The sequence below is a fragment of the Hippoglossus hippoglossus genome, chromosome 10 (genome assembly GCF_009819705.1).
Source record: "Hippoglossus hippoglossus isolate fHipHip1 chromosome 10, fHipHip1.pri, whole genome shotgun sequence".
NCBI classification, from domain to species: domain Eukaryota; kingdom Metazoa; phylum Chordata; class Actinopteri; order Pleuronectiformes; family Pleuronectidae; genus Hippoglossus; species Hippoglossus hippoglossus.
This window is the reverse complement of record NC_047160.1, coordinates 1,530,619-1,602,707: the sequence shown is the minus strand read 5'-3', so window position 1 is coordinate 1,602,707 and position 72,089 is coordinate 1,530,619. Positions and strand designations below refer to the sequence as shown.

The 72,089-nt window shown below is 39.8% G+C and overlaps 1 protein-coding gene across 2 annotated transcripts; it reads right to left on the bottom strand.

The window, feature by feature from the left end:
* Positions 1–44,202: 44,202 nt before the first annotated feature.
* slc7a11 (solute carrier family 7 member 11) lies at positions 44,203–68,158 on the bottom strand. Of its 2 annotated transcripts, XM_034598796.1 has the most exons (12): positions 67,774–68,157; positions 65,681–65,807; positions 59,139–59,254; positions 58,057–58,182; positions 57,285–57,384; positions 57,112–57,156; positions 55,431–55,554; positions 49,145–49,248; positions 47,549–47,645; positions 47,299–47,448; positions 45,451–45,628; positions 44,203–44,769 (listed from the first exon to the last, which is right to left on the bottom strand). In XM_034598796.1, exons 1-12 carry the CDS (start codon positions 68,048–68,050, stop codon positions 44,714–44,716), a joined length of 1,500 nt encoding a protein of 499 aa, XP_034454687.1. In that variant the 5' UTR covers positions 68,051–68,157; the 3' UTR covers positions 44,203–44,713. The 2 variants fall into 2 exon arrangements, with proteins under 2 accessions (XP_034454687.1, XP_034454688.1); XM_034598797.1 differs by lacking the exon at positions 58,057–58,182 and having other exon boundaries at positions 67,774–68,158.
* Between the last annotated feature and the right edge of the window lie 3,931 nt (positions 68,159–72,089).

Sequence of the window (72,089 nt, the reverse complement as noted above, 5' to 3'; positions counted from 1 at the left end):
ACCAAGCCAAATTGGAACGCCTTGAGATCCGCCATAAGGACCTGGAGCCTGTACTACGAAGTGAGCTCAACATACCCCGGATATTTCTCCTTAATCCGGCTCGATTTAACCCAACAAACACTTTCCAGCTAATAGGTCACACGACGCTGGTTATCAAATCGTTAAGTCAATCCAGGCTTTCCTACTCTAGATATGAGTGTGTGCAAATCAAATGGGCGGTGTTTACTGCATATGACCAATCACCAATATGGACAAGTCAACAGACAGCATATTCTACAAACGAGGAACAAACTTTTATATCAGAAAAATGTGAGGAGTACAAACACATTATCCAGGCTAAAAGAAATCCAGTTACAGCTGCTAAATGCAGGAATGACAGTAAAAAATATATCACTGATAGTGTGAATGTGTAAATTACTTAATTTGGGAAAAAAATATATTACGTGACCACCACATTATAACTTGGGGCCACTAAATGGGGCCACTATTCTTTACTAAAAAGATCTGGTGAACTGAACTGAAGAAGCCTCTTGGATTAGAGATCAAATGTTTCGCTCATCACATGATTCAGCCTCTTTAATGGGCTTTATATAACACTGTCTGAGGACACACTGTGGTGGAAACGTTTGCAATTACTAGTCAATAAAAACATATGGACCTATTTTAGTGCGCAATGCATTTGGTACTGTGGTGCCAGGATGTGCCTGGGGCATCTGGAAACAGGGAAAGATTGAAATGTACTAGGGGTGTTAGTGGCGAGGATTGACTTAACCAATCAGACATTGTTTTAAACTTACCTTATCCTTCCCGCACACAGTGTAGTGTCATTTTGGTGAAGGCTGACTAAGCAAGTCTCAGAGAGTGAGGGGAGGGAGAGATGGGGGCTGAATTTGTAAACTATCTATCCCCCACTCGAAATAAATATTTAATTTCATAGGATAAACCTACTCAAAGGGAAGGCTAAAAGTATAAAACTATGTCTGGTTATCCCACCATCCCAAAGGTGTATCATTCCCTCTGATGAGAAGCTATATCTTTCATAAAGATACTTATCAGGGTAGGTGAAAGGATTTCGTGGGTCTCTCAAGAACCTTGTCCTCCTCAGAGACTCTTACAATCCACACTGAGCGCCACAGGATCCTCTAAGAACGGTGTTGTCATGTTTCAAATGAATTGATTGGTCAGTGGGCGGTGCTTTTATACAGGTTGATCTCTTATCTCCAACATATCCTGCTCCGGAGCAGATCAGCCATACAGCATAATTTACCATGGTGATTTATCCTGATAAAAAGTCAACAAGCTTTGTAGGACTGAAAACTAAACCGAACTAAACCTGAAGTTTCCCCGATACCTGCAAATCTTGCTTTGTAGAACAGGCCTCTGGAAACTGTTGCTGGGGAGATGGACTTCTGGGACAACTCGTTAAGTCTTCTGCCACTGTGACCCAGCCTCTAATTCAGGGAAGAAATGTGATCGTTGGATGGATGGATTGATCAATAACAAGGGGCAACAGTGAGTCCACTCCACACCTCTCTCTCAGAAAAGTGTGGATGTACTTTTAGCACATCGAGAAATAGGTTGTACCTAACAACAAAAACATGACATGTTATTTTATTAGATTTATTTAGTGTCTGTGCATTGATCAGTTTTGCTTTGAAATAACTTGGGTAGAGTTCATGGATATTAACAGAGTTTGCCACTGAAATATACATAACATATATCTTCCTCTACTTCACACACAGCATGTCCAATAGGACACTAAGGCCTAACATTGCACTTCCTTATTTGCAGGCTGCACTAACTGTAGATCCAGCAGCTGACGCTTATTTTTGTGGCACATTCATTGCAAGTCACTCAACAAAATAGAAGCATCAGCTGAATGTCTACAATGTAAAATGTAAATGGAACCTCAAATCACATATTCCTTTACTCTGTGTCACTGTGCTCCTCTTCGTGCTTTTTTCTCGTTGCTCAACATGTCAGCCTCCCTCTTAGCCCTCACCACTCTCCCCTCCTCTTCCTTCCCTCCCTCGTTCTGGTAGGACAACAGTCACCAAGTCAATGGCAGTGACAGGTGACGCTTTGGATGAAAGTCCTTGACTCCAGTGGCTGTCACAGTGCTCAGCATAGAAGTGAAAGAACCAAAGGAAGAAAGATTTTAGTTGGAGGAGGATGGAGGCGAGGCAAGGAAGGAGCAGAGGTGGAGATGTGAACCGAAGTCACAGAGTGACGCCCCCGGGGCTCTCAGCCTCTAATTGACTGCAGTGGTTTCTTCGTGGCTGTCACTTCCAACACACGCACACAAGTTCCAGCTCACACACACACACACACACACACACACACACACACACACACACACACAGGGTTGTATCTTCAGGATACTGACTTACATTAATTTCACTGTAACATAACCAAGACTACTTACATCTAAACATTGTCCTACACATAACCTAATTCTAAATCTAACTTTATCATAACGTAATTCTAAACTAAACCATACCCTAACATTAAACCTACCTTCACCTTAAAGTTGAATTGTGACATATCCTCATATGACACAGAATCTGTAAACCCCTATAACACCTACGAGCTCAGAGCCTTATTTTAGAAGTCCACACAAGCATTTCTCAAAGTAAAATTTCACACAGAATTCAGCTCATTTGAATGACATTTTCACATTCTGCTCATACGTTAACAATTTAAAGGAACTTCTCTGCACCATTGAAAGGGATCTGGGAATCCTCAAAGCTTGGTTTGATGTCAATAAACTGTCTCTTAATTGTAAAAACTCAAAAGAGTTTTTGAGGCAAATTTTCTAGGGGTTGTGATTGATCATAATTAGATTAAAGAAAAATATTGCAATCATGTACAAATCTAGGTCTAATTTATTGTTCACTTATTCTTATCTATCTCACTGTGTGGAACTGTGGGGGCAAACCTTTAAAATAAGGGTTGGATAATAAAACCATTATTATCGATAATTATTAATTTTCAATTCAGGAGAATAAATATGATTTAAAAGGTGTTTGTAAATTTGATGTGCAAAAAGGGGGTCAAAATTAGATGTGTTTCAATCGTTGGGGTTAGATTGTGGAACAAGGCAATTGTAAACTTTGAAATGTGTCACCTAATTTTTGTTTCCAAAGAAATGGTCTGTGAAGCCATTTTTGAGGGTTACAAGTGTGAATAATTCGTTTGTTTTGCTTTGCTGGTTTATATCTGGAGGCTGATCTGGATGGATAGAAATATAGGACAGGCATCTGTTGCCTGTGCCTTTTCAGTTACTTTTTACATAGACTGTTGACTATTTGTGTGGTAAGTATAATTTTTTATTACTGAATAAAAAAGATACAATACGATACGATACATGTGTGCAATCACAGAAGAACACAAGTTCAACATTAATGATGTACACCAATGACCATTAGCAAATTGTATTTAATTTGATGACCTCTGGACACTGGGTCACACTTTCCTGTCCAAAATAAGGGAGGTAGCTAATGTGGGCCCCGGATTTCCTTTGACAATAGATTAATAATGACCTGTAATTCAAAAGACTTGATATATAGTTTGTTGTCATTTGAGATAAAATACTTATTTGGCTCCTTTCTGTAACATCTCTTTCATGCATTTTGGCTCCTCCTATACTGGGACATGAGACAGAAATGTTAGGGAGCGATGTTAGCAGGTAGTTATTCTGTTTACCGAGTGGGACATCCCCATTCACTCCATTCTCAGTGTAAAAACATGCTACTCATGATTCACATAACCTCAGCCTCATATTGTCACTCTCATTCTGTATGGAAGATATAATGCTACAGCTAGCAGCCTAGCTTAGCCTGGAAACAGGGAAATAAATGCGCAGAAAAAAATCATACCCATGGCCATGTCTACATGTAATCATAGCATGTACACGCACATGCTCCAACTCCCACCATGTCTGTGGCTTGGATGTTTTCAACAAATTAGACCCCATTGTTCCTCCCAGCACTCCCCCCACACACATTCACAGATGCACTTCCATAATCCACACAGACGCACACGCACACACATACACAGAGATACTGTAACTCCAGGAAACGGTTGACAGATGTACCCACAGAGGTTTTCAAAGCCTTTTATGATGCCAAAGTTCCACAGGGATTCATTCAAATGCACTGCCTCGAAAAAAGAAAAAAAACATGTTGGTAATGGCTACACCACATAGCTGGGACAGGGGACCAGAGGGGCGGGGGAATATTTGGACGACTGCATGGGTGGATGAATAGATGTCTTGATGGACAAATGGATTGGTATATAAGCAGCAGGGGAGGATAGGAGATGGTCTTCTCAGATCCCTAGAGTGGCGGTCAGGATGATGACCAGATGGCATTTGTTTTTGGTTCTGTGACCACACATGGAACAGCCAGGAGATACAAGTTCACACACTTTGTGAGTTTGAATAAACGAGTATTAATACACAACTCAACTCAATGCTTTCACCGAGGAATGGATTTGTTCTTATAAAAAGTGTGTATAATTTAGCCTTAAAAATGTTATGGATGTTTTTACCAGCCATGACAGTGTATGGCTGGTATTTATTAATTGTGTGAGTTTGTAAATATTCTGTTTTTATAAATTGCTTGTCTAGTCATAATCAAAGCGCTTAACAGTAAGAGTCACTGTGAGGGAAAACTTGGAATGTGAGGGAATAACAATTTTGGAGATGAATGATGTGTTAAGCAGAAGTATCTATTGTCAATACTGGATGCATAAGGGCGTATTATATGCTTACAAAGTCAAGGACGCTGCATACTATTATATTATAAATGGCATTTCTCTATTGGATAAAAATATTGAATCCATGTCTCATCTTGTCAAACCCTTATTGAGTCTTTTCTATCTGTCTTCAAGTACATCAGAGTGCATTTTCACAGAGATAATTTGTACCTTCCTCAGGTTGTTATGTATTCGACCTCCTAACTCAACCCTTGTCCAATGGATACAGTGAATAAGTTAATGATATATGTGATGAATTCTGTATTATAACACAAATATGTGGTAAATTAGTATAATCTCCTTCAGACCTTATTCTGTGTACCACGTCATCCTGAGTAATAAGACAAGATAGATCTCAACCATAAATACCTCCAGTACAGTCACATCCACCCATTCACACAGCTCTCTATCACTCATGCATTCACACCCTTTTGGGAAAGTTGGGGCTCAGCGTCTTGCCCAAGGACACTTCAACATGCCACCTGATGACAGGGATTTAATCCCAAACCTTCTGATCAGTGCACCACCTGCTCTGTCCCCTGAGCCATAGCAGTTTATTACTCAATCAATCAATCAATTTTTATTTGTATAGCCCACATTCACAAATCACAATTTGTCTCATAGGGCTCTAACAAGGTGTGACATCCTCTGCCCTTAACCCTCAACAAGAGTCAGGAAAAACTACTAAAAAACCCTTTTAACAGGGTAAAAAGAAGGTAGAAACCTCAGAGAGAGCCACATGTGAGGGATCCCTCTCCCAGGACGGACAGAAGTGTAATAGATGCCACGTGTAAAGGAGAACATCAGAAAGATAAGGGTATTTACAGTATTGATTAGAATAAACACTTTGTAGCATAACTGAAGGTCAATGAATTGATGGATTATTGTCAATAATGGTCGAGTATCTGAGGAGAAATATTGTACTGTGTGTAATAACCAGTCATGAAACTTTACAGTTGAGATCAAAATGAAGGTCGAATTCAAAGATTGGTGTGATTCTGACCCATAAGTACTGAGCACTAATGTAAAAATTATTTCTCAGTATTTGTGGGTCTGAACATCAGCATGTTGACAGGGGTCATGGCTGGTGTGAGAGGATCTCACATTAAATTATGTTTTTGGGCATGTTCCCAGAGTTATAATAATAAACTCTAATTTGTGACCCATAAAGAGTTGTTGGTCGACGACTCTTTATTGAATTCACTGTAAACGCCCTAACAAGCTGTGGGGTCCTTGATCTGTCTTCAACTAGAGCAGGCAGCTGGCACAGGCAGCATAAGCAAACAGTAGAAAGGCCAGTGTATTGTAGAAGCACACAATGGGCAAGGAGAGAGACAGAGTGATAGAAAAAGTAAGAACCATGCACTAATATGTTCCATGTTGTCAACAAATCATGTTCACTTGCTTTTCAGTTTTCTCAGACCACCTTGCAAAATGTATTTTGCAAGGTGGTGTTGTGTTGTGTTGTTTGATGTGCACACTCAAACATCTACAAACACTCAAAGGAAAAAAGTTATACTACCTTTTGTTCAAAAGGCCTATGGCACATTTTTATGTACTGAAGATATAGAGGTACAATCAAATTCAAATGCATGCCCTTGTACCTGTAGTCTTCGGCAATTCATCCATTCATCCAGCCTTGAATCTGTCTAATTAAGATCATCTTTACGCTATTTCAATATTCATTCATTTGTATATCAGCCCACGTGTTATGTCATTGGCCAATTGCTTTTCTTATAGTATTTACAGTTGTACATTAAAATATACTTCACTAAATCAATGCAATATTTTAATTGAAACAATGAAACAATGAAAAGTACATATACAGTCAAGTCAGTGTTATTTATATAGCACTTTAAACACAAGAGGAGTTGAACCAACATGCAATGATAGAATCAAATCTATTCGAGACAAACATAGTAAAACACAGAAGATAAGATACAAATTTGAAATTTGAAATAAATAAAGTAATGATAGACATAGAATCATAAGACAAAATAGAATGATAAAATAAGTAAAAAATATATATATTTTCAATTATACTTAAAATTGTAGTGAGACAGGGTCTGGGGGATCCTGAGGCGTCCCCAGGCCAGGTGGGATATATATTATCCCTCCAGCAAGTTCTGGGACTACCCTGGTGTTTCCTCCCAGTCGGGCGTGTTCGGAAAACCAACTATTGAAGGCAACTCTGAGGCATCTGGATCAGATGCCCGAATCACCTCAACTGTCTCCCTCCAACGTGAGGAGGCAGTGGCTCCACTCCAAGCTCCCTCTGGATGTCTGAACTCCTCACCCAATCTCGAAGACTAAGCCTAGACCCAATACAGAAAAAAAAAGAGTTTTAGCCTTTTGTATCTGCAGCTGTGATGTTGTGAAAAGTTTCTTTCAAGATGTATGGTTTGGAGCTATCCCATCAACATGTTAATACATGTAAATGCTTCTGGTTCGTGGCAAACTTATTCTTCTTCCTCCTCTAACCTGATTCCTTTGATTCTTGGGGACCCTGAACTAAATCCTTTTGCCTTGTAGTTGTAAAGGAAACATCTCTGCCTGGAATTAGGTTGTCAACTCTTACCTGTGGGAATAGGAAAAAGAAATATGATGGCTAACAGCAAACCACTCTGAAATGCAAGGTACATTACTTACTATTAGTGTTTCTTTAAAGTGCTTCCCCTCTCCCCCACACTACCTCACACATTTTCATTAAGTATGACTGATAAATAAATCAGTGCACACACTGACACAACCTCATGGTCATACACATACATAAAAACATGCAAGCCACACTGCTAACATCCTGATTCTGATGCCCTCTGCACTGATTTCACTCTCATGCATAATGCAGTAGCTAAATACTTAAGTGGAATTATTATGATGGTTGTCCTTTCTCTCCCTGTTGAGGTTGGCTGGTCTAGGTGGACGATGTGACTAAGCGCTCAGCCCTGTGGAACATGATTTGGATTAATTAGTAATGGTGAGTGTGAGGTGCTGGAGATGTAACATTAATGCAGACAGGCTCAAGGCTATGGTGTTCACAGCTGCTTCCTCTCATCTGGTGGAGTGGACTTGATGTCTGGGTTCAGAGTGTAATCCTCAGGTTAGCGGATCAACGCAATGCACCTCAGCCCCATGTCCCCTCAGAGACACCATAAACATTGGACACTAATGTTTTTTTATATAAATGGACATTAAATGGAGCCTTCATTAGGTGTAGACTGATGTATGGATCACACATAAGTGTTTAATCAATGACTCTTTATCTAATCTATGGATTCAGCCAAAGTGAAGCCTGTAGTATATAATTACCATCCTGATTTTTTAGACTGAGTACTTACAGCTATTTGTTGCCATGTTAGTGGCATGTCTGCAGTGTTTGAAACCAGCAGATGACCAACCAACCAGGCTCAAATGTGTTGACAACTATTTGCCATGAAATTTGTGTTATCCTGAGGAAATGGATCCAAATGATTTCATCGATCCCTTGACTTTCTATCTACTGCTTCCAGAAAGTCACAGTTTCAGCTCTTTTCCACCTACCTCTCCTCTTCCCCATGTTTCTCCACTCACCCCAACCGGTCAAGGCAGATGGCCGCCAACATTATTTTTTCTCTCCACAGTCGCTAACTTATTGTCTGTTGTAAAGCACATTGTTGTTTGTATTGAAAAGTGTTATACAAATAACGTTATTATTAAATCACTATTACTTATTATTGGTTAAGGGTGCTTGGAGTGCTTATCAGTTACATTTTCAATATATAAAATAAATAATAGAAATGTTGAAAACTTGATTAGATCAAATTAAAACCCTTTTAGATTAAAAGTGTATTGTCACAAAGCTGGAAATATCTTCTTTTTTTTTTTAAATTTATGATATTCTCTATGATTTGCTTGCATGGTGTCATGTTAAAATACAAGCTTTTCTCTCATGTTTAGTGGAGGAATCCTTGATAATGTACACTTGACGTGACACACAGTTCCTAACAGTTGACACATCAGTATCAGTTTGGATTGTTATGATAGATAAAGCTTTTAGACTGTAATGCAAAGAGCGTATCCCACTTTCCAGCAATCACAGAGACCATCATCTATCTGCACAACCCAAGTACTACATAATAGTGTTTTGTAGTATTTTGAACATAATTCATTTGCTCTAGCCCTGAGTGGTAAGTATGTTCGGCTGCATTCATTTCCCATTGCGCAGCATGGTGCAATGAGCAATTGAGCATGGAGTCTGATCACACAATCTGTTGCACCTACAACCTGAGGATCCCCCCCCCACCCCCTTTTACGCGCGCGTGTGTGTGTGTGTGTGTGTGTGTGTGTGTGTGTGTGTGTGTGTGTGTGTGTGCATCAGTTGTAGGTCCAACAGATGGTCAGTTCAGCGTTGCATATGTTCTGCCCCCCACCCACCCCCACCACCTCCAGTGGGGACAATTAAAACACATTAATCTGTTAACAGCTTTATTTACGCCACAGTTACACTGCTTACCTGGGGCCAACCTATGTCCTCTTTACCCCCGTTTTCAAAATAACAACAATAATAATGTTTTCCAGAGGGGATTGTTGCAAGGCATTGCATATTAAAGCCATATTATACCATGAGATTGAGGGAATTATAGCATTTTTTAGGACTCATGCAGCTGCTCTGACATTCTGGTCTGTGTGACTGTGAACTGCAGCTTTACATGTGGTTCCCAGAAAGAAACACTGACACAGACCTAACAAGGAACCATAAAAACAAGTTGATCATAACCAGCAATACAAAGGAAACGGTACTGTCAACAGTACGATGATGAAATCCGAATGACTTCAGTAGTAAACTGATTCCTGATCTGTTGTATTGTTTAGCACCTGAAGCAGAAGAACGTAAATAAGATGACATGAATTCAGTTACATTTAAACACAGCAAGGACTTGGCTTCCCATTCACAAACAATGGAGGAGGATTAGAAACTAAATGTCATAACAGAATTTATATGGACTGTTAGACAGACCTTGTGAGTGGTCAGGACCAACAGGGATGAGGCAGAGACAAGAGATCCAGCCAACCCCAGATGTGGGCATTTATTTAAATGATTTACAAATGTAAATCACACATCACACAATACAATTAAATTCATCAATTGCTTGTCCTCATTATTAATCATGCAATTATTTCACTGCGCAAATGAATGCTTTATTGTGCAGTTATTGTATGCTGTGCACATATACTCGAAATAACGTAACAGAGACTGACTAGACATTTTCACTATTTCACTATTTCAACTTGAAATTACTGTTCAGTAGCGAATCCATATGCAGAAAAACACCTTGTACTGCTTTTTATTTAATTTCTTTAACCACGTTTGACATCTAACATTTTACCTACTCCAGTCAGCAGCAGTGATAATGCCGAACAAGTCCATACACAAAGTCATCTCCACGGGTAGACAAAACCAACCTGTGTATCCTGAAATATCAACTGACAGCAAGGGTTCAACATAAAAGCACAATGTCAACCGAAAGAATAATGTGTTCATGCTGTTTGTCGGCAGCACAAGTTATTTCATTCATAACATTGGAATGTATGAAAAGAGCAGACCCTGGTGCCAGCTCAGATTAGAAATGGCTGTAAACAGGCAAAGCCCCTGAGAAACTGTTAATACAGGATATGATCAGTAATATTCTTCAGACACAGGCGATCACTAAGGGAGACTGCACACCTGTTGATTTTGTTTCTATGGAATTTGAAAGGATGACAACGTGACACATTTGTGATCCAAAGTCATCAGTGTGCTCCTCTATCTGTCACTGACTTGCAAACATGCCAAACACAAGGTGTAAGCAATGTTCATGTCACAGATGGGGTCACGTGCACTGTTCATTTCCTCAATGAAAACTAAGACAAAACATGTGGGTCTATGACCTTTTTTCCCAGGACGGATAAGAAATGATGAGACGAAATATAATGAAACAATATGTGTCTACATCTACTGCACCGGCTTTTTTTCATGTGTCTGCATTTTGGTTCCTGGAATCCTCAACCCCCCCCCCCCCCCCCCCACCCCCCCCGGCAGTAACCTTACATGTTAGCATCTCCAAGCAGTGGCACATTGCTACATTCCTTTTGTTACACCACTCAGACTGCAGCACAGTGGTACACTCACCTCACAGAGCCAAGGCTCCATCTAGCAACTTCTTCTACTTGGCTGAATGTCATCTACCACAGACAGTTTCAGCCTGCCCCCTGCTGGTGAGTGCAATTATGCATACTTCACCAGAGAACTGAATTTGTGAGTATTACTGAATGAAACTCTGAATAAATGTAACTGGGAACTGTAACTTGTTTGTTTCGGTGTAGTAAACATGCTATCTATGGTGATGTTCACATTTCAGGAATAGGTCTGTGACACTTAATTATGACATCTTCTTTTCATTAAAACACACATTATAACATTGCGATTATTTTAAGCTTGAATAAAGTTGAATTGCAGTTACAATAGCTTTTTGCTGTGTGTAAATAAGTTCCAAATAATTTTCTTTACAAAATGTAAAAGGTATTATACTACTATATATTTTAATTTATAACATGATCACTAAGGCCTTCAAAATAATGGAATAAAAAAATGCTTTTGCCACAGTCCTAAACATTATCAGTTTTATCGCAGGGCTGTTGTACAAAGTTATTTTTGATTGTTTGCTTTTTTCTGGTTACTTTATTAGTGACTTATTTGGAAAGAGTTAGATTGTATTGGATTAGCTATTGTTTATGTTTCCAGTCTTAATTGTTCAAATCTGTCAGATTGAATTTAATTTTACACATTTTGCTTAAGTTTGACTGTCTGCTCTAAAACTAGACTTTTCATTCCTTAACACATTTCAGGAGTTAGACTGTGACCACTCCACGAACACTAACATGGACTTTTTAATCTCGGTGGTCTATAATGGTAGACTGCATAAATCTAAAAATAGCTGACAAATTTAACACTAGTCACTGAAATCTTGTCCATAGACCATCAGGTAAGTAGCGAATAAGCTACTTTAAGTTACTTTAACCAAGCTACATCATGAATTTGGCTTTAATGTAGCATCCCATGTGAAGTGCCTAGAGAGGGCAGTAAGAAGGGTAGGACAGAGCCCGAATACGAGTAATGACAAAAGCAGTGATCTCAGACGAAATCACAAGTTAATAGTGTGGTTTCAGAGGAGAGCTGCATCTCAACTGTGGAAATAATGAATCTATAATGTAAAATACGTCCCTGCCTGTAAAAATCTGATAATTCAATGCTAAGTAGTGTATATTCAAAATGTATAAGACATTTAAAAATGTGCAGCTGTTACAGTCTGAAGCAACCACTCATGAGAGAAATGCAACAGCACAATGTGAGTGTCCAGACAGCACAATCATACACAATAAATTTAAGCATTTTTTAATCAAATAAAGGGGTGAAGTCTTTGCATGTAGTTTGTACATTTTAATGGATTATGGTTTGTATTTCTCTGAAACTGGTGTTTCATAGCTAACATCAAATTCTGAAGCACCACAGCAGGAAACCAAGCAGAATCCATGATAGACCACAGGACTTCAGTTTCAGTCATGGCACCAATGGTCCTATACAGTCTCATAGCAGATTAATATGACATAACATCACACATGCACATAAGCTACAATCATTCACATGCATGTGCAAGTTGTGTGTTTACAAGCTGTTAGCCCCCTACTGACATCATACACTAACACGTCATGCTACAGAACACATCCACTGCATCAACATTAGAGGTGTGCATTCTCCCACTAGGTTGTGACATTTACTGTACATGGAAGGATTGTCACAGTCTGCAGTATTTATCCTCTAGGAAGCAAGATGGATAGATTTTGACATATTCCTGACCATGTAGAGCACAGAGGAACAAGTACAAGTGTGTGTGTGTGTGTGTGTGTGTGTGTGTGTGTGTGTGTGTGTGTGTGTGTGTGTGTGTGTGTGTGTGTGTGCGTGTGTGTGTGTTGATACAGTAATTATTGCTCTTTCAAAGTTGAAAACAAACTGATCAATCAATTAAAGGTTCGTTTGTTTTCTAAGGAAAAGAGTAGGACCACTGTTCCTTTTAAATGTGACTTAAAAGGTCACACTAGGTGACCAGACCTCTTTAGTTTCACATTTCCCTTTGACTTTGTTTAAATTTCCATTATATTTGGGGTACAAATATTTATGAGGATGTCAGTCAAAGGTTTTGGTGACCCCATTACCTTTCCTCTAATACCACCAGTAAGACAAGGTGGAACTGTTTAACCAAACTACCATTAACAGTGTGAGAAAAGCAAAATAATGTAAATCAGCCCATCCAACAGATTATAGACACAACGATCAAGGTCTTACTTTTCATTTTATTGTTCCCTTTCTGTGAACTCCTGAGGAAGACAAGAACTGAATCAATGTTCCTTTTTTGAAGTTGTGCCAGATGAGTACACTGTGATACAGATAGTTGAAAGCAGTGGGTGACAGATGAAACAGAAACATCACTGCATATTCAGCGTGCTTCTGATCCCTATTTGTGTGGTTTTGATTAATTTGTGCATGTTCCCTCGCTCTCTCTCTCTCTCTCTCGTGTGCATGTCCCCTTTGAATTTTCCAATGTATGAATCATTTATCACAATATAACATTTGTAATAAGCTTGCCTAGTTTTTGTCACCAGAGAAGAAAATGTTGAGCTACTAAAGTTTTAACTTCAAAATTGCTTCAGTATACATTTTTTTTAGAGAGACATTTCTTGTTCTGTTTCAAGCTGAAGAATACTGCCGAATATGGATATGATACATTTCTTTGTGGACCTGTCATCTGCCTCAGGGCAAGTTTTACATTTTAGCCGCACAACTGAAGAAAAGAATGAAAGCAGCAAATGAATCACACTGAAAGACACTTGTTTTTTTTTGGTCTAATGTCTGTTATATGATTTCCATTGCATGGAGCGTGGTTAATCATTTTGGTTTGAATTACGCTGTGGCCTTTATTTGTTTGTTTATTCTTCTCCTTTTGTTATACGCTAAATGGCCTTATTGTATCGGAATTCGTTATTGAGTCCATTTCATTCAAGTGTATAAAACACATCCATCCACACTACACTATATAAATGTGTATTATATTGTGTTAATGTTGTAAAACACATAATACGGTCACGATTCAATAGGATTATAGGAATCCAGGAATAAAGCTGCTAAAAGGATGTTAAGATGCTTTCAAATGTCCCATTCAGTGGCTGTGGACATTCTCTCGAGTTTCTCTGGATATGTGAGCTCACATGAGAATACAGGGAATAGCAAGTGATGACGTTTCACCCAATGGACACAAAACTGAAAAGAAGACAAAGGATACAAACATCCTAGGATTTAAAAGAGGAGCCACACGAAGACATCTTCTTTAAAGGAAACCAGATTCAAGAGCTTTTAGTGAAGAGGACTGCCACCCATGACCCTGCTCTGTAAACAAAAACACTCTTCTGCTGTGAATGGGTCTGTAGAGGTGGCTCAGCAGAGCACCTCTATCTGTACCAGGGGGGTGATTAGCACAAATGAGTCCAGTTGGCGAATCCCCCCCCTGGTTAAAGATGGCAGAGAGCTGCCACACAGGGAGAGTCTCACACAGAGAGACTGTGACACAGAGGAGTGAGCTGTGCTGCCACCGAAGAGAGAAGGTTATGAGCTGGGCAAAGGATGGTTCATGTATTGTTTCCTGTTTTTATTCAAAATGATGAAACCTGTGACCTCTCATCTGGTAGTGTTGGAAAGACCGATGGTGGCAAGGGACTGGCTGCAGAACTCCTGCTGCGTTCACATGTGAGAGGCAGGCTCCGGAGACAGTCTGGACCCAATCGACACTCTCTGGAGTTCATATCTGAAAACGGCTTGGTGAGTTTTCTGTCAAGTTTGAAAGGGGCTTTTGTTTACGGCATTTTAAGTCGAACATGGTTTCTTCTGTGGAGGTTGCTTTCACCTGAATGCTCTATTGATCACTTTCTTCTATAATAGACGGGGGGCAACAACTTTTTCACAGGGAAGGACTCACATGCACTAACATTAACACACCCAGACCAGCGACCCAAACAAAGAACAGAGAAGCCTGGATCAATACAGAGGCAGTGTGAGTTTACCCTCTAATCAGGACGCCATTATCTGTGCATAGAAAGTGGTTTAAGAGAGGGTCGTCCACAAACCAAAAGGTCGGTGGGTTCAATCCCGGTCTCCCCCATCCCCTGTGCCAAAGTGTCCCTGGGGAAGACACTGAACCCGATTACAGCTGAGCCAGTGGCATATGAGTGATGTGTGACAGAGACAGTGCTGCACAAAGATGCACTGTATGAATGTGCAGCATTGACATACAGTGTGATAGGTTTTGATAAAATGTGTTATGTACCGTAGTTACCAACGACAGAAAATAATTCCTGCAGAATAAATGTCTGCAGAACTCCCTCACTTTGTGAGGTTGTCAGGGCTCGTTCATTGTTGATAAATGGTGATAAGTTAAGATTGTTTGACAGCAACTTGTAATTTTAAGCCAAAGACATAAATTGTTGTTTTTACAGTGCTGCATTCAGTCATCCCTCCCTCCTTCTGTGTTATTCTCTAACAGGTTTGCTGTTGGTTTGTTGTGCCCCTCTGGTTGGAACAGAAGCCTCAGGGTGATGGATAGGCGGCTGCCTTGGTGGGTGGGTTGGTGTTTTAAGCACTTAGAGACAATGCCTGCTCTGTCCTAGTTTCTTTATCACTCTGAAAAACATGTTGATTCTCTAACATTTATTTTTTTTCCCAATATGTTTCTTTGTCTCTCCTTGGTCTTCCTCCCTTACCCTTCCTCAACCCCACACTATCCCCTTTCCACACCTTCCTTGATAAACAGTGTCTCTTTCAAATTGGTAAAACTGGGATGCCATACCAGTTTGAAAGATTCCAGTTAACATTTGCAGCGGTGAGTTCAGGATTTTTTTCGAAGAGATAAAGGCATGTTTTGCCTCCAGGAGGAAGAGACGGAGATAGAGAAAGGAGAGGAAACGGATGAAGAAAGCATGGGAGGGAGAAAAGTACAGGGGGAAGGAATGATATAGGAAATGTAATTTGAGTGGTTACGTTTGTGCAGACGCTTCCTCAGATCTTCTGCCTTTATTGTTTGGAAGGACAAAGACACACAGTTGGACTTTAAAGGAGAAGACGTGAAGTATCTCTTTCTATTATTATTGTTATTGAGTATGTGTGAGATCCACCAGTTCATGTGCAGAGGCTCTCGTCCTTTCATTTTCAGGCTTTATTATCATCCGACCTGTGAGCTTGTGCAGCTCCAAAAGCTCGCCCAACACAGAGTTCGAATTGGTCCGGAAGAGATACTAGGCAACAACTGACCTCCACTCTGGCTTCATTCAACAAGGCACTGCTTGCCTGATAATGAGATGAGTTTGTGGTGGTGGGTGGAATTTCTACACTTTTCCCTTTACAGGAAAACATCACACTGGGAGGTGATAAGTGAGTTCCATCTTGTGATCAGTCCACTTTTGTTCTTGACGTGCTTTGGAACAATACACTGTCTCATTACAGGACGAGAATTTTTTATTTTGTCAGGTGAGTGTACCCTACCACATTTTGCACATTTCTGGGAATCTCTTCTGATTACTGTTGAGATCTGTCCCATAGCAGTAACCATTCCCCGTTAAAGAGAACCTCTCTAGACAGGTTGATTGCTTTAATTTTATACCCTCCTTGAAGATTTTCTCCTCATTGAAGGACTGCATTGCAGTGCATGCAGTGTTCATTCCATCGTATCTTCTGGCAAGAAACATGATGTCATCTGAGTTAAATCAGTTGTTCAGCATCTGCTGAAAAAAAAGCATCTCCAGAACCAGAGAGGACAGGGTCTTTAATGGAGTTAAAAGATATTTATGTTTTTCTGAAACATCTTTTAAAGACAGGATAATTTTCACAACAACCATTAGCTCCTATTAAGATAAAACAAACAAAAAAAGACAAATCAGCAGGAATATTCAATGAATTGTTGATTTGGCACCGCAGCACTCTAAAGAGAGACCCTCAGCATTTGTTTGTCTTGAGATATGTGTAATCCTGCTCCGTGTAATCAATTCCTTCCTGTGCCTTGAAGCAGCAGCATTAGCCACTTGTTCACTGTAGCCTGTCAGAGGCACGATGTGCTTGAAGTTCAATCCTTTGGGAGACAGAGGTGGCTGTTGTTTGGTCTCAGTGTTGTTGATGGGCAAGAGACGGAGGGGAAAGGGCACAGAGACCCCAGGAGAGAGCGCAAAAGAAAAGGCTGGGAGAGGAAAAACATCATGTGATGGAAACAGAGAGAGAGGGGGGTAATGGAGACCTTTGAACAACAGCACTCTGGGCCCTTGAAAGGTTTTTGGTGTCTCGAGAGTCCTCAGTGACACTCACATACACACACATCAGCAAACAGGTTGTGCGTGTACATGTGAGGGAATCTCACACACAATAAGCCAGAGGTCTGACTGCTAACAGACATATCAGGGTTGGATTCAGTTGATGACCCAGGAACTGAATCTTTAAATGCAAAGGTTTACAATAAAATAAAATGTTCTAATTTTCTAATTTTCTCTAGCACATTTTGTTCTATGGATCTCAACAGTCTTCACTTTCGATCCCCGCTCTGGACTCACTGGCTGCAGGTGCTCCACAGAAGCTGTGTGTCTGTTGTCTGTTGTTCTCACTGACAGTCAGTCCGCCACATGTAATTACACTAGATTCTGATTTTTCCAAATTGCACACGCTCATACATATCATTACCCTCAACTCTTTATCATACGGGCATGGTCCTTTTATAGTCACTCTCACACTATCACTCTCACCTGTACCCGACCACATAAAGCGCTCTACAGTACAGTTTTTTTCCATTCACCCATTCACACACACATCCCATTCATACACACATTCATGGAGTGCATCTTTGTGCAGCACTCTCTCTATGAGAAGTGGCAATTTGGGGTTCAGTATCAAGGACACTTTGGCATGCAGAATGGGGAAGACTGGGATCAAACCACAAACCCTCTGGTTAGAGGATGACCCTGTTTAAGTCCACACAGAAACTGTAGTTGTGTCGTGGTTAGACTTGATTAGTTGATCAAATGAGTGATAATGGGCAAAAACTGGGCACCAAAATCATTCAGCCTTTAGAATTCAGACTCAGTCCATTTTGTAAATGCCAATAACAAAGCCAATAACATAGTTAAAACGTTTAGATTAGAAAACTGATAACACATATTAGGTTTGAATTAATCTCGTCCTTCACCAGTAGCGGACAATGTGGTATCATAATAGGACAGTTTGGCCTTCGGGGAGTTATGACCTCTAGTGACATTCTAGTTGATATCTTCCAGAAAGAAAACTTGGCTGCTATTCACAAAAATTGTACAAGGTAATAATAAAGACATTTTTATTACTGTAATCCTGGCATTCCATGGTATTCATTCATGGAGTAGTGCAATATTAGTATTATCAAATATTTGAAGTATTATAATTTGTCAATGACTCAAACAAGCAAAACCTACTTTTAAAATGTTTTGCTTCACATGATGTGCACAATGTCATCTTATAACAATCGGAATTCAATTATTAAGAGATTTATTTGAAGTTTAAATATTGTGGTTTGCATTTGGATTATAACGCAGTTAAAATATCCACTGATATGTGCATGCAAAACAAACAGACAAATACCCTGAATGAAGGCTGCGCTTATGACTCCCAAGTATTCTTCCCCCATACATCTTGATCAGTACAAGACCAAAGAATAAAAGTATAAATGATCAAGCTTCACAGCAACCATCACAAATCCCAAACATATTCCCTGTCAATCACCAATTGTCTTGGGTTCTACAATTCCATCCCACTCCCATACATCAGGTACGTTTTATATCCCTTTTGTTATCGAAAATACGCCAAACATTTTTTCTATAAATACAGCTTGCTGGTCCAATAACCTAAACCCTGTCCACATGAGTCCCTCTGCTAAGTGTATCTGTGAGACTGGCTCTGTTAAATGTAAGGTTAAGTGCTTTATTTAGAGTCCTCTTATTACCTTATCCAATATAGACTGTTTAATCTTTACTGAGACCTGGTTGTTTCCTGGTGACCACGCCCAGTCCCTGAGCTTTGTCCACACAACTATGAATATCTAAGCACTCCCAGGGACAATAGCTGAGGGTGCCCTAGCTGTTGTTATTAAAAAAATGCTTCTTATTACAATAATCCATTCTACATATATTATCATTGATGTATTGTTTTTTGATAGCCTAAAGACAGTTAAATCAGTGAGGAAATGAAGTGATGGTGGTGTAGTTTCTGAGCTGTAATGTGTCAATGCATCCCCTCTCTCTCTCTCTCTCTCTCTCTCTCTCTCTCTCTCTCTCTCTCTCTCTCTCTCTCTCTCTCTCTCTCTCTCTCTCTCTCTCTCTCTCTCTCTTCCCACAGGGCTGTCTAAGCTCTCTGGGTATTTCTCTCTGATTTCCATCTTTGCATCATCTGACATTGCAAGCCTCTCTCAGACACTGGGATCGGCTTAGTTCTCCACTTCACAGGCAACTCTGTCAGTGTGTATGTGAACCACTAATGTATACACATTTAGTATATGAACACAAAGATACACACACGTATTAAGTCACCCCCGGAGCTTCACAGCAAGTTACTGCTCTGTAAATGTGAGATGTATGACCACAACAGTCACTCACAGAGCAGAGGGAGACATTAAAGAGACAGAAAAGAAAGTAAGAAAGAAAGAAAGATTCACGCCCGAGTGTGTGATAGAAAAATATGGTCCATTAGAGGACTCATTCTTAACCTGGGGGTCCCAACCCCACAGGGGTCGCACAAGATATTGTTTTTGGGGGTTGTCAGAAAAAAATTATATCATATAGTTTTAGTTTGGGAATTGTTTTGAAATTAAAAGGTCTGCACTGGTTTGCATTAGCATGGATGTTATTGAGTTTGTTTGTGAGAGTCTGAGTTTGTGTCTGACTTGTATTATGCCCCATAATTATATATCCCCCACCTCACACTGTGTCTGGTTCTGTTGGAGGTTTCTCTTTGTTGGAAGGAGTTTGTTTTTCTATTCTGCAGGTGCCTGGAGATCATACATGTTGTGATTTGGTACACTACAAATGAAATTGAATTGAATTGATAATTGACATATTAATTCAGCTAAACTGAGGATTGCATATGGAGAGGTTTTTTAAAGAGTTGTTTTAGTGGTGGGACTGATATAGTGTGATGGGAAGCAGACAATCTCCCTCTGCTTTGTTGGTGATGAAATACAATGTGCAGAGTTGCTGCGGAGTTAGACTTTCACACATGAACTAACAAAAGCTACTTTATACACGGTAAGTCTTATTGTATTAAATCTGGGTTAAGGAACAAAGTAAAAAAATGAAGCTAACAAACTTACCCTCGGTTTGGTCCTTTGGGGATAAACAACGGAACTACTCTTCCAACAATGGTCCAAAACAGAGTCAACACGGACATGGCGATCACAAAATTAGTTCCGCCATGGTGGTGTTTGATTTGATCAACCAAACCAGTGGAGCACAACAGCGGACATTTAGGCTAAAAACACTGTGTAAATGATGCCTTTTCAAGTCGAATTTGAATGGGGGTATACAGACACTTGGATGACACCACAGGAGCAGTATGGAGGCATGTTGTGTTTTTTTCTGTTGTTTTTTTACGTGTGAAGAAGGAGTACCCAGTTACTTCAATTGTATTGGATTTGGCTGCAACGCTGTTTACCCCTGAGACTCCAAAAGTGTGTTGTGGACTCAAATACTTCACCCACCCCTCCATCTGCATAGTGGTGAGTGAATTTTTATTTTTGGATGAACTATTCCTTTAAGGTGCCGACTCTCCTCAGTTCCCCATTTTTCCCTGCTCACGCCAACCGGTCGACGCAGATGCCGCCCACATTGAGTCTGGTTCTGCCAGAGGTTTCTTCCAGTTAATGAGGGAGTTTTTTCTCTCCACTATGTAAAGTGCCTTGACAAAATTAAATATTATGATTTTGCGCACACACACCCATGTCACACCCATGTAAATAGTTGTACAGTTGCACTTGTTGCAGTATACGTACATAGCGTCCATACAGCACACTCTCCATCTCTAAATAGAGCCATATTATGCTTGCTTCTTACCATTTAAACATCTTTCAGAAAAAGCTAATCTCATAATACACACACTAACTGCACTTTCTAAAAGTCGCTGTAGGCAATGTTTTGCATTTTGCAGGCACACTGTATTGGAGGATGGGGAAATAAAAGGTACATTAGTAAACACTAAGAAACAGCTTACAGATACAGCACTGGACTATTAAAGGTAAGAATAGTAAAACCAATTATGAAGCAATCTCAGTTAAAAAAAACAACAAAAAACGCTTCACTGGACCACAAGGTTTATAATCTCATTCGTTTGTATATTATATTATATTATATTTTACCTCTGTCTTAAATCTCATTTTTGATTTACTTGCTGCCAAAGTATCCATATGCTGTTCACTGAACTACTACATCTACCAAGTTGTATGACTGAGTCTGGACCGGGTCACGATCCTCCCATTGGTTCTGCAGTGAGCAGCCTCTCCTTCTCTTATTGGACTGAAAACACACCAAACCTGCATCATCTTGAGCAGCCCTCCTGCAGGCTATCAGCCTCCATCATCTGCAGAGCTGAAACATACGTCTTCTGAACCATATATTCTTCAACCAGAAGTGAAGGGAAAAAATTGAAATACAGCCTGAAATGGACTAAAGCAATGGCACGCCTGAGAACACTCTGATCTTAATGCCGAATCCAAATCAGAGAGCGCAGAAGATTTTCCACATCACCTTTGAAATACTTTGAAGAAAAAACTGAGCTCAAACTTTGTGAAGCCACACAGAGATACACCGTCCCCTCCAGGCAAGCTTTTCATTGCTGTCAGGTACAAACCTCATATCTTTGGGACCTTGTTTTCGCTGGAGGCCAATGCATTTATGATATTATCCAATGAATTTTGAAATGGTCTCAGCCTTGGGCAGTGGAAAATGATCTGAGTTTGTGAAAGAATATCTAAACCTCTGAGTTAGTTTGACAGCATGAAATATACAAGGAGATACAGGGATTTTATGAGACGGACCTGACCTCTTTTAAAGTGATAAAATGAATGTTATTATCCTGGCCTTATTGTAATGCACAAACTCCTGCAAATCCAGAGTGTTGTAGTATTTACACTGTGATACTGAGCAAATGTAGCCAGAGTAACTCAATCTTACCAACTCAAGACAAAGTTGGCAGTGGAAGGTGAAAAAGATCTGTGTCTGTGTCTGCTTTCCTTCACTAAGTTGATGTTCAGCCCAGTGATTTATGACCAGAGCATATATCCTGTTTAACCGCAGAACACCAGGTCAATAGAAAGACCTCCGAATGATCAAGTATGGGCTCTGAATGTGTGTGTGTGTGGCACGAATACACTCTATCCCAGTTCAATATGTTAAGTGTTAGCCAGATTTGTGTGTGTGTGTGTGTGTCCTCTGCCGCGATTCCCTTCCCCTCTGATGCTCCTATGATGGAGCTGATTATAAATCCCAGTGATCTATTTGGTCCACCACACCAAATAAGGTAGTCCTGTCCCATTGTGTGTGTGTGTGTGTGTGTATGTGTGTGTGTGTGTGTGTGTGTGTGTGTGTGTGTGTGTGTGTGTGTGCGTGCACAGAGTTTATCCCAGTGCACACAGCGGTGATTTGTTTACATGAACACACAGACACACACAACACTTGATCCCTCCTGGCAATTCAAAAATTGACACGGCTGCTGATAGGTGGTTTATCAGGAAAACTAATATAAACTAATGTAATTGCAGTTCGTGGAGCTGCTCTGACCGGCTCAGCCTCTCTTTTTCTAATAATCCCCCGATCACTCATGCCACTGTCAGACAGCAGACTTACGACACAGGTTAACTCTGCACACTTTCAAGCCATGTTGATGCAGCTATCATCCTGCTGCTCGCTGTCAGTCTGAGAGTAGTCTGCAGTGTAGTTTCAAATGTTTCACTGACAAACCTGAAGCTGAGCTACAAAGAGTTATTTACTAGATGTGAATAACGTTTCAGTTTGACCTCTCTGTCAGTCCCTCTGCACGCTCCCTCCAATCTAATCACCCACGTGTGCATTACTTTATTCACCTGACTTAAGCCCAAACCTAGTTATGAAGAGCGTTGTATTCCTCATTTAACATGGGTCACTATTTAGAACTGATTGGGGTATCACTGTCCTTAACTCTGTTTATGTTGTATTAGCTTGTCTTAGTATAGTGTGTCGTAGCTCCACGTTTTTGGACGTGTCTTACACCATAGTTAAACAGCTAACAATCTTTGGGAAAAATGTATTTTATATGTACTCTGACTTTTTAGTTTGGTCCATGTCCCATCTATTAACATGGAGGGGGTGGGGTTTATGGCTTATACTGCAGCCAGCATCCAGGTGGCGATCAAGATGATTTGGATCCATTTTTGCGAGCAGACATGTCGTCCATCTTCTTAAACAGTCTATGGGCAGGGCAATTCTAGAGTGTCAAAAGGCCTCATGTCTTACATCCTTGGGCACTATATTGGCAATTAATGGTACATCGTGTGACACTGGACAGCAGACAACACTGAATCAACAAAAATACAACAATATTAACCATAATGATTTCATAAGATATAGATAGATCAAAATTATTATCTGTGTGAGCTCATTAATTCATGACAACAAATAATACATTTTCCTTTCACAAATAAACACAAACAGTTTAACCTTGATGCTTATTTCTCTACTTATTTGGTCAAAATTCTGCAATGTAATGTTATATAATCTGTGTGAGTGTGCACAAAAACTGCCACATAAACCAAAGTACTGTTTCACATGTGCTTTGTTTGTTTCATTCAGACTCTTTTCACATTGTCTGTGATTGCGCATATTATCAGTCTCTCAGTGTGTCTGCTGAGGCAGAGCTCTGGGTGGCTCAGGGAGGATCTTCATCTCGCCTGAGGGTGGATGATGCCCTCAATCCAGCTCTTCCTCTGTGGATCAGTCCCAAAGCTTCCACTCAAAGGACCAAATATCCTCTTGGGTCCTGCTTAGCCCAGCCCAGCACTGCAAATGTCCCTCGACTCTGCAGCTTCAATTTCTTTGTCACATTTGTTGTGGTTCCGAAGGCCGTCTCACTGTTAGACACTCAATTTCACACAAATGTGTCCATTCAGTCATTCATACATTTATGCATCTATTATAATTGGCTATCAAAAACTTAAAAGCTCACTGATTATTGTACAAACAAATGTGTCAACAGCCCTGTTCCGACCTGCTACTAGCATCTATCTCGGGTGATCCGGAGGTGGTCACATTCTTTCAGCAGTGTGGACGTGTCCTGGGCCACATTTTAGGAGCGCCCGCTCAGCTGATGCTCTCTGACACACTCCCGTTTCATAATGAACTTCTCAGTGTTTCACATACATTTTTTTTCTGTAACCACCATTTATTGCTACCATGTTTTTCTTTTTATTAGATTTGAATGCGGTTTTAACCATTGTTTACATGGGTTTCTTCCAGTTAATGAAGGAGTTTTTTTTCTCCACAGTCACCAAAGTGTTTGCTCATTGTGGGAACTGTTGGTTTCCTCTATGATTTTTAAGGTCCTAACCTTAATATGTAAATAGTAAATGGTTTTGTATTCATATAGAGCTTTTCTAGTATTGATGACCACTCAAAGCTCTTTACAGTACAGTTTTACATTCACACACACATTCATGCAGTGCATCTATTAGCAGCACTTTCTTGTTCTATGAGGGGCAATTCAGGGTTCAGCATCTTGCCCAAGGACACTTCGGTATGCAGATGGGGAAGACTGGGGATCAAACTGTTGACCTTCAGGTTGGAGGATGACTGCTCTACCCCTCAGCCACAGCTGCTATGTGAAGTGCCTTGAGATAATATATGTCATGATTTGGCGCTATACAAATAAAATGTTATTGAATTTCACTTTCAAATGTTTCCAGGCAGGCAAGCTGTTTCCCTGGTGGCAGCTGACACACACATGATGTATCAAAGGTATCACATTATTTTTAAAATATATCATTACACCCTCCATATAGCATGTTTCATTAATCCTGTTCTTCTGCCCCCATGTGCGCAAGTCTAACCTCTGTCTCTTCCCTTTGCCCTGTTGACCGTCCTCCTCTGCTTTTGACACCAACCAGCTTCTCATTCTCTGGACACTGCTCAGCTCAGGCCTCAATTCAACATGCTCTGCACAACCATTCCCAGTCCCCTTCCTCCCAGCTTTCACCTTTGCCCTGCTCATCTCTGGCTTAAATCCCATTCCTTTATCCCAGCAAAAAATGTTCTTCTATTCCACTCCAGTCTCCTTGCTTTCCTTGATTTCATATTTGGGTTTGCCACGTTAACCTTAAAATACTGAATACAAAATGTTGATTTGTCCAGAATCAGACTTTTTCTAAAAATCCCAGATGTTCACTTAGTTGTTTTCACTGTTGTAACAGTTCTCTTGTTTCAACTTCATTTCTCTCATGGTACATTTGTATTTGTGACAGACTTCCAAACTTTGAAACCCATCTGTCAGCAGTGTGGTGACAGTTACCCTGAAGCTGCTGGGCTCTGGAGATTTCCTACCCAACATCCATCTTTTGACTTTTAATCTTCAATTGAACAAGAAAGTCAATGAGTGAGTGAGGAGATGAAAAAAAATTGTATGTGAGTGATGTGGTATAAGAATTCGAGAATAGGTTTTATCCAGCACTTGTTACTTAAATGCTTTTGTTTTGAATGTCCCTGATGTTAGTAGTGCCTCTTCTCTTTCGACTCGGCTCAGCAAAGACACTGATGTATTCTGTCTTCCTGGTTCAACCTCATTAACTCTCCCAGTGCCTTGTGGGACTTGGTGTCCAAACACTTGTTCTTGTCATGTGTAAGTTATACTGTATGTATGACTGATGTGCTGGAGTCAGATTGTGTGCTGTCTCTACTGTAAGGCATGACTGCATGGTGTTGTTAGGTCATTAGTTAGAATAACGGATGGGTGTAATGTACAGTGCGAGTATCATGGAGGCCATCATTATTCACAACAAGCAGATTAATGCCAGGGTGTGCTGCCAGGACTAATGAACAGTGGGTGGAGAGGCGTTCAAATCCGAAAACAATGAGAATCTGCCTGAGGAGCTAGAATGAATTAAGAAAGGGAGGGAGACAGAGAGATGCCAAAGAAACAGCCCCAAACAAACAAAAAACAGATTGATGGAACAAGTGTCTACTTAAAATTCCTAGACAGAAAGTCTCAAACTCGTACAGGCCCAGGCTCAGAGGAAGAACGCTCGTTGTAGCTCCTTTTTTATCTTTCAACTCTTCTCGTTCTCTGTGCCTGCTTTGATTTTTTAACCAATTAATATGAGACGAGAAGCGAGCTTTGCCAAGCAGCATTCAGGGGAGAGAAGCGACAGCAGTCATTGAGAAAATATTGAAATCCGTGGATCACATCAAAACTTGATCAAACTTGTCTGATGTCTTGCTGGCAGCGCATTAGTCACTAGGGGAATCCAATCAGCCAAACAAATGAGCCTGGTGTGTTTTTGTGTTTCTTCTTGTTTGAGTCACATAACCACAAAGACACACACTTGCTCTACAAGCAGCTCACAGAGAAAGTGATAGAGTCTGAGAAAACATCGGCACATTGCTGAACACAGCAGAGTCCACATGCAACATGCTAACAGCAAAGCAGGCCTCATTTCCTCCTTCCTGCTCAAATCTTTGTCCCTCATTTCCGCCGGCAGTTGTCAAGGTGACACAAATTTCTTTTGTGAAAAGAGAAATATCAGATGATTTGATGATTTCCACTTTCTAGGTTTTATGTTTTACAAACTTAGTTTCACATTGTATTTGATCTATTCCTCCATCTGAGATCCACAACAAAGGACACAGCACTGCTGCATCTTACCAAAGCTTGGACCTGGAAACAGATCACACGCACCACTTAACCACTGAATAGGATGGCTGCCCAGGTGTTTCAAAACATCAGGAAAAAGACTCTTGGCCTCCAGACGCCTGCTGCATAATGAAAAGAAAAAACATTATAACATGCTGCTTAGAAACCGAACACAAAATCAAAAACAGGCTAAAACACATCACAATCTGTATGCATGTGTAAACAATTGTACACAAAATTATATAATTTATTCAAATTATATATTTTCAGATTTTTGATCTGCTCTTCAAATGTTACTATTACACTGGTCAGAGGCAACGACGCAAAAGGAGACAAAGAAGCAGATTCACACTCAGTAATGCAGGGAGTTTGGTACACAAGAATCAGTACAATAGAGGCAATAAAGGTCAAACAAGTGGGAGCTAAACTTACTGAATGCTGAAACGCTGTACTGTCAGTTACCAAGACGAACTGGCAAACACAGGAGCGAAAAAGAGACGAAATACTAAAGGGAGGGGAGACAATGAGACACAGGGGTGACACATTAGGGAAGGTGTAAGTAATCAGGGGCACAGGATACACAAGAGAATCAGGAGTGACACATAAGGAACGACAAAAAAACACTCAACTGAACATAGGGATGTTACAAAAAACATGCAAAGAGGCAGAGTTTGAGTTGACTACAGCTGAATACCTAAGTTTTAATTATAGGGAATATCCCACACCTCGGGAAAAACATGTATTCACTTTGTTTCCAATTAATTAAGAGCTGCTGTTAGGACAAAGGTTCTGTATAGATCATGTAAAAAACATTGGACAGAGCCAGTCCAGATGTCTGGCCCTGCTTTCGAGAGAGAAATTGTACAAGATGGAAAACATATTTCACACTCCTAATAAGTTGTAGTCTTGACTCCTACTGATGATACAAATCATATTTCTCTGTGACAAAGAAGGAAATAAATAAAACCAGAAGGAAGAGTACTGTGCTGCATGACTGGCCACCAAGCACTTTATTAGGAACCTGTTTATTCATACAATTGTCCATCATGTGGTAGCACTGAACCAAGCAAGCTCCTCTCCTATGGAATCATCTCCCACTTTCAGTTCGGGAGGCAGACACCATCTGTACGTTTAAGAGTAGGCTTAAAACCTTCCTGTACGATAAAGCTTATAGTTAGAGCTGGTCCAGGCTTGTCTTAGACCTGCTCTTAGTTCTGCTGCTACAGGTCTAGAATGTAGGGGGACACATGAGACACTGAGCTTCTCTTCCCAGCTTCTCCTTCCTCTTCTCCCTCCTGATCACATCAAAGAAATGAATATCTCATCAATACATGTTACTGACTTGACTTCTTCCCCGGAGTCCCTTTGCCTTATCGTCCGCAGATCCAGGGCCCCATCGTGGATTATGATGGTGGGTCGCGTATCAGAGATTGTGATCATAATGGTGGATCCTGTATCGTGCTGGCTGACCATGATAATAATGGTGGATCCTGTATCGTGTTGGCATCTGATAATGGTGGTGGACCACGACCGAGGTGGCAGCTGATGGTGGATCCTAATGGCAGCAGTGGACAATCACTGTGGACTATGGTGGCATCCAATCATGATGGTGGATCATGATCGTGGTGGCTGCTGACCATAGACTATGATTACAACAAAACTGCTTGATATATAATATTTCTCCTCAGATACTCGACCGACTCGACTGACAATAATCCATCAATTAATTTACCTTCCATTATGCTACAAAGTGTTTATTCTAATCAATGCTGTAAATACCCTTATCTTTCTGATGTTCTCCTTTACACTTGACATCTATTGCACTTCTGTCCGTCCTGGGAGAGGGATCCCTCACATGTGGCTCTCTCTGAGGTTTCTACCTTCTTTTTACCCTGTTAAAAGTTTTTTTTAGTAGTTTTTCCTTACTCTTGTTGATGGTTAAGGGCAGAGGATGTCACACTTTGTTAAAGCCCTATGAGACAAATTGTCATTTGTGAATATGGGCTATTCAAATAAAATTTGATTGATTGATTGACTGAAATATGAAATCATACAGCTATAAGTCAGGAACTTAATTTTGTGTCATTCACATCAAACTTCACCAAGGGGGAAACGTGTGATCTAAGGGACATGGCATGTTGATGCCAGATGGGCTATTTGATTACTATATACTCATATACCTTTTTCAAAGCAGGTCATGCTTCACTGTGCCCCACAAACACAGCTTCAGTGCTCCCTGTCAGAGATTCTTCAAACCTCTGAACTCTACTGGTGGGATAAACAACATCCTTCACAAGCAACAGTACATCACAAAGACCAACATTCACAAATGTTTGAGGGTTCAATGGTGAAGGACCACTTCCAATCTCTAAATATATGGCAGAGAGTGACATACATGTGACAGTTATTGCCATGGCTGCTGTTGGATGCGTCTAGCATCCAGGCACACAATAAAACAAGATTTAACTCAGGGGTCTTTATGAGTATGATTGCAACACAATACAGCATTGCCAAATGGGCGGCTGTGGCTGAGGGTTGTCTTCCAACCAGAAGGTCGACAGTTCGATCCCAGTCTTTCCCATCTGCATGCCGAAGTGTCCTTGGGCAAGATGCTGAATGGCCCTTTATAGAAAAAAGTGCTGCCCATAGATGCACTGTATGAATGTGTGTGTGAATGTGTGAATGGCGAACTGTACTGTAAAGCACTTTGAGTGGTCATCAAGACAAGAAAATGGCTATAGAAATACAAACCTTTTTAATTATTTGTTTTACCAAAGCATGGCGACACAAAATATACATACATAATAATCATAGATCAAAAAAATTCTAAAATATTCCAAGACCTACACCACCTACAGAGCACAACCACAACATCTCCAAAATAGTTAGTTACCTTTTTGATTCTGCATGTTGTCTTGTTTCCTGTTTTATTTGGAACTCACTTCAAGGGTGCTTTTGATAGCCCATTTTGCTTAGGAAACTTCCCAACTGAGAGAAATGACCTGGAAGCAGCTGTTCAGGAGCTTCAATGCTTTCAAACTTATTTTCATTAACTCAAGAATACTTCACACCTCCATTTGGCAGAACAGGTGCATAGGAGAGAGAGACGAGTAGATCAAAAACCAGGAAAAATGTGACTCCTTCACAATGTCCAACTTGCAATCAGGGATTTATTTTGCTACCGTGTTTATGTTCTTTTTTTCCTATTATTTATTGTTTTTTCTATAAACAAATTTTATGGTATATTTAATTCTTTAAAGCCTGATCATATTCATCACGATTATTCTTTATGTCTTCTGGTAATTTTGTACTTAATAAATGCATCTTTTCAGTTTCACCTGCAAATTAAACCTGCAAAAAAAGGAATGGGATTGTGTGGCTGACCTTTGGCCACTCCCTATTTAAGATGGCTTCAAACATCACAAAATGTTTCCCTTATGAAGGTCTATTAACAAAACGTTGCAGCAAAATAAATCACTGACTGCAAGTTGGACAGTGCTAGTAACATTTTCAGCGACACAACCTCATAGGTGCACCTATGAAGCTCAAAATAATAATAATTATAATAATCTTTATTTATAGAGCACTTTTCAAAACATATGTTACAAAGTGCTTTACAAAGGCAGCATAAAAACAGACAGGTCATAAAACATCAGGTTTAGAAGAAACAGGTAAAATATATTGTATAATTTGTATAAACGTATAAACGTGTATAAATACAAGTGCCGTGTAAGAGGCTCAGTAAAAGTTATAAAGATGTCAGTTATAAAGAAAGTTAAGACTCAGGTAAAATCAGGAAAGGCTCTCAGATAAAAGTGTGTTATAACCCTTGTGTTGTCCCTGCTTCCCCCGGCTGTTGACCCCCTCACATAGCCCACCCCATATTAGGACACACACGTAGGGCAATAGACAAGTGAGCAGCCCTTGCAGATGTATTTGTTACACCCGCGGCACATGGTGTGAGTTTTACAGTCCTTCCTCTTACTCGCCCCGAGCGGGGCTGCTGCTAGGGCTATGGAGGAGGCCAGACGCTCGGGTCGAGCGTCGTAGTCAAGAGCTCTCAGTGCGGCGGCGGCGGCGGCGGCTTTTACAGCCTTCACAACCGCGGCGGACGCGTCAGTGTGGGGGATGCGCTCCCTTCGTGCGATGAACGGAGTCACAAGAGCCTTTCCCAGCTGCTCTAGGAACACCCTCCGCTTGTTCCGCTTGCCCGGCATCCAGTGTGGGTTGATCTCTCCATATCACGAAGGTGTTGTAGGAAGAGACGTCGAGAATGTTGTGAAAGACGACCAGGGGCCAGCACGCGGTCATCCTCCTGCAGCTGTACGTTCCGATCACCTTGTCTAGGTTGTCCACGCCACCTTTGTTGCGGTTGTAGTCCAGGACGATGACCGGTTGCTTGTGTTTTGTCCACTTGCATGTGTTTTCTTAGGTTGCAGTGTGTTGAGCTCTCAGGGCCACCGTACCTTAGTCTCCCTTGTTTCTCTCTGTGGAACCAGCAATTGCTACAGATTGAATGTGCAAAACTTGCTTCCCGCTGTTACTGCTGGTCTGTCCCTGTTTCTGTGTCTGTATTGTTACTAACCGCTGCTGTTTGCAGAGCAAGAAAGGGAGGTTATTGTTCCATCAACCCGTGTCCTGGTGTGTCGCTGCCACTTCACTTACAATACCTGGCTGATTAGGAAGGGTGCCGAGTAGAGGAGAGGTCTTAGGTCCCCTGCAGAGCCTCTCTGTATCAGACCCTCATTAAGGACTTCCATCCACGTGCAGACCAGCCTGGGTCGTCCAGGAGATACTGCTATATCTTGTCTCGTGCTTTGTACATCCCCTGTTTTATTTTTTTGTGCTTAGGACTAATAATGTCAATCTCTCTTGCTGTGGTCAGTTTCCATTAAAGGCTTTGTCTCATCAGCCAGTCTCGCTACTAGAACTGAGTCCCATATACAAACACAATTATAGCACTGTTTCAGTTGTGTGTGCTTGTGTTCAGTGCAGCCTCAGACCCCCTTTCCTACACATGTGCATACAGAAGCATAAAGCTTGCAGAGTTCTTCAGAACAAGCTTTCATTCATCCACCTCTACTTCGGAGATAACAACATACACAGAGGCAGGCTTTTCACATCATATTTTGGCCATGAGTAACCCTGTGGGTAGACCCTACCTTCTTGTGGGGTTCTGCTACTTCCTGTTAAAGGGGGCAACCCTTTGCTTGAGGAATCAGCCCCATCCTCCCACTGACTTAAGTTGAGTCACAGCCTCAGTGTAGCAAAGTCAAACACACATGCACACATTCATGAAAACAAGAATTCCTTATAGGTTTGACCTCTTCGATGCCTCTTAACTAACTGTCTGTTAGTGGTGACCTTTGACCTCACCCTCAGGCTCCCTTTGCCAATGAATACCTCACTCTTTGCACCAGGTTAGCTTTCATTCTTTCTGCTTATGCAGACTGGACTGAGTAATTGCAAAGACTGAATAAAGAGCCTGCTAATTCTTCACTTGTTCTGTGTTAGCATTATGAGATCCAGTAATGATGCAGCCATCCAAGTTATCCAGTTAATTAAACAATTATTGGACAAAGACCTCAGTTCATTACATACAGTAAAAACACAATAATGAAGTTATTGTCCAGTAATCAGTTACTATAATAGTGTATAGCTACTCCAAAACTGCAAATAATTTGTCACTAAAGAGTTTCTTAAATATCTCCAAATCTAATACAAATGTAAATATAAAATATAAAACTACAGCAATGCAAAGGTTTATTTTAAAACAATGAAAAATATAAATGAGGCTCCTGAACTTGAAGAACACAAGGGCAATGGGCCTTATTCACTTAAAATGTTCTTAAAGGGATAGTTGAGCGAAAATATTAAATTCACTCATTATTCACTCACCACTATGCCGATGGAGGGTCGGGTGAAGTGTTTAAGTGTACAAAACACCTCTGGAGTCTCAGGGGTAAACAGCGTGGCAGCCAAATCCAATACAATTGAAGTAAATGGGACCGCTTCTTCAGACGTAAAAAAACATAACATACGTCCATACTGATCGTGTGATGACACATAAATTCAGAATAAAAAAATTAAAGTCATTAATCAACATAAATTGTCCGACACATAACCTTTCAGGTAACGTGGCTCAGCTCAGCTCTGTCTCCTCTTCAGTCTCTTCTCCATGTGTCTCTGCTGCCTTCATATCCAGGGAAGTACAGCTGGAGGTGCTTCTTGAGCCCAAATCACCATGATAACTTATAAACGGCTAACCTGCTCCAGAGCGTGTTAAGTGAGAAGCCTCTCACTGCAGAGTCCAATTCGGGGCAGAGCTCAATGTGGTCGGGGCCAAACGTTTGTTATGTGGTGGTCAACCAGTGCACGCAGAAGGGGCAGTGATGCATTTACGTGGTACTGCATTTTTAATTGTGGGTCTCTGGCCCTCCAATAACACACTCAGGTGTCTCTATACATCAAATAAAATAAACATAAAAGGCATGATAATTAGAAAGGCATGTCATAATCGATGGGAATTTCATTTCATTGTAGTGTTTGTGTGGGCTACGCCTACTCTCGCTTTGTAGTAGGTAATGGGGGTTGATTAACATTACAGCGAGAGAACAGATAAATGCCACCATTCTACCAAATTACATTGATTAAATGAAAGTTATTTCTTAAGGTCAGTATCAATGACCACTGATTCTTGAGAATTCTGATGAAACGGGCTGTAATTTTGAAATCAAATTTTTTTAAATATTAAGAAATCCAAACATATATGGCAATGTGTTAATCAGGTAACATATAGAGAGACTTGTTTTATTTGTGGGTCAAATGACATGTCCTGGTCAAACATAACTCCAAGGTTCCTCACAGTGGAGCTGGGGGCCAAACTAACACCATCCAAGGTGACTATCTGGTCAGACAGTGTTTCTCTGAGATGTTTAGGGCCAATTACAATGACCTTAGTTTTGTCTGATTATAGAAGTTAAAGGTTCTGGGTCATCCAGGACTTGATGTTCTTGAGACATTCCTGAAGTTGAACTAAGTGATCAGGCTTCATAGAAATGTAGACCTGGGTGTCATCTGCGTAACAATTGGAAGTGTATGTGGTGCTTTCTGATGATGTTGCCTAAAGGGAGAATATATAAGGTGAAGAGTATCGGTCCGAGGACAGAACCCTGTGGTACTCCATTACTAACTTGTGTGTGCATGGAGGAGTCATTGTTAACATTAACAAATTGAAATCGATCTGATTAATATGATTTAAACCAGTCTTTCTTCCCTACATGTTGTTCCAGTCTCTGTAACAAATATCTGTTGATCTATGGTGTCAAATGCGGCACTAAGATCCAAAAGGACCAGTATAGAGAAAGGTCCATTATCTGATGCCATGAAAATGTAACTTATTAACTTTTAACTGTGCTGTTTCTGTGCTGTGATGGATTCTAAATCCTGACTGAAAGTTTTGCAACAAACCATTACTATCTAAGTTATCACATAGCTGGTTAGCAACAGCTTTTTTAAGGATTTTTTAAATGAAGGGCAGGTTTAATATGGGCCCATAATTAGCTAAAACCTCTGGATCAAGAGTGGGCTTTTTAAGCAGAGGTTTAATTATCGCTACCGTAAAAGCTTATGGTACGTAGCTGTCTAACAAAGACATATTAATCTGATTTAATATGGAACAGTCCATTAGGAGAGAAACTTCCTTTAAAAATTCTAGTTGGGCAAGAGTTTAATAGACAAGTTGATGGTTTAGATGATGAAACTAAATTCAGAAAGATCAATCGAAGAAAAGTGGTTCAAATATAAATCTGGTGCAACAGGTGATTCTATGTTTTCTTGACTCGACAATTTATCTGTGCTATTGATGGGGAGGAGGTGGTGGATTTTTTTCCCTGATGGTTATAATTTATTTGTGAAGAAGTTCATGAAATTATTGCTCCTCAGAGTTAGAGGAATAGATGTATCAGTAGAGCTATAATAGAAGGTTCTGGCATTTCTTTGTTGTTATTTATCATTTATCTTTCCAGGGTAGGTGAAAATCATCTTGGCTGGTGGAACGCCACTTTCTCCCCAGCTTCCGTGATGTCTGCTTATAACACGTGTTTGAGAATTATACCATGGGGCTAATCTCCTCTGATTTACTTTCTTCTTTTTCAGCGGGGCGACAGCGTCAAGGGTTGATTTTAATGAGGCTGCTGTACATTTAACATAGTTATCAACTAGTATGGGAGTGAAGTTTTGATAACTTTCCTGTATTGTGCTGACACATGGCTGTGAGGTTAATATCAGAGGAGTCAGTTCTTTAAATTTGTTCACAGTTTTATCAGATAAACACCGTCTATAATAGAATTTCTGTCCAGAGTCAGTGTAGTCAATAATTGTAAATTAAAATGTAATTAAAAAATGGTCAGACAGAAGAGGGTTTTGGGGAAATATTATTATTAATTAATTAATTAATTATTATTTCCAATGTCTATGCCATATGTCAGAACAAGATCAAGAGTGTGATTTAAACAGTGAGTGGGTTTATTCACATGTTGAGTAAAACCAATCGAGTCTATTAATGAGTTCAATGCTGAACTAAGACTAAGGTTGGCAACATCTACCTGAATGTTGAAATCACAGACTATAATGACTTAATCTGTCCTAAGAACTAGCTCAGATAGAAATTCAGAGAAGTCAGATACAAATTCAGAGTAAGGTGCAGCCGGACGATATATGATAACTAGATGAAATGGTTTATTTGATTTCAGGCTTAGATGCGCAAGGCTGATGATGAGATTTTCAAATAAGTTATAACTTCCTTTAGGTCAAAGGTTGATAGATAAATCAGATTTAGAGATTGCTGCAACCCCTCCACCTCTGCCTGTGCTTCAAGGACTATAAGTATTAATATGGGTGGGGGGGGGGGGCGTTGATTCATTTAAACGTACATATTCACCATTTTGCAGTCAGGTTTCGGTTAGACATAGCAAATCGATCTGATGATCAGTAATCAGACCGGATGTGTACATGTGTACACACTGAATCAATATGGATTTTTGTGACCTCCGACTGCTGAGTCTGTGGCCATTACTGCCGACGTGAATAATAATCTTACTGTACTTATGCTTACCCTTAGCCAGCAGTTTTAAATATGGCTCTATGTCGCCCGCTCTGGCCTCAGAAAAACATTTAACTGTGGTCGCTGGTGTCGCTAACTTCATGTTTCTCAGAATAGAGTCGCCAATAACCAGAGTTTGTTCCTTAGCGGGTGTGTTGCTGAGTGGGGAAAATTTGTTAGAGACGTGAACAGGTTGGTGGCTTCACTTTAGGACTATGCTTCTTCTTTTGCACAGTTCGCCCTGACACATCCAGTTATATGCTGTAATGACTGACTAGTTTTAAGGGGTTGGATTCAGACTGTGTGTTGTTGCATAGTTATGATTGGATTGTGGGTGTTAGCGGTGGGTGTGGATATTACGGTGAAGGAAGTTCTGACAGATGGTGATGATGATGTGGGTGTGAGTGTGGCTGTTAACATGGACGAGCTGTAGGCAGGCAATGACAGTAATGTGATGATAGTTGCTGATCGCCACTTTTGGAAAGGGTGCTTCAGTATGTATTAGAAAGGGTGGTGAGGGTGATCCATGATAAACAGTTCGTTCAGTGTCCTCCTCTGCACCACTGGCTCCAGTGCTGCTTCCCCAGCAGACCACAGCATAGAACAGTGCAGTGGCCACAACAGACTGATAGAACATCTCCAACACGTTGAAGCGTCCTCAGGAAATAGAATCAGTTCACTTTCTTCTTGAAACCAGCCAGGCTCTTGATCTTTTAGTTCAGTCTGTTTTTTCGATGTAAACACCACACTTCATTACTTGGTCTTTCCTTCCTAAATGTGAAGAGGCAGCAGATAAAGACAAAATTACACTGTGATTATCTGTGTAAGATCTGCAGTTTTCTGGGGGAGGACCAGAGAACCCCCATCACTTATCGATATTTCATATTAAGGACAGAGGATGTCACACCTTGTTAAAGCCCTATGAGACAAATTGTGATTTGTGAATATGGGCTATACAAATATAATTTGATTGATGAATTTGATTTACAATTGTGTTTCCCCATTCCAAAACATAAAGGCAGAGAAGAAGTTATAGTTTGTTTTACCAAATCAACACTCGTAATGAGCCCAGCTTGGGAAACAAAGTTTGTTTTTATTTTAGTTTTATATTGCATGGGTAAAAAGTTTTTGATCTACTCGTCTCTCTCCAACACACCTGTTCTGCCAAATGGAGGAGGGAATCATTCTTTAGTTTGGGAGTTTTACAATGCAACCAGAAGTAACAAAAGGCACCACACACTCCAAAACTTGTATCAATATAACAGAGTTAGTACTGATTTTGTTGGTACTCTATCTTTATCATTACAAAGACAACTGACAGCAATCAGGACTTGGATGAAATGTTGCTGTTGGAGAGTGATAAGAGGAGAATAAGGAGAACCTGAAGAAAAAGGCATTAATGACACATAAATGTCTCATTCAGCCTTTCTGCCACCGTCTTTCTGTTTTCATCCTTGACTTGAAAAGAACCCATCTTTCAAACATTATGTAACCTTGTTTGCTAGAAGCATGAGACCCATTTCTGTCATTTCATCCTGCACCACTGAAACTGTTTCCCATTGTCTAGTGGAGAAAAGCTTCTTGCCTCATTGACAGACTGAAACACAGCTCTAAACCACTGCAGGTCATTATTTGATGTGTTTTTTTCATTATAATGCTAATTAGAGTGTACATGTAGGTGAGCATTCAATGAAAGAATGTCAGTTTATTGTGATACACATTTTTCCATCTTCCTCCTTTGTTGTGACAAACAAATCAAAAATCCTCAAGCCTCAATTAAATTCTAGTGGTACAATACCTTCATGCTGTCTTCATGTTTTACTTTAGGTGTTTCTCATTGCTTCGTACCGTTCAGTGCAATTAAAGCAGGCAAATATATAGGAAATGTCCAGCATGTTACGAAGCACTGCAGCACCTCCATGTGGCTGTCCAGGGTTATTTCAGCAAAATAGGAGGTGTGTGTCTGTGTGTGTGCGTGTGCGTGTGTGTCTGCGTTTGTGTGTGTTTTGTGTTTGTGTGAGTGTGTGAGTGGGCCTTTCATAATACAATGAAAGGCCAGGCAGTCCTGAAAATGGAGGCAAAAAGACAAGAAAACAGAAAAGCAGAGGAGGAGAATCACCCTAGAACATAAGAATGAATCCAGCATGTGTTAAACCTCCTGCATGTGTCAGAACAAACGCAGTACGACCCCTCTCTACCTTTTACAGGTGTCCATTTAAACTCTCTTCAGCAGGTCACAGTCTTTACTTAACTCTAGAGCAGAGAATTTTAGATAGTTATCCTGTACTGTGGTACCGCTGAATTGAGACACAGCTGTGTTTGCTGAGGATGGTGTATAGAATTAACTGTATGCAAATTAATTAAAGTATAATATGTCTTCCTGTACATAATTTTCATGTTTTGCCCATTAAGCAATGTACCCCATGAAAATAAGGTTTCTCATCTCTGTGAACACAGTCTATCTAAACAGAATATTTTGCTTTAATCAGGGAAATCGTCTCCAGTTCTGTGCTTTACTCTATGACAGGTCATAGAGAAGGTGAAGACGCAGCCAAGTGGTGCTGGATAGAATGAGTTACACACCCAGTACAGTTAGAAAAGCTTGTCCACAGCACCTGCAGGACGTCATCCAGAGAAATGCTACTTTTTTGTTAGCAACAATGACGTCCTGCCTGCTTGTGCTCCTCAGATCACTGATGCATATCAGGTGGAGTTACTGAGGTGTGGATGTTGCTGCAGGATCAGTGATGTAATAGTTGTTCCATGCTGAGAGACAGGAAAATAAATGTGGAAGTTAAGTGATCAAATATATTCTTTTAATAAATCCAGCCTGACTGTGTCTGAATACAAACCAGAGCAAAAACAACCAGGTGAGTTCTGCAGATCTCAGACTGCTATATGGAGAGCAGGTATGTTAACAACATAGAGGTAGTGAAATATATAATATACAAGATTGTAGACTGGAAAAAACTTGTATCATCTCAACTTTAATATAGTTACTTCAGAATTGTTGTCTCTGGAAGATTGTTAAATGTGGACTAATGTCACCTCTTTTAAAACAATTTGTCATGTGACAAAGCTGAAGAAAACTTTGCAGCCAAAATGGAAATTTTTTACATTTTAATTCAGTATTGTTACCAAAATGACGTATTGGAGAACTCCAGTGAACCCAAAGAATTAGATTTTAAAGAAATGTATTTCAAATCAATCAAAGATCCTAGAGTTCTTTTGAAAATATTCTTACATTAAGATTAGTTTTGAAATTAATATCAGTTCCTTTTGTAACAAAGACAGTGTAAGCATGGGGCATATTTACTTTTCTTGCTGTCACTCCTAAATCACATATGAGTGGTTAAACAAGAAAGTAATCAATCTGCTGATTAACACATTTCTAATGAAAATGGAAGAATATTGTAAGCACAATGCCACATTTATTTTAAAATGTTTTTAAAATCATAAATTGGGTATACAAAGTAAGATGTAAAAGAATGAACAAATTAGACAAGACTGAATTTTCTCCCCATTCCAGGTCTCACATAGCACAGCTACTTCTGTTCTGCACTACAGAGCAGCAGATCACTGAGCACATTCACTCTGTTGTTGAGTTCAGCTTGAGAGCAGAAGCTCAAGTGTCGTATACTGCAGTGATATTCCCTTAGAGGAAGCTTTCAATGCTTGACTGCTCATATTCAACCTGTTCATTTCTTCTGATACCAAACTGAAAATAACATCACATCCTGACAATGTTCAGCATGCTGTTGTGCTGCTGCTTCTTGGCTAATTCTCAGTAGATTTTAGATTCATTTTGTCAATTAATAAAAACAACTGAATTATTCATTCATTTAAAATGTAAAACATTCATGAAGATGTCCTGTGGCACATGAGAGATTGTTTCAACCAAAACAAAAAGGTTTGAGACTCATGAAATGAAAATTACATGTTTGTAGGTTCAATCCTGTGTCCTAGTGTTAACTGTTCATTTATCAATTGTAATAAAACCAACATCACATTATTTTACATCTCACTCTTTTCTCTCCCTGTGAAATACTTTTAACTGTTGGATGACTCATCCTGCACTCAAGGGCGTTACTTACTTTGCGTCCAACAACAATGCTCTCATTTTTAATTCAGCGCACAGGGACCTTAAATCCACAGACTGGCACACATTCAAACACAAATCAATATCCAGGACAGTTCCCTCCATAGCCATAAACATGTGATGCAGGTCTTTATGTATGACAGCATCCTTGTGTCTTTGTTTGGAGGACTTGAACACTGAGCAGATTGAGTAGGTTCAAGCTGGAGCAGGAAGTCTGTAAACTCTAATAAATGTTTACATCAGATAGTTTGGGTAATAACTTTACCATTCACCTTTCTTTACATCTTCTGTCTGATTTCTAATCCACCTGAGTTCTTTTTTTGTATCTACCAGTAACTGAGAAAAAAAATGAAATAGGCTCAAAGTAGAAAGCAGAATGATAGTTTTGAAGCTCGACTAAATTTGTATGAAATGTGATAAACACACTATCAGCTGTTTGTGTTGTGTCTCAGTTGGACACCTCAGTCATAGCACATGCTTGGCCAACTTTCACTGTGAATGCAGGTTGGTGTGTTTTCTCAGATGGCTCCTCAAAATGCAAGCAAGCTCTGTCTCTCTCTCTCTCTCTCTCTCTCTCTCTCTCTCGCTCTCTGTCTGTCTGTCTTTCTCTGTCTCTCAACCATGGCCTTTATTATTGTGCCAACTCCACCCTCTCTGTATCAGTGTATGTGCGTATGTGTGCGTGTGTGTAGCTTTTAAACAGCTGCAACAACATTCCTTCCAAAAGACACAATGTGGTAAAACTGTTTCATCTTGCATGCACACACCCACACGCATATGTGAATGGACACGTGAGTAAGACCTTATATTAAAACGTGTTGGCACAAGGAACATACTTCTTCAGAGTGTTAATTAGCTTCCTCAGGATATAACTTCTTGTTTCTTCAGGTTTTTATCTAAAACAGCCAACATGTGAACCTCTATAGCCCTGGTTTTAATGAGAAGCTCAGATGTGGGAATGAAGTGTGATGAAGTGTTACATGTTCTTAATCGCTTATCCACCAAGGGATGTCTTTTTTTAACTGCAATTATTTAATTAAGGGTCAGCAAGTAAGTTTGTAAGTAAGTCATTGTTGTCTTACCCGGTAGATGATGGGCCAGAACCTAATTAAAGGATATTTTAAGACATTCATTTAAAAATATCCCGGCTGGTGTCTATAGGTTTTGCACAGCACTAAGGAAAAGGCTTACATTAGTAGTGACACATAATCTGGCTCGTGTCTATTCATCAATTTTCAACACTGACCTTTGCCTCCTGTCACGCCTGAAGTTGTGAGATCCAAATCGGCTGCTTGTCCACAGAATGCAGGTTACACATAGAATGGATAAAAAACAATACCTCAGAATAGAAAGGTCATTCATATGCCTATCCATTCACTCTTTTATGAGTCATGAACAATCTCCACTGGTGTAGGGGGAAAAAACCTAAGAAATTGTGTGATGTGTTGTCCAACCTCATTGGAAATCAGAAGCATATACCTGGTATTAACGGTTACACTCAAATGTGTGGTGAAAAGCTGGCTGTCATGGAGATGGTCAGAAAGGGAATATTGTTTGAAAATGAGGAGAATGACAAACGTGTCCAGACATTCTCTCCAAGTATTGTACCTGGTTGCATGAATACATACAGTATGACACAAATGAAAAAACAAGAGCTGGAGAGAAGTTAGAGCCCAGTGCTGCGTCAACAGTCACAACATGAACTAAAGATTCATGTTGGATTGTTGGTTTTGGAAAAATACAAAAACTCTCAGATATGGACCATCATTAGTATACTGGTCAGTTAAGGCAACTAGAAATATGTTGTTACACATAAAACTAATGGATAGACACATGATTCTGTGATAGGTAAAAGTCCAGTTGAAAAAAAAACTTCTTTCAAGTAATACAAACATTTAAGTTAATATTTTATTTTCCCATATACAGTTCTGCATTACCTTGACTTCTACTGATCTCTTAGGCGTCTCTGAGGATGTAACTTCAAAGACAGTATTGCACAGTGAAAAGGGCTGGAACTGGAAACACCTGTGGTTACTGGTATGTGGAGATTCTCAGTCATCGAGGTCATGGTATATCCAAGTGCTGAAAACAGGTCAACTGGACATGGTTGTGTTGTTTTCATGATGTCATCATGATCGATAAAGGGAAATGCATTACAATGTTAGTGCTAAGCTCACTGACAAATACATTGGATTTCTTGTGACCATAATAATAAAGGTCAACTTGTGTTTTACCTGTTTAATACTCTGTGAAGGAGCAGTTGGAAAAAATGCTTGATTTGCATATGGAGCATCATCAGAATGATAAACATTCTACAGTCTCTACTCTTTAACTATAATTTATGACAAAGAAGTTGTTTAGGTCATCAGACCACTTATGTGTATTTGTATTTCTAAGATAAGAACTAGACGTTAATGTGGAGGATTATTCGGTGATGGCGGAGGTCTGTGCTCGATTGAGTTCTGGAAATGACCGATATTTAATGAAATGAAAATATTGTGGAATGCTCCTTAAAAGCTCATTTGAACTGTTTGATGCTCAAGTAATTCCTGAGCAGTTGCAGCCTATAAGCCATCAGCAGAGTGGTGAAGATCCATATGCCTGCACTACAGGCAAAGCTATCTTATGTGCAGCTGTGGCTGAGGGGTAGAGCGGTCGTCCTCCAACCAGAAGGTCGGCAGTTTGATCCCAGGCTTTCCCATCTGCATGCCGAAGTGTCCTTGGGCAAGATGCTGAACCCCCAAATGGCCCCTCATAGAAGAAAGTGCTGTCCATAGGTGCACTGTATGAATGTGTGTGTGAAAGCACCTTGAGTGGTCATCAAGACAAGAAAAGCACTATCTAAATACAGACCATTTCCCATTTAATGGTCATTGAGTGTAAGCCAGCTTTTTTATGGTTCCACACTAAAGTGTTTTGTCTCCATCCTCTCCTCAGCAGTAAAAGCCCTCACTTCACAGGACACAGAGCTGTGCCACTGGGCAGCAGTTACACAGACAGATGACCTGCCCAGGGGGGAAGGAGGGCAGATTGGATTCAAGGACTATATATATTGTGAAAATCCACACAAAATGATGACTAACTGCAGATTCTCCAAGATAGATGGTGCTTTTATGATCCCTATGTATTTATTTCATTGGATTCACTTTGCAGATTAAGAAGCACAGAAACTGAAGAGGATATGAATGTGCAAACTGGTTTGGTTCTGAATCCAATTCACACGGCTGGACTTGGTTGCTTCTTAGTGACCTCACACTTCTGTCAGACTGTTCAGACCCTTTCAACAGTAAAAGGATGTTTGAATTACTCTCTGGAGTCTCTTGGAGAGTTGGGACAGACATGCCCCTTTATTTTGAGGAGTTTCTTCGATTTAACTCAGTTCTGAGATATTAAGGGTGTTTTGTAAATGCGACCTTATGTCCATTCCACTGTGGGTTAGTTGATTATGACAGTTGGCAGATAAACATCATGTTGAGAGTGATAATGTGTGAAGATTCAAAATTAAAATCTTAAGAAATTGTCACTGCCAGTCATTCACATAAAAAGTAATGCTGCAACTTACAACTATTTTGATAATCAAATAATCCGTCAATTATCATTTAAATCAGATAAATAGTCAATGTTTATCCGAAAAAATACTTACTTGTCTTCTTGTACAATGCTCCTTATACGGACAAATCCAATTTAATACTGACTATAATTCTGGTTTCAATATTTACAATTTAATTCTACTAGTCATGATTCCCCCTAAGAAACTACATTAAATTCTACTAGATCTAAAAACTTCGGAGCTGCACCAAATTGCACCAATTCCACTCAGAGATTCCAGTCCCCTAAATAGGTCTCATATCTTACACCAAGATCAGTGAATCATTTCTTTGAAAATCTGTGAACATGTACAAAAACACCTTATCTCCCATGTGTTAAATGATAAGTTTGTATTTATTTGATTTCAATAATTGCAATAAGTTATATTTGGTGCTTTAGCAGCAGCTAAAAGACCCTGGCACAGAACATAGCAGGCATCAATGACAACACATGGTCACAACACATTTATTAGGTCAGCTTCAGTATGAAAAGTAAGCGCTGGGGTTGCAAAGTGGCTTAAATAGAACAGAGGAGGGGGTCAACTGAGTCATGGTCACCAAAAAGCAGGTGACCATATGTTAATGTTTAAATTAAAGAGTTAAATGAAGAACTTAGGTCCATAGCTAAGCCTGTTATTGCAGAGAAATGCTTCTGGCTCAGTTATTGAAAACATGATCTTTATTTCACAGTGTTAGGTATTTGACCCACCTAGAGTGAACTATACTACATAAAACACATCTGTGGGTGTGGGTGCTTCAAGGAAACTTCAAGTGATAAAATGGAACATACATTTCTACAAAGAATCCGTAGAGTTTATAAAACCCCATTAGTTCAGACAGTGTTTGTATCATGTGCAGTGATTTGCTGTGTCGATACACAGTTAGTGTTTTTTATTAAGAAGAATATGATGATGAGATGTTCATTCCCCTGGTGAGAATAATCACAATGTTAAAGATGTATGATCGACATTAACAGTAGTATATATTTTAACTTTTTTTTTCCTAAGTCTTTATTCTTCCAAAAAATGGATTACATTTAAAATCACATCCAGCAGTGACATAATTCACTTTCAATCCTACAGAAGTCTGTTGAGATGACACCAGCTTTGCTTTTACAAACTTCAGTATATAGGCTAATTATCATTTGGAAGTAGGGTATAGTGTTTTGAGTGGTGTTATTGCTCAGCAGGGGCAACCTCCAGGATGATCTGCAAGCTTCTGTTGAAGGAATCTGAGGAAAGAGAAAAGAACATTATAACGTCATTTCTAGACTTGTGTATGTATATATATATATATATATATATATATATATATATATATATATACACAGCCTACATATAATACAAAAGTAATTTGCCACCACCTTTTGATCATCCATTTGACAATTTGGAACATATGGAAGGTGACAATAATAGGGTTTCTACAAATGTGCTTTTATATGAATAAAAAAAATGTTGTGTAATTTGGAAGTTAAATTTAGCTTTTGGCTAATGTGGGTAGACCCCCCAACCTTTTACAATGGGAACGTCAGGCATGTCAAGGGGATGTGCAAAGTTCTGCAAATGACAAATATTCCACACAGATAGTATTTGTGCAAACTCCTGTGAGGCTTTCCAAGTTGTGACTAATTCCAACAATAAGTGTCACTCATATGCACTGTATGCAGTACACAATAAAAATGTATTTGATTCTGTGTCACATGTCGCTGATGGTTCCAGATAAACTTGTATGACAAAAAATGTCTCCATTAATATTTAATCGGTCTTTTTGATTGAGTTACTTCATTGTTAGAACAGTTGAGTAAAGTATTTTTTCTGTCAGTGGACAACCCAATCTTGATCATCTTTCATATGTGCGGATGAATATGAAGAGCCACTATATATTAGTAGCGGTCAGCTATCCTTTAGATTACCTAAAGCCCTCTGAAGCCACTTTGGTCTCTGATTGAAGTAGATGAAGATGTAGTATGCTGGGATGCCAGTGAGGGAAATGGCAAATCCAATCCCTGTGTTTACTGGGTCCGAGTACAGAGACAGAAAGACCATGAAGAAACATGCAAGGCAGAATACCACTGGAATGAAGATCGGGACCTATGGACAAGTCAGGAGAGATTTCTGTTATGACTCATACACTGTATATAGAGTAATTTCAGAAAGTATTCAAACCCCATTTTCACTTGTGAAATGGAAGACATTTGGAACCAGCAGGACTAGAGTTTCAAGAGCTGGCGATCAACCAATCAAACTGAGAACCCATCAAGGAGGGCTTTGGTCAGGGAGGTGACCCAGGACCCACAGTCACATTAACATAGCTTCAGACATCCTGAAGGAATGAGAGAACTTGCGGAAGGGCCAGCATCTCAGTAGCACTCCGTCACTCATGTCTTTCTGGTAAAGGGCCTTAACAGATGCCACTTTGAGTGTAAGGGCTGGCTCACACCTAAGGACAACCGGGCCAATTTTAGACCCAATTTGCCTCTTCTGACTATAGCGGGGGCCTTCCCGATTATCTGTCCAAATGGGGTTTATAAAATAATGTTAATGCTGCCAATTGTGTTGGAATATCAAACATGTTTGGTATTTACGCTTTGATTTATTTGGCTCCGGCAGCATACTGAGATAACCCGCTATAGCCAGTGAGAGGGAACTTACTGGGAAGCGCTACCAACCGGATGTTGCGTACTTGTATAGCTGCAACTAAAAGCAACAATACATTTCCAACTCACCTCCAGCTCGCTCTGCGAAAGCTTATTCTGCCTTCTCAGCCATGACTTCATTCATATATTTTTTGTATTTCGCCACAAAACAAAACACACGCAAGTGCAGTGAGCTGACAACGTCCTCCTCCATGTTTGTTTTTCTTCTGAAGTCACCTTTGATCAAACAAGTTTCTGTGACATCTGAAGTCTCCTTGAAATCGTTTCCTACAAACGGCAAGTGTGTGATCTTAAGTTCTGACCAAAAGTCTTGTGTGTGCGTTCTGGAAATTAAAATATAAAAAATATGTGAAATCTGTCATTATTTCTGTGCTCTTCAACATTTTTAAAATTGGTCAAGAGTAGAAAGTCCTGTGTGCACCAGGCCTAAGGCAGAGATTCTCTGGCAAAGATTCTCTGATGAGACAAACATTTTACTCCATTTACTGCTCATCACCAGGTTAATACCATCCCTACAGTGAAGCATTGTGGCCACATCATGCTGTCGAGGCTTCTAAGCAGTAGGGACAGGGAGAATGATCAGGACTGAGGGAAGGATGAATGCAACCAAATACTAATACTAAGAGGTCCTTGAACTAATCCTGCTGCAGAGGAGATTAAACCTGAAACTGGAGGGACAATGTTTCAAAGCATACAGCCAAGACAACACTGGGGCAGCTTCAGGGCAAATCTCAGTCCTTTCATCTGTCCAAAGCTGGTAGAGACTTACCCAAGAAGACACAGAGCTGAAACTGCTCGCAAACTGACTTCTACAACATACTAAATTACAGGTTTGAAAACTTTTGTAAATCTACAACAGCAAAAAGTTCAGAAGTGACAAGGTGTGAATACTTTCTTACATTGGTACACAGATACATTTGCCTGTTTAAAGAGTATTTGAGTTTGTGGTGAAGGATGCAATTCACATTTATTTATAATCACATTTTCTGAGCAAAATCACAGGTTTAACAGGTATAAGACCAAGGTGAAAACAGTGACAATGAGTGAGCCCTGTTATAATTTATATTGTTGCATAGGATTAAGTACAGATGTGAGGAAACTGACCTTAAAGGGGCGGGGGAGGTCAGGTTTCGTATACCTGAGGTAGATTAAACCCAGCACCACCACACCAATGAACAGCCACCGCAGGAAGCTCATGAAGTTCAGCAGGCTGTAGATGTCCCCCACAAACAGCTGGAGCATGGTCATAGGGTACTGCACACATGATAGTATTAGGGATATTTCATTTTGTCAGTGTTGTCTAATGAGCAGTTATTAATTCTGTACATTGTTGTCGTGGTTGCAGTAAACTAACCATTATAAGAACAGCAGTCAGGGGAGTGTGTCTGCGGACGTGGATCATTGACAAAACCTCGGGGAGTTGTCCTTCACGTGATGCCACATAGAACATTCTGGTGAGCACAAATACAGAAATTTGAACCAGCAATTACAGGAGTTAATATTGAACTGACTGTAACTAAAAGTACTGAGTACATTACATACAGTTGTAAAGTCTTCTCCTTTATAGGTCATTTTGCAGTTCTAATTAAATTGGATTTTGCCAAACGCTACAATTCTACTTATCTAATCTTCATTGATATAATCTCCTGTGTTCACATTGAAATCTGTACCACTCAGTATGCTACTCAATCCAAGCTCACACCACTGACTGAGTACTAGGAAGATGAGCACATGAAGGATCAGGACTATGACCTTAGAGTGCAAGTCTGTAATGAGCTACAGGCTACTTTGGTTAACAACGTGGTCAATCATGTTCTGCTAGTGAGCCAAAACTTGAGCTACTTTAACGTGGCTTCAATCATCCAGACACACAGAAATGAGAATAGGTAAGAAATCCAGGGTGCCGGTATGGAGAACGACAAGTTAAATCTGTTTGTGAATATTTATCGGATCTACCAAACCATGAAGCCTAATATGGCTGCAGAGGAGCCTCAGAAACCGGTGACTGATGCTAACCTGATGTCAGCTAACGATAACATGATAATGGAAGTTGCCAGTATATCGAGAATAGAGCAGTGGTTCTCAACTGGTCTGGCTTCAGGACCCACCATCACCCCTTAATGACAAGCCGCGACCCAAATCGAGGAAAATGTTCAACTTCTCAAATTTATTTAATAAAAAGATGGTGCAGTTTGAACCTGAGATAGTACAGAATATCACAGTAGGCCAACACAAAAAAACAAGTTTAATGATAAACCAAAACGACCAGCAGGTGGCGATGCTAGCGAGGGAAATATTCCCTTTTACACATTAGCTGCATTTTAATTAAAAACCAAAAAGTGCATCTTAAGGACACAAGGTAAAACAACATACATAACAATTCAGTAACTTCAGCCTTTTTTAACAGACTCAACAGTGGTTTCATGCACAAACTTGAAATAAAAAAGTCCAACTACTGAGAAGTAGTTTAAAAAAAGACTCAAATTATGTAGCTTTAGCTGAAAATACTCACTCACTGAATCTATGACACCAACAAAACTGATCCTATTCACACACTAAGGAGTGTGAATAGACGGCACTCCGCTGCATAAAAAAATTCTTAACATTTTTTTCTTAAAAAAGGCAACTGAAAACGGGTCCGCGACCCACCAGTTGAGAATCACTGGAATAGAGGTAACTAAAGTCTCTACTCACTAATACATCATATGGCCACAATATAGACAAGACTGTTACAGCAGTGGAACCTCTTTGAAAGCTACCTGCAGGTTGATATACTGTAGGTACAGCTAACAAGTCACTACAGGCTGAGTTGAAAGATTTGGAGGGCTGCTTGCACAAGCTAAATATAAGAGTGTCAACAAAGAGTTGGTTATTGGTTAAGTGGGTTGGTTATTTCCTGTAAATGTACACATTTGTGAGCCGAAAACCAGCAAAGAGAAATCTTCTATACCTTGACAAGGCAAAGAGGCAGCCATTCATGGAGCCATAGCAGGACAGAGCCACAAACACCGGAACAGCTATTGAGAATTTCCCCAGCAACTTCTCTGCAAACGCCTGTGACAGGTACAAACACAGGGAGAGAAAACAACGTGAGCATTGGATGCTTCATGGATGCATTAAGTGACCAGCATTTGCTAAATGAGTATCTATGTTTAAACATTCCAAAACACAAACTGGTTATCCAGTTAGTTTCATGATACAGCACTATTGCACCAGTGACCTGTCTGCGGTGCCTTGGCCCAATGTCAGTTGGGATTGGCTCCAGCTTCCCCAGACTCTCAAAAGTATAAGCGGTATACTGTAGATAATGAATGGATGGATAGATATATAGCATTATTCACTAGAACTTTCTTTATCAGTATCAAGATAGCTTATCAGCTGAAAAGGATATATCTCAGAAGGGTTTCAATAAGGGACTAGTAAAACACTTATTTGTAGAAAGTGCCACCAAAATCACAAACCAGAGTCAGTTAGTTAGAGACTTGAAAGTGTTAGGTGTAATTGTGAACTTGTGACAGGCTAGCTGTTTCCCGGCCTCCAGTCTTTATGTTCAGTCCTGTTAATATCAATTATTTATAGATTTAGCCTTAGTGCTGAGACAAATTGTCCATGTTAGTTTTTGTCGTCCCTGCTCTCATTAGCCTTGAATGTTTTATGAATAGCCCCAAATCTATTAATCTGCTGATCTCATCCTGTTGACCAATATGATACAAGTCTGGTCCTCTGTGTATCATTCAATCAGCCGATTTAGCTCTCACCTCTTGAGACTTGTGCATTTTGTGTGACAATGTGTTACTTGTCACCATGCAGGTAACTGGCAAGCCAAGTCATTGAGGCAAGACCCAAAGGATATGGATGTAAAATAGGAGAGAGAATTTGAAAGATCCCAAAGAGGAAGGGCTGAGGTTAGATAATGTTATGGAAGATAGATGTTATTGAAATTCAGAATCCACTTATTACACTGCAGTAAGTCATACATAGCAGTGGAAACCTGATTGCATTGAATTTTGGCTTGTATCTGGCATCCAGTTGTGTTGCTGTGTTGTGTGTCAGCCCATATAGATTATTGAGCCTTGATCCCTATGGGATGGAGTAATGCTTTAATAATGTAGTTGAATAATCGGACATTTGTTGGTGGGTTCAAATAAAATAAATCTATAAATTAGATACGACTTTTGGTTGGGAAAATTGTGATTTCATCCTGTTTATGAGCAGGTCAGGAGAGATGAGAAGAGAACAGGAGGAGAGAGGAGACGAGATGAGGAGAGAGACAGAGACACTAAAGAAAGAGGGAGATAGCTAGTGCAGAGGTGAAGAAGAGGGACAGTGTTGTCACAGTTTAAAATGAACACAGTCTCTCCCCTCTTATAGTTATCATACTCTGATAAACCTGGTGAAAATCTATAAATGTCTACGCTGGGATGATTATCTGATCTGACACCTCTCTTCATCATTTTTGGTCCACCTCATCCTTTTTAGGTTTAGTCAGTTTTAGTTAACGAAGTAAAGAATTTAGTCTAGTTGATCAAAAATACTAGCTGACAGCAGTGATTTCAAAAACAAGACGAGCACGTCAGTCAAACTTCAGCAAACTGCTTTGAAATGAGATTTCATCCAATTAGGAAAGCAAAAAATGCAAATAAGCCACAAGGGTGTTTGGTCTGATGTTATTAATTTAAGTAACACATTCAGATATGAAAGAGAATAAAACAACAAAGTCTCCAGTGCAATATAACTTTTACAACATGAGCCAGCTAGTCATTGAACTTTCTGTATAATAACACGGACCCTGAGTAAGAGGAAACTCACACACATTCAGAATGCTGCCCTGCAAAAGTCCGCAGGTGTAATAGCCTGTTTATGTCACTGCCGGTTTTTTACACTTGTAAAGTAGTTATTTCTAGTTGGATTATTTTTGCTTGAAAAACAACTTGACGCATTAATAACTAACCTCAATTTCTTTGTAATCTTAAATGTGTCTCTCCAGGTTGCTGGTTATTTTTACAGGATATTCTGTGGCCCCATTGCTTCCCCTTTGCAAATGTTAAATTTGTCCTACGTTGTCATGAAAATGGGCGCAAATACCACCTTGATTTCTTTCTCCAAAGCCCTGTTGTTATAATTGTCATCTACTGGTAACTTACTCCGAGTCCATACTATGCTAATTGTGCAGCACAGGAAACCAAGCTGCTGCATTGAAAAATAAAGTCTCTTTTATTTCAACAATAAAAATGAAGAGTTTATTCTTTGACTTTTAAAACTGCATTATTTCTGTCTTTTTTCCTTGAAGGTTAAGGACAGAGGATGTCGCACCTTGTTAGCACTTTGAGGAAAATTCTGATTTGTGAAAATGGGCTATACAAATAAAACTTGACTGGTGATTGATAAGATAATCCTTATAATATCTTGTAGATACTGCATGTTGTTAAAGTCATAGTGACAAGATAAGATAATCATTATCTTAACCTAATTCTATCCCTTAAACCAAGTCTTGACCCCTCAAACTAGCATTTTAACATGTGGAGAAGAGGTGAGAGAAAAGAGTGAGCTGACATGAGTGAGCTTACCCCCTCACACCAACACACACACACACACACACAAGACCATAAAATCTATTTTATCTTTTCATTTCAGCAATTGGTATTTCCCAAAATGTTAGAAAAGGAAGGTGAGGCTCTGCTGGTGAAACTCTAGACTCTCCAGAGCTATGAGTTTACATACTTGTGGTTTGTGTTATTTTTTTCACAGTTGTTACTTAGATAGAATTAGAGCAGTCTACAGGGCTGCTGGTAAAAACTGTCATAAATGGGTCATGCAGAGGTGGGAGCAAAAGCTGCTCATTATTCATGAAGCCCTTCAGTGCTGATTAGTCTCGGCCCATGCTTATTTGAACAAGCACAGACTGAGTGGGAAGAATTCTGACTTTGTAATATGTGTCTGTAAATGTATACAAATGGACACGGAAATTATGTTGTCACTTAAGATCCTTTCTAGGCCACGATGCAATGAATCCTGTTTCAAAATGTTAAATATTCACAATACTGCAATGAGTTTATAAGAGAACATTTTCTAAAAACATTTTTCACAAACCCAATTGGACTGTATGCAATGGATTGAAGGATTAATCACCAAAACACATAAAGATTCAAATGTGTGCAGTTATGACCAGGGAGCTATACACAGAAAGAGGTCTCTATGAAACTGAAGAAGAGAGTTGTTTTTGTTGTCTTGGTGAGGTTAGAGTTTTTTTTACAAATAAGCTGTCACAATGACATTTTTGAAGGCAGTCGAACATGTGGAAATGATCTGGAACACCACATACCAACAGAGATCAATCACTGAGTGGTGCACTGGCTTCCATTGTAGCCACAGAGGCATAAAAGCACGTTTTAGAGGTTCAAAAGACACCAGTGTGTGTCTAAAACATCAATGTACCTCATCTGTAAGAAAGCCACACACAGTATAAGTGACACAAGAGACAACTAAACTAAACTAACTAACTGTTGAGGTTCCATTAGAGATTCATCAGTTAAGTTACAGTATTACCATCACTAATATAGGTTTGATTTATTATGTTGGTTAATTTTAAAGACATATGTGATCAGCCATAAGAGACACATACATAAATGTTGTTTGGCATTCATAGACCAACTGCACAAAGCAACTACACTTATCTTATGTCTCATGTACAACTCCAGGTCTTTCGTTACAAATTTCAATATAACTCCAATATATAGGGCGGCCTCCTCAAGACAAGTGCTAAACATGAGTTAAAGTATGTAATTAAGTTTGAGAAGTTTTGCCTATGAGATGAACAGAGTAGAATTCCTTTAAAGCAGCACAGACTAAGAACAATCTAAGAACACTTGAATGCTCTTAACACCTTTCTTAAGGCGCTCCTATCACTCATCTTGCACAGGGCAATAAAACTAAGTGCATTAGCAAAGATCAGAATTCTCTCAGTGAATGAGTCTTCCCCTGCTATAGGTTTACAATAGCACTGATAGCAGCCTTTAGTGTAATAAGCAATGGTGGCTGTTATTAGGGGATGTCTGTGATGTGATTAGCAGTAACACGACTGGAACAATCACATTAACAGCTGCTGGAAGCCGAGCTGTCAGAGACACTCTGCTGATAATGACATTTTAAGTGCAGGAAGGAAACCATGGTGCTGGGTACAGGACCAAACATCACTAACAGCAGAGAGGTGAGACCTCAGCCACAGATAACGCAGTATGTAACCTTTCATATCACCAATAAAAAGACCAGGATTATCATGGGAATATCATCAGTGTTATCCAGGTATTGTTAAAATGTGCGGACAAAGTTAAAAAACACTGGAACTTTTCACTTTGTGTAATTATGATAATAATAATGATGATGATAATAATAGTCATATCTCATGAATCTTTCATCTAATTGACTTCACACTTGCCATGTGTATTCTTAGTGGTCATGGGAAGGGCAGTGCCAAGTTTAGTGCAATTTGGACATGGTTTAAGTTTAATATTAACCCTTTCATGCATGAATTATAACAGCCTCTGTCTTTGCTTTTATTCCTTTTTAGGCATATAAGATAAAAAATGTAATTGTTAACTCAATGATATAAAATGATGTGAAAACTAATCTAAAAAAAGAATAATACAGCTGGAATCACTGCAAACATATCAAAAACACAATTTTACAATACTCTGTTAATATAGTATATAAGAAATCTATTGGTTCTTTTCTCTCGACATTCACAAGTCTCCCTCAATAAAAACTGAATAAACAAGCAACCAGCGCTCTGTAGCAGTCAGTGCGTGTGGGGTTATGTATTATTTCTTCTCTTTATTTGTTTTCATTTAGGCACTTAAATCTTCCACAAACTCCATCATTGTGTTGTTATGAATAGGGTCCTAACAAGACCCCAGCAGGGCATTATTGTTCACTTATACACAACACTACACAACATCATCAGTCTCTGCTGCTCTGCTGGAGATTCAGCTTCATAAAATGCTCCACAGGAACAAACAAATACTTGGAAGCATTTAAAAAAGAACGATGTTGTGTTTAGAGTTCCTCAGGATGATGCACATTTCGTGTTTTGGCAGCACATGATGTCAGCACTTAGCAAGCCCACCTTTGGCAGATGCTCAGCTTGCAAACATTTCCTGTAGCAGGTAAGAGTCCTTCTACTCTTGATGTTGGCATTTCCAGTCAACATTTTTACATCTGAGATATTTTAAAAGCTTTAGTTTGTGTTTGTTGAAGCAGTTCAAGATCACTGCCTTGTTGTTGGAGTAGAAGTTTGCTTTCAGGGTTTGCTTTGTTGTGTGTGGTCGTCTTGACATTTTCAACTAGAATTTGATGATGCGAATTACAGTTGGATGGTTTGTCTACATGACTGTTTTTTCCCCAAAACACTTTGAGTTAACCAGATGTCACTTTGCAGATGTGGACTTTTGTGACAGGGTTGCAGGTTTAATTCCCATGGCCCTGATGTACATGGCTGTGTGTACATCCGTGCTGCACAGTAGAAATGTGCTCCACCAAATCCACACGTCAGTTAAACATTCTTGCAGTAACATGTTGGGGCTTAGTTTTGCCTCAGCACAGCAGAAATGCAGTTTTCCTGAAAGCTTCCTTGGTTTTCATCAAAATCCCCCATCTCTTTCAGATTTCAAGCAGGAAGTTTTATCCATTCCACTGCTTTGATCATTCATTCTTTTAGCATCCTCCGTCAGTTGCTCAGAAGAGCCCATGATGTTTAGTGTAACCAGAAAGTTTGAGGAGTTAGAGATTTTCTAATGAGCTGACATTTCCAAATGGCAGGTGTTGACCTGCCTTACAAGTTCCATTGAGTGAATTAAAAAGGTCTTAGACTTTATGAGTAATAGTTTCCAAGGTGTTGCAATTATTTTTACTTCAAAAACATGAGCAATCGGCCTCAAACTGCTACACACAACTGGATAACTGTGACTTTTTAAACAATTTTTATACTTAAAAATGTATTTTCAGGTTGATGGTAATTTAGAGTGTTATTTTGTATTATCATCTCTGGTCTGAGGGGAGACTGTCCTTTTTGTCTTTTTATTCAAATATATAAGGAAGAGTACCTGACCACGACCCTGAGAGTTGAAATGTTAAAATATTATACTCTGAATTTTGAACCAAGCCTGCGAATAAAAATTTATATTATTTATTTATATCTTGTTTTTTGTGTGCTTGTGTTTAAAAAATATTGTATTACTTACCACAGCAACAGCGTCAGACGCCAGTATCTCCTCTGCTGACATCACTGTGTAGTACGCCACGTTAGTGAGCACATAGCAGGAGGTCACAATGAACATGGAGATACAGATAGCTAACGGAAGAGTCCTGAGGATGGGAGGGATAATAACAGTAGCACAAGGTCATTCACCTTTATTTCACTTCGTGTGACCTTCTAGACTTCTTGTCTAACAACCATCGATGCCCTGAGTAAACACATTTTCTGAGGATGAGTTGTGAAAGCTGCTCTTCAAATAGTAATACACACACAAGTAAAGGTTGAATATTGTTACATATTAAAGTCAGTATAACATCTACTTCAACTGCACAACAACAGTTAGTTCATACTCTGCTGTTGTCCCTTTCTCTTTTAGCAGTGAATGCTGTTTTCATTAACTCATTTCCCCTCACTTCTGTTGTAACTGGAATGTTACGTTACTGATAACTGAACTCTACTGTGTATGAAAACATGAACCACGTGCAGCAGCCTTTTGTTACATTAGTGGTTATGGCAGTAAATCAAACAACAGAAAAGAGTATTCATAGTTTCCCATTCTTTAATCACTTCTTGGCACATTTTCTTTCCATTCAAGAATGAAAAATAAAACTCTGCTATTGTTTTAGTTGCAATGAGTCATATCTTAAAGGTTTGTATATCTAAAGGTGTTTTATAACATGTCACCCAGTGCAACAGTGTGGCTCAATTGTGTATTTTTAATTACATTCTTGGACAACAAGGGCGCTCTGAGGAAAAAGACATATCAGGCTCTGGATACATGCACAATACTTGGGACACATTCATTGTTACAAACATCTCTGCTTCTATTAGAGCAGTCACCCTAAACCCCAGAAATTATTTCTGCCCTATGACAACTTAAATGAATTAAAGCAAATGTTAACAGACACGGAGTTATACAACGTAATAAAATTAAGATAACTACTGTAAATTTACCAAAATAGGATATAACATTTGTAATGTTGACTATTAAATATTAAGTTACTTTAATCTAAACCTGTCATAGTCAATGTTCTAGCTGATCATTACCTTGATTTACAGCATGTCGTGCTTTTGAATAAATCAACACTCATATTTCCTCTCTGTTCTCTCTCTCTTTTACCTCTATTTTGGTCACTAACAACTCCTGAGGTAAATCAATATCTTGCTATTTGGCTGTTAAATGCTCCAATTTGTTAACCAGCTGGTCTCTAACTGTTTCTACTCACTGTTTAGTGCTGAGCAGGTAGTTTATATTGAGTTTTCGGAGCAATTTCACTGAAAATAGCTGCTCTCATCAGCTGCATCGACTGATGCAGCTGATGAGAGCAGTGAGTGAACCAAAACAGTTAAGGTTTGACTCAATGAGTTGAAAGATGCTGAAACACACGTGATCAGATCAGCCTGCGGTGGGCCTGCCTAGAAACACAACTGAAGATTAGTCCCTAACATCTACTGGTGGATGGCCACTAAACAAGTGTGGAACACCTTTACCATCTTGTCCTATGTTCTAAAGAAGGTGAGCCAATATACAACATTTGTGATAAACACTTTTCATGTGCCTCGATTAACTTTTGTGCAACTATTGAAAAAAAACATTTTTCTTTGGGGTTTCAAATTCAGCAAGTCAACATGATCAATACACGATTAGTACAACAGATTTAACTCACTTCTCAGGTTGCTCGACTTCTTCTGTCACAAAGTTCAGATAGAACCTGGAAAAGGAAGCAATTGTCTCCAGTGATTAAAAGGATGATGAAGAGATATAAATGTCTGACTGAAACTTTACACAGGTACAAACAGTATGTATGTATTCATGTGTATGTGTGAGGACCATACCTACCACCCAGCGTATGCATACATCCCAGAGTAGAAGGCCAGTGGCATACCAGACAGCTCCATATTGTTAAACTGAAAGGCATTCTCAAAGTTCTTGGTCTCCCCTGCACACACACACACACACACACACACACACACACACACACACACACACACACACACACACGACAGAGAGAGAGAGAGAGAGAATTATTCTTATTTTGAAGCACCATAATTGTGGAATAATGTGATGATGATGTGATGAGCTTTTAAAAAAAGGGTTAAATTGTTAAGAATACAATGCAGGTATTTCAGGGAGATTAAAAAGACTCATTATTAATAAGTGCCCTGCTTTATGTAGATCACATTTAAGAAAAATGTCTGCCTACAAACAGAAAAACATGCTTGCATACAATGGAACAATAATGCTAAACAGCATTATTATCATGTATGGAACGTGATAACAACTGCAGTTAGACATTTATCATTTTACAGCTGAAGACGTCATCCTCCAGTATTGTCTGATCCTCAGATCCCTGTGAACTCTGGTTGTTGCTGTGAGGACATTGTGAAATGCTCAAGCTGTGAACAGCTGTGTGTTGTGGCCTGAAAGGCTTCAAGGTCATATTTATAGTGCATGTTGATGTGAGACAAAGGAAGCTGTGTTAATTGTTGCAGCTGCTCTGTGTGAACTCTGGAAAACCATCCTGAAAAACAAAGAAACACTACATTGCCCTGGACTTGAGAGGCTGATGGAGCCCCAGTGTAATACTGACAGTGGCTATTTGATGTCTTACCTTTAAAAAGCTGATACAACCCTGGCACTATAATGATGGCGATGGCCAGCAGCTTGCTGAAGGTGAGGAAGATCTGGATCCTGGCGGACCAGGTCACACTCATACTGTTTAGGTACATGACAGACGCTACAGAGAGAGAGATTCATGTCATGACGTTGGTAATTCCGTCTCATTACTTTCAGTTTAAGGTTCACTTCTGTGCGGTTTTAAACTGGAATCTTATTTCTATCCATGGTACACTCTGTGTTCCATAGAATAATATTAGAACATTAAAATATCAAATGTACACATCTACCACATCTTCATCTACTATAAATATGAAAAATATCTAAAAGAAAAAAACTTTTGGTCGACTTTAAAATGTTACCATGAACTGACTTTCCTCAGTCTAATCAACAGTTATTTCCAAAGCTAATTTGACAAGCTTTTGAGTTTTCCTCTGTCCTAAACTTCACATGTTTAATACGTGTCCTTGTCTGAAGACATCTAAATGCACATATTCAGGTAAAGTCATAGCAACATTGGTTTTACATAAAAATTTTATGGTCTGGTCTAAACAGCAACAAAATGTGTGTTTCGCACATTTTCTCCAGCACCACATAGAAGACACAGGAAATGATGTAAAATGTGCAAAACATGCCACCGTGTACCTCAAGCAGGAAATGGCATCTTACATGTTAGTGCAGTGTGCAATGATCACAGACGTGCACACAAATGGCATCCCCAAGGTGCAAGAGACTGTGGCAGCATATACTGGTAGCAGCTTTATTATATGTTTTGTTGAATAAGTATAATCAATTATGTCATATATTTTGTCACATAATTTGCAGAGTTGCTATATACTTTGTCCGTGTGGTGGTCAGTGTTGTTATGTTTTAATTGACAGTTTTGTCAAGATAAAGACAGTCCTAGGTCTTCCATGTGGACAGCTGACACCAACCCCTTCTTTTCCCCAGCCTCTAACTGCATAGTTTAATTCTTGTTATCATGTGTGCTTACATCTCCTGTCAGTCATAGAGCAGGTTATAACAGGTCAAACAGAAAACATGATGTGTTCATTTAACAGCAGTCAATGTACATACTTATGCCGATTGCAGTGGCCAGTTTGACAGCCACAGGGGGGATAGCACAGGGCATGAACAGAGGCTCCAGGATGTACTGACCAAAGGCAAGAGAGATGACTGCCATCCCTGCAGGCCTGCAAAACACACACACACACACACACACACACACACACACACACACACACACACACACACACACACACACACACACACACACACACACACACACACACAGGTTTGGTATAAACTAATACCACATTTTCCAAGAAAAGTTCCAGTTAACAGTTCCATTTTTTGTTTTGTGTATTATACTGAAACTAATTACAACTCTGTCTCATCATGATGAATACATATAAAATAATAAGTCATTGTGTTAGTTGGTGAAATAACTGTAAAAAGCCATGACAGACTTCCTGCTCAACATCAAGCAGCAGACAGACACCATCAGAGACAGGAAACATTGGCCTATCTAAAGATGAATTATGTGTGTCTGACAGCAGACACAACTTTCACAGGAGAAAGTTGTTCTTCTACTACAACTCCTGCTTCAACTACTATTAAATATTGAAAATGAAACCTTGCAAAAAGCTACAATATCGGTCACTGAATTTCCTTCACTGATGTGAAAGCTTGCGTTAACTTGATACAGGTTCAAAAAATATAAATAATGTGCATGAAAAAAACCTGTTTACTGTGCAAAGGCCTTAAAGGTTCAGTGTGTAAGATTCAGGTGAAAGGGATCTATTGGCAGAAATTTTATATAAAATAATCCTAGAGATGCTTTCACCTGTGTGTAATCATCTAACATGTACAATTTGTTGTTGTTTTTTACCCTAGAAGGGGCCCTTTATATTTAAACACTCTATATCTACATCGGGAGCGTGTCCTCTCTACGGGGGCCGCCATGTTTTTTACAGTATCCCAGACTGGACAAACTAAAAAAACTTTTGAGTTTTAATGACAACTGAATCTATCACAGGTTCTCTTTTATGTTTGGAAGGGGAGGGTGAGGTGAGGGGTATTCAGCTGCAATTTGCAACATCACCACTAGATTTCACTAAAGTCTACACACTGAACCTTTAAGTAGGATATACTTGTCACCACACAAAAAACATGTCTGCCATGATATTTAGCTTGGCTAACACGACAAATAAGCAAAACCCAGTTTACCATGGGACATCACACAAAAGGGCAGACACGAAATAGACATCAAACTTAATATTAAATACAAAAGCCATTTATGAGACCCGGAATATTACAGAATGTAGTGACAGCAACAAGTTTTGGTTAGTTCAATGAAATGGTGTAAAAAATGTAGATTCAATATAATATTGATAGTGAACATAGTGAAGTAAGTGGAGCAGTCATCAGGAAGCCCTACAGAGGGTTTATCATAACAATAACAGTCAAACCCTCAGTGGATTATATGTATAGTAGATTATATCTATAGTAGTTTGAAGATTTTGATGTCCTCTGCTTTGTTTGCATAGCTCACCAGTAGCTATAGGGTCCGTCAATGAGTCCTGACTCTGTTTAGATTAATAAGAGCAAACACAAAAGAAGATATAATCCGCAGGATGAAGCATACCCTTTTGAACTCACACTTCACCACACAGTCATAGAAATGACAGACAATAGACTCTTTTCACAGCAGCCATTTTGACATGAAATATTAGGTAACACAGGTTTTACTTATCACATTCAAGTTTTTAAACCCAAAATACAACAGAAGTTGTATTAATGTGAATGGTAGCTTTTTTTCTAAAATGAACAGATACAGTGTGTGTGTGTGTGTGTGTGTGTGTGTGTGTGTGTGTGCGCGTGTGTGTGATATGTTAAGGGAAGATTACATCCAACCTTTTCCCATAATGGCCTCCTCATGTGGTGGACTTGTGCTTGGCTTCAATAAGAATCAAATAAGGTTGACTGGTCCCACTGGCTCCTCTTATAGCTTGTCAGTATTCCCCTCTTCATTTCCCACAACAGCCACTGAGCTGCTGCAGCCAGGGAAATCTCTCTTTCACTCTTGTTTTCATTCTCTACCTCTGTCTATGTTCATTTCCCATGGTTTCCATTCAGTCCTGCTAGCCCGAGGCCAGCATAAATTGGGCGGCTCAGGATAGCCACTGGACTGTTTATACTGCTTCGCCTCGGCTGTGTACACACACAACTGCACATGGAGCTTTTTTCTCCCCACACTGGTTTAAACTAACCTCGGAATACCACAAAGTCACAGACAGACAGTGCCTTTCTTTGCCAGGTGTGGTGATCTCTGTCACCCAGCAAAGTCTTACAAATGTCCTGAAATGCAGATAATGTTAAGGAAACAAACCACACTGAGACAATGGGCTGCATTGTGTGTAAATTGTTTAATATACCAAACTCTAGCTTTCTTCTCAATGGAGTTTGGCTACTACAATGTTAGTTCATATGGATTTCACAATCTATTCTAGATGACAGGTCAAAAGATAAAATTATCCGTATATATATATATATTTATATTTATATATATATATATTCATTCTCAAAGACCCCATAGTACTATATCACCCCTCCTAGAATTCAGACTTACTTGTCGTCCCTAAAGTCTCTGAAAGCAGAGTAGGAGCCAGAGCTTCCATCAAGCTCCTCTCCTGTGGGATCATCTCTTTAAGAGTAGGCTTTAAACCTTCCTTTTTGATAAAGCTTATAGTTAGAGCTGGTTCAGGTCAGTTTTTCTGCTATAGGCCTAGATTGTCATCAATCAATCAATCAATCAATCAAATTTTATTTGTATAGCCCATATTCACAAATCACAATTTGTCTCATAGGGCTTTAACAAGGTGTGACACCCTCTGCCCTTAACCCTCAACAAGAGTAAGGAAAACTACTAAAAAAAACCTTTTAACAGGGTAAAAAGAAGGTAGAAACCTCAGAGAGAGCCACATGTGAGGGATCCCTCTCCCAGGACGGACAGAAGTGCAATAGATGCCAAGTGTAAAGGAGAACATCAAGATAAAGGTTTTAGCAGCATTGATAAGGGTAAACATTTTGAAGTATAACTGAAGGTCAATGAATTGGTGGATTAATGTCATTAATGGTCAAGTGTCTTAGGAGAAATACTATGTATCGAGCAGTCCTGCTGCAATCATAGTCTATGGTCAGCTGCCACCACGATCATGATCCACCATCAAGATCGGATGCCACTATAGTCCACAGTGATTGTCCACTGCTGCCATTAGGATCCACCATCAGCTGCCACCTCGGTCGTGGTCCACCACCATTATCAGATGCCAACACGATAAAGGATCCGCCTTTATTATCACGATCAGCCAGCACGATACAGAATCCGCCATACTGGATCCACCATTACGATCTCTGATATGCGATCCACAGATCCTAATCCACGATATGGCCACAGCCGCGGCCCTGGATCTGCGAGCGATAAGGCAAAGGGACTCCGGGGAAGAAGTCAAGTCAGTAACATGTATTGATGAGATATGAATTACTTTGATGTGATAAGGAGGGAGAAGAGGAAGGAGAAGCTGGGAAGAGAAGCTCCGTGTGTCATGTGTCCCCCGACCTTCTAGACCTATAGCAGCATAACTAAGAGCAGGTCTAAGACAAACCTGGACCAGCTCTAACTATAAGCTTTATCAAAAAGGAAGGTTTTAAGCCTACTCTTAAACGTACAGATGGTGTCTGCCTCCCGAACTGAAAGTGGGAGATGATTCCACAGGAGAGGAGCTTGATAGCTGAAAGCTCTGGCTCCTACTCTACTTTTAGAGACTTTAGGGACGACAAGTAAGCCTGAATTCTGGGAGCGCAGTGGGTTGATAAGGTATTAACAGCTCCTTAAGGTATAATGGTGCCATATTATTAAGGGCCTTGAAGGTGAGGAGGAGAATTTTAAATTCTATTCTAGATTTAACCGGAAGCCAGTGTAGTGAAGCTAATACAAAAGAAATGTGGTCTCTTTTCTTGGTTCTTGTCAGGACACGTGCTGCAGCATTTTGGACAAGCTGCAGAGTCTTTAACGACTTACTACAGGAGCCTGATAATAAGGAAATACAATAACCAAGTCTGGATGTAACAAAGGAGTGGACTAGTTTTTCTGCATTCTTTTGAGAAAGGACATGTCTGATTTTGGAGATATCATGTCTGATATTACGCAAGTGGAAAAAGGCGGTCCTAGAAATTTGTTTTAAGTGAGAATTAAAGGATAAATCAGGATCGAAGATCACTCCCAAGTTCCTGATTGTTTCATTGGAAGCAAGGGCAATGTCGTCTAGCACAGCTATATCATTAGATAATGTATCTCTAAGGTGTTTAGGGCCAAGTAGTAGAACCTCTGTCTTATCTGAGTTTAAAATTGCGGGTCATCCAGGTTTTTATGTCCTTAAGACATGCATCAGACACATGACACTTCTCCCTCTTCATCACATTAATGTCTCATCAATACATGTTACTGACTTGACTTCTTCCACAGAGTCCTTTTGCTTTATCGTTGCAGATCCAAGATCACAGCTGCAGCCACACTGTGGATCATGATCATGGACCGTGGTGGCAGCTGATCATGGATTATTATGACAATTAGATTGCTTAGATATACAATATGCCTATACTCACATATGATACCATTATTGGCAATACCGCTATCATTGCAGATGTTATTACTGCTCCCTTCATCTCTGTCAGACTTTTAACTTTTGTACAAATACTTTAAACATTGATACACCTCTCCTATTACGTTAGACATTATGTGGTCTTAATTGCCCCTAGGCCGCCAGCTGTGGCTCAGGGCTTAGTGCGGTTGTCCTCTAACCAGTGGGTCAGTGGTTAGATCCCAGTCTTCCCTATTCCTCATGCCGAAGTGTCCTTGGGCAAGATGCTGAATCCCAAATTGCCCCTTCTCATAGAGAAAGTGCTGCAATTAGATGCACTGTGTGAGTGGGTGAATGTAAAACTGTTGTGTAAAGTGCTTTGAGTTGTCATCAAGACTAGAAACGTGTAATATAAATACAGACCCTTTTTTTCTGTCGGCCCTGGGAGAGGGTTAAATTAAACACCACTGACTTGCAAATTAACCACTAAATACACTTTAACTGGCAGAGGTTTGGAACCATTAGCAGGCGACAATTCAAGACAGCATCGTTTTGGATAAACTATATGATTTTAGAACATGCTGAACAAAAGGCTCGATCTAAGAGAAGGTATGCAGGCTGGTGCATTTGTTTGAAAGGTTTATATGCACATATATTTTTCTCTTTTCTTTTTATATATTTTTCAATATCTTATACTGCTTTCCATTTGAAGTAATCATATCAAGATCCTGTTCTTTGTGAAAGAGTAAACACTTGAGAACCTTTCAAGCTACAGGTGGAAATGGTTTGGAAATTAAATAACAGATTTGCTTTTAAGGTATTTGCTTATCACATAGAGTAAATATTCATTCAGAAAAGAAAGTGGCTCAGAAAATGTCATTGTCACATCCTGACAAAAGGTGGTGCTGAAAGATTTCCGAGACCCAGTGAAGTGAACTTGAGACAGGGACGTTTTGAACAGTAGGTCAGTGTCATGTCTAAGTGCAAACCTTGTTGTATTTCTTTTTTGGGGGTTTAGTTTAGTTTACTTCAACAGAACGGTGTTATATGAAAGTGATAGTGTGTCATTGATATAGTCACTCACCTCATTTGGGAATCCAGGTCTCTGTTCCCTCTCTTTCAAGGTTTGAGGGTCTGAACAAAGGTTGGGTCGCCACCAACTCTTAAGGGAAATATCTGACTCTGTACCTGCTCCTCTTCTATGTTCACCAACTATTTGTCTTGCTTTGTATTTTAGCCACTATGTGAGAAGCCACACACTAGGAGCTGGGCTGCTCCTCAGTCAGTCTTTTCTATTGTCTTTGTATACCGCCTGTGGTTCACAGCAAATTTGAAAGTGAATATTCTCTTTCACCTCAGTTTCAATGTCTATCTGTTGAATATGTCACAAACAGAACTACTTGAATCCTTTACTGTACCTGTTTCAAGTTAAGAGCACTCTAGCGTTTTTGACAACTGAATCCACTCATTTGTTTTGACAATGTTTTTATGTGTATTGCAGGACTGTTGTGTCTTGGTATTTAATGAGTACATAGGCTAGGTGGCTGTGGCTAACCAGAAGGTCGGCAGTTCCCAGTCTTCCCCATCTGCATGCCGCAGTGTCCTTGGGCAAGATAGCAAACCCCATATTGCCACCACATTGCCCCCGTATCTTGCCTAAGGACACCTCGGCATGCAGAATGAGGAAGACTGAAGCTAATGTGCTGCACACGCCCCATTGCGCCCCAGGCCTCAGTGTCTGCCAGCTGTTAGGTGCTGATCAGGTCGTGTAAAGTAGGTTTATCAGAGTGTTGTCACTGAAAACAGCAGCTGCCCAAAGATTTTAGGTGAACCTCAGCCCGAGTGAATAATTCTAAAGCAACACCTCTATCGTTACACATAGTGATTTCATCCATTGTTAATATAAAAGTATTGATTAGTGCAGCTTTACGTTAAAGGTTAGGTTCAATAAACATGCATCAAGGAGGCAGGCATTACCTTATTGCAATAAGATCAGCCCACAGCCTTACGAAAGCCATCTGAGGTCCAAAGATTTCCATTATGTATGTGTAATGTCCACCAGACTTCTTAATACAAGTCCCCAGCTCAGCATAGGACAGGGCTCCTGTAGTGACAGAGGTGACAGATTAGCTTTGGCTCTGAAACAATAAGGTAGGCAGAGAATAGACCCAGGGCTATTAACTTGTCTTAGCCTCATCTGAAGAAATGTACTGTCCCTCTCTGGGCCCCATGATCACCTACATATATCACTGAGGGGAGCGTTCCAACGTCTCAACCCATAACTTAAGACAGACAGATTTAGGTGGATGTGCTTTAATTACAAGGTTAGGGAATAGAAATTAGGGGATTCAGGAAAGGGGGGTTTAGGAAGAGAATTCAAGGATAATGTGCTTGGGCATTTTATTACAGTATAAAAACTCAAGGCTTTAAGAATGCCTCAACAATATATGTTGCGATACACAAATATGCACAATAGTGCTTTAGCACTGTGTCCTGCAAATCTGGTATTTCAAACCTTCTAGATATTACATTTATATATTACTATTTCAACATTGTGCTGTGTTGTTGAAAGCAACTGCTGCCTAAATATTGTCTGTTCAGTATTTTGAGTTGATGAGATGTGACATTTATAAACTGCACCAGAGTTGCTGTGGAGGGATTCAGGTCTCTGTTGTTTGTTTAGCAAATCTTGACCTCCTGTCTGTGGTTAAGCCACAAAAGCCAGGGGCAAATGTTGGTGAAAGGTGGTTTTGGTTAACATTGTGTTCTGTATGAAACCATACCACAATCCTTCTAAAACCTTGAGCAAGTGCTAACAGCACCGAAACATAATTAAAGCAGTAAAATGTGTTCTGCAAGATCAGACTATTCAAAATGTGATGTGGCCATCATTACACTTGTTATATCACATCAATAACAATACTAATGATGAAAAATGGAGTGCATTTATGTCCCACTTTTCTAGCCCAGGAACACTGTGGTTGCTAGACGACCACTCTCCCTCTGGAGCCATGCTGCTCCAAGAATAATAATGATAATTCACGCTATCATGATTTATATTTTTGTTTAAGATCATGAGCATGAGCACCAAAGGCATGGCACAGCTGCAGTATTACTGTTACCTACAATTAAGCTGTTTGAGGGCCCTGGGGTAGAGTGTTGGCTTTGGCCCCTGCTGCGCTCAAGTACATCCCACATAACATTTAACAAATGGCGACTTCATTATAGATACAACAACTACTACACCTATGTTGTAATACTCTCTGCCCATGCTTTTTAAGGGTTTTTGATAAAACAGAACTATTTAAAGAAAACGCACAATAAAAGCATGATGTAAACTGATATTAGTCTTTGAACCAGGTTTTCACTATTGCATGCCTAGCTTATATCACACTATATCTGTGCATGATCCAATAAACTTTGCAAATAAGCAAATGGCTAAAAATCTCAGGGCCTGAGTTGGTCTAGACTTGCTGGTTAACTTTCACAGAGGCTTTTATTTACTGATAATGTAAATTGCACATTAAAACTGAGCTTCACTTTTTGCAGTCAAGTATGATATGAAATACAACTTTTTAAATAAGCTTTTTATTCAAATAGATTATGTGCGTTAGTGGCACAATTTGTTGTTCAGAGAAGATGGATATTTACATACATCAATAATCTAATCACAACTCAATCATAGCACTGTTTGTAAATAAGCTGCACAACTGCAATAATCCATGTGTACTTATGTGTACTTACTTGTATATTTGTATCATTACTTGTTCTTTTGCATAAACATTACACATACACATACAAACAAGCTTAAAGTAAGTTTTGGTCATCAAAGAGTATTTTAGAAGTATGTTGTCACAGTTTTTCTGTGTAGTTTGCTGTGACATTATTTTATATATTCATAAATTGGAGAAGGGATTTCTTGTGTTCTTACATTGTCATACTTATTAGTTCTTTGCATTATTTTCAGTAAATGCATATCCTCCAATGAAACTAAAATCAAAGTCCCATTCGTTAGAGTTTCAAAGTAGTGGAAAACTCCTCTATCCCTGACACAGTTATGAAGAACTCACCAAAGAGTGACAGCACACCACAGCCAATCCACACGATTAGGGACATTCCTATACTGCCAGAGTATTTCAGGATGCCCTTTGGAGAGATGAAGATCCCGGCCCCGATGATGGTTCCGATAATGATGGAAATCCCTCGAAGCAGGGTAACCTTCTTCCCCAATCCCACCTTCCTGTCATCTTCATCCTGCAGTTTCCCATTGGAATCTGGAGTCCCATTTTCAGAAAACTTGTGTCCATTTGTTGTAACTCCTCCAGTAGATGTAGACTTTTTGGTCATATTTTAACACAGTCTAACAAACACACAATCTCTCTTCAATGTAATGAACTGAAGTGGTTGAATCTCCACCCACTTTGTGGTTTGTGCAGGCAAAGTTACAAAACTAGTAGTAAAACTAAATTCCATTCAGCAAAGACCTCCTCAGTCAGTCACACACACGCATACGCTCTCTCTCTCTCTCTCTCTCTCTCTCTCTCTCTCTCTTGCTCTCTCTCTCACTCTCTCTCTCTCGCTCTCTCTCTCTCTCTCTTGCTCTCTCTCTCGCTCTCTCTCTCTCTCTCTCTCTCTCTCTCTCTCTCTTGCTCTCTCTCTCTCTCTCTCTCTCTCTCTCTCTCTCTCTCTCTCTCTCTCTCTCTCTCTCTCTCTCTCTCTCTCTCTCACACATGCACACTCTCTCTCTTTTATTGTCATTCCTGCCCTGCTCACTCATCTCTCACTAGTGCCTGCCCCTTAACTCTTCTTTCTATCACTTTACCAAAGTTTTTTTAGGGCAGAAGCACTGAAGCTTCCTGGGCTGGAACTAAGGTGCAATAAACTTTTATTACGATTCTAACCCAAAATAACTTGTAACTCTTGGGGATAGTAACACCCTACTATTTTTCTTCAGGTATATTATCAGGGTCCCAAACCCGGGGGCTTAAAGTTAATGAAAGATTTAACAGATTTTTAATCTTATAATCTTCAGAACACACACACTCAATGATTTGGCCAGAACATAAGATCACACACTTGCCATTTGTATGACAATTTCACAGTGTCGATTCCAGGCCCTGTCCCAATTCCTCTCCCTCAGCCTTACCCCTACATATGAATTGCCCCCCTGCTGGGTAGTGTCTCCCTCCAATGGAGCCACAAAAGATAGAAAATCTCCCCCTAGGCATTGGGACACATTGCTCCTGAATATACTACGGTTTAAGGTGTGTTTGACGGGCTAGATAGCCACTACCCCTACATCACATACAGAAATCGGACAACACGAGTCATGAAGTCGAAGATAACTATCGACACTAAGTAACACAAGAACAAGGACTAGGTGCTTTAAACTAGCTCATGCCTTTTACCAGTGTAAACACCCCGATCAAAATGGAGGAGGATCAATGTCGCAGCTTGCTGCACTTGCGTATGTTCAGTTTTGCAGCAAACTAAAAAAGGCGGAAAAAACAATGAATGAAGTCATGGTTGAGAAGGTTGAATAAGCTTTTGCCGAAAGAGCTGGAGGTTACCCGCTGTAACAGAAATTAGGAAGTTGTGTAATAATCATGCTTTGATTAAATTTAGATTTAATCCAGCACCACATAGTGGATGAAAGAATTAGTTTTTACATGTTAAATGACAGTCTCAGTTGAAATACAACTTCCTGCCAATATTCAAATGTAAACGCATTACGCAGCTACTGCAACAGGAAATGACAAGTTTTATACTTATTATATTACGTATATCCTGTTTCAACAAAGTCACCAAGTACATTTCACCTGGATGTACAAAAACTGATGTGGATCATATTTAGGTAGACAAAAAGTCATCTTTTAATTTAGCCATTACAGGCATTGTACTTTATGTAACACCTAGGGAATGAATCAGATTGACTTCAAATTGAGTACTTAGTTTGCAAACCTTTTGAGGAATTCATTAAATACACGTTTCAATTTACCAAAAAGAAACATGAGCTTTCATTGTGTGGGTCGAGTACAAAATCTTCAAGGTAAATATGCAAAGCTTCTGTCACAGCTTCTGTCACAGTGCAAAATACATATGCATTACTTCTACAGCCAAAATTAGACAGTAAAGTAAAATCTATGCCAAAGAGATGTCATCAAGATGGATCAATGTGGACAATTTTGAAGGCCTCTGAAATATCTACATGACGTGCATTCGATTAATTTGATTTCAATATTCACTGTCGCATAATGAAGAGAAAAGGGGACAGGAGGGAGGAGAATGTTAACGCTAGCCATGGGGCTGCAGCAAGGTGCTGATGATGAATCTTTTGTCTCTGAATATTTTCTTAAATCCCTCAGATAAGACTATTTGGTGTCAACAACACCTACAGGACTGATACTAAAAACACTGGAAAAGGAGTAGAGTGTTAAGGCTTTATTTATTTATTTTTTCCACAGTAACTGGGACACAATCTCAGAATCTGGACTGGTAGTTTTTTGCCACATAAGTGAAATCCGGGATATTAAGAAAAATATATATACCTAGGAGCCCTGAGAGAGACCTGTGAGCAAATTATCCATTGGAATGTAAAGATGGAGTCTTGAGATGAGCAACACTAGCTCTCCCGGTAAGTTAGGTGAGCAGGAATTAGCCGGCGGGGGCACAGGAATCTTGGGTGGGCTTCCTTGAATTTGCTACAAATGTGAAGAAAAATGCATCCTTGGGTAAGTACTTTTATTGCAGATGTTCATAATGTTGAACAACAGCTTTCAGCCATGGCTGTAAGTCATGGAGGGGGTTGTTTTGGAAATGCTGTAGTATTGGTGATAAGTAAGACAGCTGAAGGCAGAGGGAGTCACAATGGCCTCAGTTACCACAGGTTGAACAGGAGAATGCTTGCAAATTCACCTGGCAGAGATCACTTATCTGGAGAACCAAGATCCAAACCATTGTGATTTTTATCTTAACCTGGGTGAAATGTTTGTTGCTGAAGGAATGTAAGGCTTACCAAGCAGAGGTGCAGGGATATCAGAGGTAAGAGAATTAGGGTAAGCGCCTGGGGCTCACCACTTCAGGCAAAATCCTTTAGAGGTGGGGTTTGGTGAGCAGAGAGGATGCAGCAGAATAGGAGGAGATAAGCAGACACCATGCAAAAGGCAACACAGCTTCATGTTGTGTCCAATGCTGAATGACTGGAGACATTTAAAGTTTCACAGCTCACAAGCGCTTGGCTAAAGGCAAGCAGGTCAGAAAGGAGCTGATGAAGCTGAGCAATAACAGGAGGCTATGCTTGCGACTTAGGAGGCATGCACAACAAGACAGTTTTACTTTTGTGGAGCTTCATTTATATTATTAATAATTAATAATATAAATAATTAATAAAAAATATAATCTCTCATGAATAAATGTTAAATGATCTTTATTTATATAGAGCTTTTCTAGTCCTGAAAACCACTTGAAGTGCTTTACAGTACAGTTTTACATTAACCCATTCACACACACATTCACACAGTGCATCTATGTTCAGCACTTTCTCTATTTGAAGGGGCAATATGGGGTTCATTATCTTTGGCATGAGGACAAGGGACGACTGGGATCGAACTACCGAATGCTTAGAGGAGGACTGCTCTAACCACTGAGCAACAGCCGCCACATAAGCAACTGTACTATTGCCAAATTGAGACAGTGCTTGGCATTGACTGTGATTAAAGGTCAGTGCAATACCACACATACTGGTCTAATATCCATATCAAAAGTCTCTCAGTTAAATCTAAAAGACAGCACTCTTAACAACTGGCCTTCTGTTATTATGCTCTAATCAGTGGGGATTCAAAATCTATTAAACTGCCACATCAGTAGATTGACGGGACAAGAAAGGAAACAAGAAAACAAATGTGAGAATGTTCAAGTCTGCAGCTTGTTTGCTGCCAGCATCAGGCTCCCTTTTGTATTATTAGCTATTAATCCAACACTCTCTGTTAAGAGTGTGCTTATTCCTGGGGTGAGGCCTGCTGGCACCATTTTCACTTTCCACCATACTTTCACCCATTCATGGAGAGGGGCTATGAAATATAGATCAGTGCGGTGGGTTTCACACAGAGGCCTGGCTTAATTTGCTACACGGCCAAGCAGGAGGGAAGACCATGGCTTTGATCTGGAATGAGGCAACACAGTGTTCAGCCAACACAGTCATACAATTCAGTCCACTTGGCACGTTGAAACACAATTAGCATTATTTTCCTTCGGAATGAAAGAGGTGAGAGATGTTTTCACATGTTTTCTCATAAGATGGTTCTCTCACTGTAAACTAGAGCCAGGGAAACAATATTTGTTCGCCTCTCTGTTGGATCTCACACACTGAAAGTCTGTTCTTAATTAA

Bases quoted from the DNA above. Each gene is read 5' to 3' on its own strand.
- slc7a11 (XM_034598796.1), bottom strand. From the start codon at position 68,050: ATGACCAAAAAGTCTACATCTACTGGAGGAGTTACAACAAATGGACAC. The intron at 55,555-57,111 runs GTGAGTTAAATC...TCCCATCCTCAG, and splicing joins GAAGTCGAGCAACCTGAGAA to GACTCTTCCGTTAGCTATCT. The intron at 49,249-55,430 runs GTAAGTAATACA...TACCTGTCACAG, and splicing joins CGTCTGACGCTGTTGCTGTG to GCGTTTGCAGAGAAGTTGCT.